This window comes from Euphorbia lathyris, chromosome 3 (assembly GCF_963576675.1).
Source record: "Euphorbia lathyris chromosome 3, ddEupLath1.1, whole genome shotgun sequence".
Taxonomy (NCBI): Eukaryota; Viridiplantae; Streptophyta; class Magnoliopsida; order Malpighiales; family Euphorbiaceae; genus Euphorbia; species Euphorbia lathyris.
In genome coordinates, this window is record NC_088912.1 from 71,085,063 (window position 1) to 71,157,151 (window position 72,089).

At 34.7% G+C, this 72,089-nt stretch overlaps 3 protein-coding genes across 14 annotated transcripts; 1 reads left to right on the top strand and 2 right to left on the bottom strand.

Annotated features, from left to right (window-relative positions):
• Nucleotides 1-12,191: 12,191 nt before the first annotated feature.
• On the bottom strand, nt 12,192-16,947 carry LOC136221865 ((6-4)DNA photolyase). Of its 2 annotated transcripts, XM_066009330.1 has the most exons (14): nt 16,515-16,947; nt 16,352-16,423; nt 16,183-16,263; nt 15,881-16,060; nt 15,735-15,806; nt 15,220-15,306; nt 14,954-15,052; nt 14,792-14,875; nt 14,149-14,235; nt 13,961-14,032; nt 13,776-13,889; nt 13,480-13,567; nt 13,307-13,402; nt 12,192-13,190 (listed from the first exon to the last, which is right to left on the bottom strand). In XM_066009330.1, exons 1-14 carry the CDS (start codon nt 16,857-16,859, stop codon nt 13,021-13,023), a joined length of 1,647 nt encoding a protein of 548 aa, XP_065865402.1. In that variant the 5' UTR covers nt 16,860-16,947; the 3' UTR covers nt 12,192-13,020. The 2 variants fall into 2 exon arrangements, with proteins under 2 accessions (XP_065865402.1, XP_065865401.1); XM_066009329.1 differs by having other exon boundaries at nt 14,792-15,052.
• A 13,846-nt stretch (nt 16,948-30,793) lies between these two features.
• On the top strand, nt 30,794-35,035 carry LOC136222353 (uncharacterized). 7 transcript variants are annotated; one of them, XR_010685606.1, is made up of 5 exons: nt 30,794-31,075; nt 31,547-31,978; nt 32,333-32,912; nt 33,736-33,925; nt 34,046-35,035. XR_010685606.1 is itself a non-coding variant. In XM_066010025.1 (4 exons), the coding sequence occupies exons 2-4, from the start codon at nt 31,583-31,585 to the stop codon at nt 33,813-33,815; spliced, it is 1,056 nt and encodes a 351-aa protein (XP_065866097.1). In that variant the 5' UTR covers nt 30,794-31,075; nt 31,547-31,582; the 3' UTR covers nt 33,816-35,035. The 7 variants fall into 7 exon arrangements, 5 of the variants coding, with proteins under 5 accessions (XP_065866097.1, XP_065866094.1, XP_065866095.1 ...); XR_010685607.1 differs by having other exon boundaries at nt 34,579-35,035; XM_066010025.1 differs by having other exon boundaries at nt 33,736-35,035.
• Nucleotides 35,036-40,125: 5,090 nt separating this feature from the next.
• On the bottom strand, nt 40,126-55,997 carry LOC136222143 (peroxisomal ATPase PEX1). Of its 5 annotated transcripts, none has more exons than XM_066009632.1 (18): nt 55,588-55,995; nt 55,335-55,508; nt 54,593-54,692; nt 53,225-53,713; nt 52,315-53,079; nt 51,726-51,817; nt 47,974-48,047; nt 47,575-47,797; nt 46,700-46,793; nt 46,461-46,615; nt 45,426-45,656; nt 45,254-45,340; nt 43,391-43,591; nt 42,723-42,848; nt 42,582-42,643; nt 41,124-41,241; nt 40,569-40,850; nt 40,126-40,478 (listed from the first exon to the last, which is right to left on the bottom strand). In XM_066009632.1, exons 1-18 carry the CDS (start codon nt 55,786-55,788, stop codon nt 40,440-40,442), a joined length of 3,513 nt encoding a protein of 1,170 aa, XP_065865704.1. In that variant the 5' UTR covers nt 55,789-55,995; the 3' UTR covers nt 40,126-40,439. The 5 variants fall into 5 exon arrangements, with proteins under 5 accessions (XP_065865704.1, XP_065865705.1, XP_065865707.1 ...); XM_066009633.1 differs by having other exon boundaries at nt 52,315-53,061; nt 55,588-55,994; XM_066009635.1 differs by lacking the exon at nt 45,254-45,340 and having other exon boundaries at nt 52,315-53,061; nt 55,588-55,994.
• Between the last annotated feature and the right edge of the window lie 16,092 nt (nt 55,998-72,089).

Here is a 72,089-nt window from a genome sequence, read left to right on the forward strand (position 1 = left end):
AATCGCTTCATGTAATCCTTCAAAGTTTCATTTTCATACTAGACCAGATAGTTAAGATTATGCATGTTTTTTCTCTCAAAGATCAATGTCACAAAGTGATCCACAAAGAGTACATTTGTTTAAAGCTGGTGATCATCGCCGTGTCGAGCTGCTCATACCAGTATGAGGCAACATCCTTCAAGATAGTGGAAAAAGGCAGCACATCACAACATCAATTTCCGTGGTAGTATCCATAGCACGCCTGAAGTTTTTGATGTGAGTAGTGGGTCTTCTGTCCTGTTGTACTCTTTCAGCCAGGGGGCCTGGGGGCCCGGGCCCCTCCGACCGCCAGAACCACCTTGATCCCGGGTAGTTTCGGCCCTCTTGTCTCAAATTTTTTTTATCGAAGTGTTGAATTAGCCCCCCAAGATGGTCCATTAAGTGTTTTGTGGCAGCTTGGAGTCATGGTATTTGCATGGCAATTTCTTTCTCCCTTTTTCTTTTCATGTTTAATTTCTTTTCATGTTTTTTACTCTTTGAACGGATTTTCTTCTTTTGATGCAGGTCCTATAGCTAAAGACATGTTTCACTACAACATGTAATTGTTCATTGGCTCAGTATATCATTACACACCTGAATTTGAAGACGTTTTGTGATTTGGCACCTTGTATTTATATTTTGGTCTATCACACACCTCAACTTATCAATATGGAACTATTACACACCCGAACTTGTCAATTTTGGACATCCAGACCCTTATTTGCTTATTTGGCACCAAAATTTATAAAAAATGTCACATGATATGTTAGATTTGAAGTTTTCCAAATCAACAAATGAGAGTGTTAGAGGTCCCAAATTGACAAGCTCATGTATGTGATTGGTCCAAGTATAAGTATAAGGTGAACTTGCAAGTTTAAGTGTGTAATTATGTATTAAATCATTCTTTCTTATGTTTTTCATTTATGCGAGATACGTTAGAACACTGTGACATTGGTTTGAAGATTATGAACCAACTTGTCTCTGATGTGAGTCAGGTGGGTCTATGAATTTTGTAAAGAACTTCTCAACATTATGGTGATTGTTTGCTGTCCTGGAAATAAAATGACATCATGCTCTACAAACAATAGAAGATACTGAAGTAGATATGAAGATATGTGATGTTGTTTTTCCTGTAAAGTAGAGATGAAAATTCTTTTCTTTACATTATGTTTGGTGATAGATATTTAAGGTCATGTTATTAACCTCTACAACTCCATACTTCTATCGATTTTGCTTTTCCCCTTTGCCTCATAATATTGATATTTACATATTTTCAGGCATGAGGGAGAATGGTGAAAAGGATTCAACTGCATAAAAGGTCTTTATTTTATTGAATAAAGAAATTGATGATGCATATGATACATTGTTTGGGATTTTCATAAGTTGATAGATCTAATATTATTAGTAAATGTTGTTCTTTGCTATCTTACTTAAAAAATATCAGGGTTAGAAATATCAATGGTTTAATTTAGCTTCACCATGATCACAAAATTTTAATTTATGCATAAATTTTTAAGTGTCAAGTATCAAAAACTAAATTAGTTATCACATAAGCAATTAGCAGTCTTTTATGAAATTAGCTTGAGAAGTTGATTTATGATCTATTGATATATGCTATGTAAATTCACTTATATGTCCATGTGTATGGTATGAAAATGGTTATTGATTGGTATATGAAGTTGTTATAATTACCCTAAATTAATATCGATTCCTAATAATGATGTATCACTAATTAGGCTTAAGGTTCATAATGAGATTTCAAGATGTTCAACAAGCAAATGGGACGAATCAGCCTTACAGGAACTCGTGGAAAATATAAGGTTATTATTTATAAAGTTATAGCAGACAACATGATATTATGTTGCTATCTATTTGCCGTTAGGCAATTTATTGAAAATTTCTTTTGTCTTGTAGGTTATCCTAGTACATGTCGGCACTGTATTTGAGTTTTCTGAATCTTGAGAATTTTCGAGTAATTGGAAGCCGCTTTCGATAACGAGGCCATAAATAGAATTGAAGAAAAGTGCAAATATACATTTCATTATTTATTTAGATGATTTTAATTTTATCAAACATCCATTTACAAGCTCAACATTAAAAAAAGTATACAAGTACATAACTTGAGATAAAGTGTAAGATAATATCTTTATTAATCTCTCAAGGAACTTGCCAAATGTAATATAAATATATATTTTAATAACCTTGAGTTTATTTTTGAAACTTAAAAAAATGTTTAAATTTATATAAAACTAACATAATAAAATTTAGGTCACATAAAAGAATATATCCAACTTATTATTGAAAAATATAATATTCATACTTTTATTAAATTTTATTATTTTATTTATTATATCTTTCATTATTATCATACAACAAACCAAGTTCATTTAAAATGTTTGTCTTAAGCGAATAAAATTATATCATAATATCTATAATATATTTTGGAATGAAAAATAAGCTAATTTTAGATATCAACGTTTCTATAATGAATACTTAATTTTTTTTACAATTAATTCGTTTGTTGTTATACCTTTTATCAATTTTGTTATTAAATCGAAATATAAAAAAAACTCTTATTTTTTTAATTAAAATTAATCTAGCCATCAAACAAATTTAATTATTACAATAAAAATAAATAATTTTTTTAACTTTAATTCTATTTTAAATCATTGTTTTTTTTTAATAAAAGTTGGGACGCGAAGGCAGGTCGGACATCCCAACTAGGTTGGCACCTCCAGCACAGCCAACAACCCGAATATTATTAATAAAGGAAAAAGTATAGTAGAAGGAGAAGGAAAGAGAAAGTTACAGAAACCTAATGTGAGCTACATTACACAAATCATCAAAAACAAAAAAAAAACTGACAAAAATGAGGCGCAGAGTGCCACCAAAGAGAAGAGTTAGCCAACTGCCCGAATTCAGCAAGCCTATCAGTTGTCTGGTTACCTTCTCTAAAAATGTGTGTGGCTCTCCAATTCATGTCAGAAAGTCTTGCTAAGCAGGAATGCCAATCTTTCTTGATTTTCTAAGGAACAACCATTGAATTATTATTAATGAGATGCACTGCATATGATGAATTCAATTCAATCCACAGGCTCCTCCAGTTTCTCTCCCATGTAGCGTTAACCGCATAGATAATTGCTTTCAACTCAGCAATGTGCGCAGGCGAGTCGTGAATCGGAAACGCAAAGCATCCCACCACAAAGCCTCTATGATTCCGGAAAATTCCACCCGCTTTGGCGCTTCCATTAGTACTCGAAGCCCCCTTAATCCAGTTAATCGGTGGCGGAATCCATCGGACTATTGCATAGTCCGGCTCAGGCGGTGGATGGATACGGGTTGCAGCGACATTATTAAAAATATTCAAATAGATAAAATGTGAAAATGTATCATGAATAATATAAAAATAGTGATACTTTATTTTATTAAATTTGTAAAAGAAACCAAATCTTTATTAATGTTTTTTATAATTATTAATTAAATATATGAAAATTTCATATAGGTCTTTCACTAGTTTTTTTTTTATAAATCAAATGAAACTTTATTATTCAATATCAGCGCTTAAACCATTACAAATGAACTGAGGGGGATTATGTTTCCATATCCAATGATCAGACACATAATTAGACGCTCTTGCAAGCATATGAGCAACCTTATTCGCTGACCTCCGAATGAAAGAAACAGATAAAATATTTAGCTTATTAATTAGAGCTTTAGAATCATAAACAAAAATGCCAAAAGGGGAAACTAGTTCTGTAGTTCCAGTAATTGCCAAAACCAAGAGCTGAGAATCTGTTTCTAGATGAACATTTGGAACTCCTACCTTCTTCAACCAACTAAGGGCTTCACGACAACTCATTCCCTATTGAGGAGCAAACCCTAGATCTATCACCGCCCATATCGTTGCCCATATCTGTACCTTAATATACCGCTGCCATCGCTTATTCCTTTTATTCTGTCGTCCATCTCCCAATATTCCGCCCATCGTTATTCCCTTACTGCCGTCGCCCATCATTTTCTCTAATATGTCATCGATCTTCGATATCCATTGCGGCCGCCATCCATATTAACCCAAATCTTTCACCGGCCTTCGAGATCCCTTAACTGTTGTCGCCTTCTCTTTTCCCTAATTTGTCATCTCCCTTCACCATTGTTGTGCGGCCGCCACCCATCATCGTCAGAATGGACAGATTATCGGATGCCATTCAAGACATCACATCGGAGGATGAAGGTGCTATCAACCTCACCCTACAAAGTGATGAAATCACGCCGCCGCATCGTCCATCCTCCTGGAGTTTGATTGGCTCCTTCACAACTCGTACCATAAAAGTTCAGTTTATGAAGAACATGCTTGCTGATTTATGGAGTCCTTCAAGAGGAATCTGTGTGATGGAACTTGGTCCGAATTTATTTCAGTTTGAATTTCTTCATCCAGTGGAAAGAGACAGAGTATTAAAAGGGGGACCTTGGACGTTTGAGCAATAACTTCTGTTATTATCCCCATTCGTACCGGAACAGGATCCAAAATTAATTGAATTAAACAGTACGAAATTATGGGTACATGTACATGATATTCCTATTGGCTTTATATCTGAAAAAGTTGCAAACAACATTGGGGATTTTCTTGGAAGCTATGTGGAATCTGATCCAAATAACTTTACGGGGGTCGGAAGATCATATATGCGAATTAGAGTGTCGATTAATGTGCTTCAGCCACTAAAAAGAAAGTTGAAATTTTGTAAAGCTGGTGGAGAGTTCTTTTGGGTGTTGTTTCGTTATGAAAGGTTACCGACCTTTTGTTTTTCTGTGGTTGTATAGGCCATGCTAATAAGTTCTGTGAACAACTGCTTGATATCCCGGATCCAGACAAAGCGGAAAGAGCTTACTCTACCTCTCTACGTGCCTTGACCTGGCGTGCAGCTCAACAAATTCAGTCGAAGTATTTGCTCTCTTATCCTCCTACAATGCAAGGTTCGGCCAGCACAAGTCTAAATACAAAGTTTGGCAAGTTTAGAGCTACTTCAATCTAGAAACCGAGCCCTGGAATTCCAGGCCTTGTTATAAGTCCAGAGAAAATTACAGTTTCAAAAACCAAAAAAAGACGATAAGAGAATCCTAAAGACTTGAATACTAATATGCAGGAGGTATCCCAAGTGCAAATGAGGCATGTAAGTGGTAATAGAGTATTTGTGCAGGTTAATAGTAATCAAGAGGCGGGTCTTGGTGTTCAGGCCCGCCTGGTGCAATGAGTACACTAAGTTGGAACTGTTGAGGGGCGGGCAATCCTCGAACAGTTCGTATGTTGAAGGACCTAGTGTCCAAAATAAAGCTTGAGTTTGTATTTCTATGTGAAGTTAAATGTAGTCGTTCGAAAGTGCAAGATATAAAGAAGAGGTTAGGTTTTGATGGTGTCTTTTTTATGGAACCTGTTAATTATGGAGGGGATCTTGCTCTCCTCTGGAAACAAAAAAAGTCGGTTCATTTGCTCCATTTCTCAAGGAATTTTATTCATGTTGTAATTGTTCTCTCTGGTCAGGCCCCGTGGCGTCTTACTAGTTATTATGGCTATCCGGAACGGACTCATAGAAAAGATTCATGGGAGTTACTACAACACTTATCAACACTCTCCAATCTCCCATGGGTTGTTATTGGGGATTTTAACGACATTCGGTCGCATGCTGAGAAATCAGGAGGTGTCAGACAAAATCCAGCTCTAATGCGAGGGTTCAACGTAGCAATTGAGGTGTGTGGTCTTTTTAACATTAAATTGTTGGGATACCCATTTACATGGGAAAGAGGTCGGGAGTCAGGTAATCTAATTGAGGAGAGAATCGATAGAGCTATGGCAAACATGGCATGACACAATTGCTTCCCTGAGGCAAAGTTATTTAATGAAGAAGTCATATGCTCAGATCACTCAGCTCTGTTTCTATCTACAAGGCAAAATAGTATATATAGAAGATATTGTTTCAGGTTTGAAAACGCCTAGTTACATGAGGTTGATTGCTGAGACAGGGTTACTGGGGGTTGGCAGAGAGAAATAGACTTACTGCTCCCAGAAAGGTTAAAGCAGTGTGGCTCCTCTCTATTATAGTGGGGTGGCCAATTAAGGAACCAGTTCAAGTAGAAAATTGAAGCGTGTAAAGTGCAGATCCGTAGAACTAAATGAAGAAATGATGTCGATTTAGTTCAGGCTTACAAATCAGCGAAGGATGAGCTAGAAACACTGCTAATTCAAAAGGAAAGTTACTGGGGTCAGTGAGCAAAACAATTGTGGCTTAGGGGGGCGACCAAAATTCAAAATTCTTTCATAAACCTGCAACTGTGCGCAGAAAGAAAAATGTTCTTAACAGATTGAAGGGGTCCGATGGGGATTGGCATGATTGGGAGGAGGGTCTGGATCAAATTCTATTAAACTATTATAATGATATCTTTGCAACTAGCCCGTGTTTGACTGATCCAATTTTAGCTAATATTTTCTATAAGATAACAGCTGCAGATAATGATGAGTTATTAAGGCCGTTTATACCGGAGGAGGTTAAAGAGGCGATATTTTCTATGCATCCTGATAAAAGCCCTGGGCCGGACGGTTTTAACCAAAAATTCTGGGGAGTTGTTGGCCCAAAGGTAACTGATTTGTGTCTTCATTGGCTTAATACTAGTATATTTCCTGATGAAATTAATGAAACAACGCTGGTTTTGATTCAAAAAAACCAATCCTGAATATGCGCCTAACTTGCGTCCTATTGCTTTATGTAATGTGATTTACAAAGTTCTCTCAAAAGTACTGGCAAATAGACTTAAAGTGGTACTTCCTAGAATCATTTCAAAATAGCAAAGTGCCTTTATCCCAAGAAGGATGATATCTGACAATGTGATGCTAGCTTTTGAGGTAAATCACTACCTTAATAGGAAAACACAGGGAAGAACTGGTTATGCTTCGTTAAAATTAGATATGGCAAAGGCTTATGATAGAGTGGAATGGAAATTTATTGAGGAAATAATGCTCAAATTGGGGTTCGCTCCACAATGGATCCAGTTGATAATGTAGTGTGTCTCCAAAGCAAAATACACTATCATCAATGGATCTCATGAAGTTGGTCCTATTATCCCATAGAGAGGGCTAAGACAAGGAGATCCAATTTGACCATATCTGTTCTTAATTTGTGCTGAAGGGTTATCAGCTCTGGAAGCAAGGGGTAACATTCATGGATGTGTGGTTGCATCTCAGGCTCCGGCAATAACTCACTTGTTTTTTGCTGATGATAGTTACTTGTTTTTCAGGGAAAACATGGATGAATTTAATGCAATGAAACAATGTCTCCAACATTATGAGCAAGCTACGGGGCAGAAAACAAATTTTGATAAATCTTCCCTCCATTTCAGCAGAAATGTATCGACAGAGACTTGCTCACTTATTGGTGCATGTCTGGGTGTGGGAGTGGTATCTAACCTGGGCAAATACCTTTGGGCTCCCGTCGCTAATTGTCATAAACAAAAGGGAAGTTTTTGAGTACCTGGAGATAATGATCAGAAAGCATATCAACAACTGGAAAGTCAGATTTTTGTCAAAAGCCGGGAAAGAAGTTCTTATCAAGTCTGTGTTACAATCACTTCCTTCCTATGTTATGAGTATGTTTCTTGTTCTAAGCACACTATGTGAGGATCTGGAAAAGTTGCTTAATTCGTTCTTGTGGGGTTCGGAAGAGGGCAATGGGAAAAAGATTCACTAGAAGTCTTGGGGGAAGCTTTATGAGCCTAAGAATCAAGGAGGCATGGGGCTTTAAACATTTTCATAGATTCAACACTGCTCTCTTAGCAAAGCAGGCCTGACGTATTTTGGTAAGACCATCCTCCCTGGTAGCTAAAGTTTTTAAGGCACGTTACATCCCACATTCTTCAATTCTCGAAGCTGAGGTGAGGGCCAATCCAAGTTATATTTCACGTAGTATTCTAGCTGGTCTTCCGTTGTTGAAATCGCAAATTCGTATTCTTATCGGCTCGGGAGAGGAGGTGAATGTATGGACTGATCCCTGGCTACCTGATGAAATCAACCCATATGTAGATAGTATCGCGCCACTGGCTGATGAATTGACTATTGTGGCTATGTTGCAGTCAGAAGGAAATGGTGAGTGGGACCAATCGATTCTACAAAATTTATTCTCGGTACGGGATAAATTACTTATTTCTAAGATCACTCTTAATTAGAGGGAGACGCGAGATCGGTGGTGGTGGAGGTTAGAACAGAATGGGGCTTACACGGTTAAAAGTGGCTACAGCTTCCTGTAGAATAATAATATTATCGGACAAGAGGCTTAAAATTTTCTTATGAGATTTGACTTCTAGGGATCTGGTAAGCAACTTGGAATCTTTCTCGCTAGGGAATCTTTCTAATGTGATTTTCCACGATGAAAAAGTTGAATTTTAATACAAAATGAAATAAAAGGGAAAATGAGGAAACAAGACTCTATTCTTTTTTTTATTGAAAAAAAAACTGAACTGAATGTTATTGAACTAAACTGAATTCCACTAAAAATGAAATAATAATATAATCTTTTAAAAATATCAATAATTAAAGTAAAAGGCTTATAAAAAATAATAATGGTTCTAATAATAATAATAATAATACAAAAAATAATTATAATTATAATAAGTAATGATAAGTTTCTGAACTAAATGCTACTGAATTGAACTCAACTGATTGATCCTGAAATTAAGTCTCAAATTACTTTTAGAGCACAGCATGTTCTGATGATTAAGTCCTGGTTAGGGCCACATAAAGCTTGCAAGAGCCACTTGTCAAAGCTCGTATTGTCCATATTCGGATAGGGTACTCCTGCAATTCGCCAAATGTCACCTGCGAAACAACAATCAACAAATAAATGGTTATCCGTCTCCTCTTGCTCCACACACACCGGGCATTCGGTTGAAATAGGAACTCTTCTTTGAGCCAGACGGGCTCTAGTGGGTATACATTTCGAACAAAGGCGCCAAATAAATTGTTTAAGTTTAGGGGAATCATCAACTTCCACAATCTCCTCCATCCTTCCTCAGTTATGTTTCCTTCTATAAAACCCATGCCAGCCAAAAAAATTTAAATTATTGTTAATTAAACTTTTCAAAAATTTTATTATTTTGAAAAATATTCAAATAGATAAAATGTGAAAATGTATCATATATTTTAAATTATTGTTAATTGAACTCTTCAAAAAATTTATTATTTTGAAAAATATTCAAATAAATAAAATGTGAAAATGTATCATGAATAATATAAAAATAGAAATATTTTATTTTATTAAATTTGTAGAAGAAACCAAATCTTTATTAATGTTTTTTTAATTAATAATTAAATAAATGAAAATTTCATATCTCTATATTGCATAGGTCTAGGGTTGTAGTCGAGCTTTGGCCTGTTCAGGCTCGTCTCGCTATAAAATTAACGAGCTCGAGTCCGAACCGAGCTTTGTCTTGCTCAAGCTTGACTCGGCTCATTAGAAAATAATCGAGATTGAATCGAGCTTCGAGTTTGTTTCGAACCTAAAATCCTCTTTGAACTTAGTTTATTAAGAAAATTATCTGACCATGAATTGTTTGTGAGTAAATCATTAATTATATTTATGAAGTTTGCTCGCAAATAGGTCTTTAATTGTGTACATAAACAAGCTCACAAACAAAGCTCATGAATAAATAAACAAGATGCTTATAAATAGTTCGTCTATTACTCATTTATTATGTTTATGAACGAACTCATCTAACAGCAAATGAAATAATATTAAATTTAGATATTTGTGAACTAACACATAACTATATAATTTTCTACAAAACTAAAATTTGTTCATAAATGTTCTAATCGAGCCTGCTCACGAGCTTTAGAGCCGAGCTTTGGCCTGCTCAAACTCGGCTCGTTTACGAACCGAGCCAATAAATCGTGCTCACAAGCGGTCTTTTACAAATCGAGTCGAGTCTAGCCGAGCTTTTATCGAGCCGATCACCGAGCTGCTCATGAGCGGCTCGGCTCATTTACAACCCTACATGAGTCTTTCACTAGTTATTAATACAAAATGAAATAAAAAGGGAAAATGAGGAACTAAGACTTTTTTATTGAAAAAAACTGAACTGAATTGAATTCCACTGAAACTGAAATAATAATATAATCCTTTAAAAATATCAATAATAAAATAAAAAGCTTATAAAAATAATAATGGTTCTAATAATAATAATAATACAAAAAATAATTATAATTATAATAAATAATGATAAGTTACTGAACTGATCTGAATGCTACTGAATTGAACTGAACTGATTGACACTGAAATTAAGTAATAAAGAACAGAGCCTAAGAATCTTTCGGAATTAGGATTTTACTACAAACCCCTTAAAATTTAACTTAAGAACCTTAAAATTTAACTTAAGGTTCTATAAAAAGAGTCTCTTTAAGATACTATTGCAGTATTAAAAGAACCATAACTTGGTTTTCCTAAAACAACAACTAAAAAAATCACTTAAATTATCATATTATTAAGCACTTAATTTAAGTGCGCTTAGTAAAGGTTTTCTTTAATATTATAGTACTGGTACGTCTCATCCCCCCTCTTCTAGTAATGCAACCTTTGGCCCTTACAAGGCATGGTGTCCCCCTCCTACTGGCGTCATAAAAATTAAATGTGATGCCGCATGGGAGGGTAATGGCTGTGTCGCAAAAGCTGGATTAATTGCTAAAAACTCGAACGGATACGTAATGGCCTCTGCGGGTATTCCTATTGGTATATGCACTTCGGTTGAGGAAGCTAAGCTTCAAGCAATATCTAAACGTGTTAAATGGGCAAGAGACTATGGTTTTATGACTATCAATATTTAATCAAATGCTAAGACGGTGGTGGAAGCTTTGTCACATGGTTCTATCCCTCAATCCTCTCTTTACTTTCAATATATTGATGTAATTAGCCTTAGTTCTCACTTTTCTTTATGCTCATTCTCCTTTGTTCATAGAGAAGGTAATAGAATAGTTCATTGGTTAGCCTCTTAGGCCAAAGCTTTTAATTCTCCTATTGTGGAGGATTGCCCTCTAGGTACCTAAGATTTAATTTGTATGGATTTACCTTCTTCATAATATAATACTTTCTTCATAACAAAAAATAATAATAAATTCAATGTCATAAACTAATATTTCAGCAGTTTTATCAAGCACCATTCAATTATGATAATATTGAGAAAGTAAAAATAAAAAATAATTGAGATCGTAAAAAAATAATAATAGAGAAAGTAAAAATAATGAGTTAACCAAATAGTATGCAACTAGTTTTTGGCCCGTGCGATGCACGGATTCATCTTAATATATAAATATTAATAAAAATACAATCTAATAATTACAATTAATGACATAAATGTGTTATATAAATTAGATATTATTATTTGATTTTCACATTTACTTTAAATAATATTTTTATAGATAAATATAATAATAAAATAAAAACTAATATATTAGATATTATATTATATTTTTTATCAGGAAAAAAGGAGGAAGTGACACCTCAGTTCCATCGTTACTGTTTTATATTATATATAGATATGTAGAGAATTAGAGAGATTTTAGGGATTAATTTAAATTCTGTAGTACTCTTAGATATATGGGATAAAATAATCTTTTTATAGATAAATATACATAATAAAATTAAAATTAATATATTAAATTTTTTATCACTAAAAAAGGAGGAAGTGACACCTCAGTTCCATCGTTACTGTTTTATATTATATATAGATAGATGTGTAGAGAATTAGAGAGATTTTAGGGATTAATTTAAATTCTGTAGAACTCTTAGATATAGTACGGATAAAATAATCTTTTTATAGATAAATATATATAATAAAATTAAAATTAATATATTAAATTTTTTATCACTAAAAAAGGAGGAAGTGACACCTCAGTTCCATCGTTACTGTTTTATATTATATATAGATTACAATTACAATTTGTGATATAAATTTTCAGTTACACGAAGAAACTGAATGGAGAGATTTTCAATCGGTAATTATGGAAATCAGATAATAAATGAAAATTGAGATAAATTATCAAGAGTAATTATGGAATGATAGGATAGATTTTCCATAATATTTATTTATTAGACATCAACTAAGAGTTGGAATAGAATTCAAATCCTATAATGAAACCGAAATATAAACTCCAATTCCAATCCAACAAGGAAACTTCTACAATGTATATATATACACAATCGGGTATACCATAAACAAACAAACCCTAAATCTTATACTCTCTTTCTTGCGCAGCAAACAAGATGGAGAAAATCCAAAAGAGCCTCAAGTATGTATCAGAGAAGCTGATGAAGTTAAAGTTGAAGAGGAAGAAAGATATAATTGAAGTAGGAGATGAAACATGTTTTCCAATTTATGTTGGGGAAAGAGAAGACAATCGTAAGCAATATAAACTTCCAGTGAGGATTGCATCATCTGAAATATTTCTAGGACTAATAGTTGAGTTCCAAAACTACTTGGATGAAGGAACAATAAATCTTCCTTGCTCTGTTAAGAGGTTCGACCGCCTTCTCCCCCTCATGGATCGGGCAACTCGACTCAGAGAAGCATGAAGTTTCTGCCCTTTATTTCAATATTATTACGTTTTCCAAGTTCTGTATGTATCGATTTAGGAAAGATGTACAGTTCACTTGCAGTATTGGATGTATAGATTTAGCACAAAGTTTCAGCTAAACATTAATAAAGGTCTCAAATTCTTGTTGACTTGGAGTTTGTAAGTTATGAAACAAAACTAATAAACTGAATTGATATGCAACATAGAACAACTAACTTCAAGGAAAAACCTTCTAGTTAGAGCTCAATCCTGTTCTATATAAAGTTATGGTTAGCAAAATCATAAAATATGTGTGGAACTGATTCTCTAAATAACTATATGCCTTTTCCATTAGCTGCATAATCCATACCTGTGAAAAGGGTTTGCAGCTGAATGACAAAAATTCTTGGCTCACCTTATCAAATTAACTTCTTCTTGTCTTGCCTTCTACTTTTCTGCTCTTGCTCCGTTTTCCTCTTCAAGTTCTTCGAATCTTCTTCTCTCAGGTTGCAATTCAATTTTTTGTTTAAGGAATAAGCCTCACCCAATTTTCTCTTGCACTCCTTACTTGCAGAATCATGCAAAACCACTGAATATATAAAGGCAACTCAAATTAAAACAAAATAATAATAAAAAAAGAGGTATTGAATTGTACTTTAAAAGTTACAGTAGAAGCTAGTAATGAAGAGACAGGTCAGAACTGGCCTGGTTTTGGATAGTCTTTTCCAATAATGCACTTTGCTTTGGTTTGAATACTTAGTGGTGCTGTCCATGGCTCATAGATGTACTCCTTTGGCATGTCTGGTTATTGACATTTTGCTCATTTATCAAATTGTTAAGGACATTTAAATGTGTATGATCTAAAAACTTAAAACTACCTTCCAATACTGGGAGAAAATGCCTTATGTAATTTCCATTCGGGTCGTACTTCTTCCCAAATGATATTGGTGAGTAGATACGATTATACTTGCCAAAACAAACACCAAAATTCTTAATCAGTCCTTCAGTCACACTAGGAAATAAGTGAACAACTTACAAAGACCTAATGTAACATTATGATTTGAAATTTAGCTTTTGTTGGAAGACTATGAAAATAGCACAGGTGCTAATTTCGATGAAGTTCACAAATTGGCAACGTTATCCCGAAAGCTTTTCACGTGTAAACGCTCGATACCTGATAGAAGAACGATGAACATGATAGCCACAGCCAATTCCCATTATTAATTGCCCAATCTGAATCAATCAAGAGTCTCCCAAAAACATCACGCCCTTTTTCCCAATGCACAAACTACCAGCAGAGAATTAATTAATGTTTTGGAGGAAATTTATGAAAGATATGTATGTTAATTAGCCATATACCAGATCTCCCCGTGTTAGAAAACACGCAACACAATGCCGTGCTAGATGGTGCATCCAACCCCATTTTTGAAGCTACACGAGGAAACATGTAAGCTTCAATCCAACATGATTTCGTATGTAGTAACTGAAAACTTAACTCTGACCATAAATTAAACAATAATTCAGTAGCTCAGTCACACAGCTCTAACCTGAACCATTATAGCATCAATCCAAGGATATCCTGTTCTAGCTTCCCTCCATGCTGCTAGCAATTCGTTGTCTTCATTCCAAGGTATCTAAATTACAATAATAACTAAGGAAACCATGCAAGGAGAAAAATAAAGGTTGAACTGCACAAAAAGAAAATGACAATGTAAATTTCTTCTTTGACTTGCCACATGCTCAAAGCAGAAATCAGAATAACTAAATAGCCTATCAAAATTACTACTAAAAACCCCAGCATATATCTAATTCACAGATCTCCACGTTAAAGTGGGATTTTCTTGTATTATGCTCCAATTGAGAAATAGTATTCTTCTTGCTTGAATTCCTCAAAAAGACTCTTTACATGTTTGGTTAGAATAGCTCATTTGAAAATGACCGGGTAGATAATGGAAAAGTTTCCAACAATTATAGCGAAAAAGCTCAAAGCCTCAAAACACAGAGAATAACACACATTAGAAAAGAAAAGAAAAATCTCCGTCAATGTAGAATATATAACATCAGACTACCAGCTAGTTTACTCTTCACATTTTCCTTTCACATTTACTGGATAAAGAACCTATACAAGGAAAAAGAATGCACGTTTCTAGAGTACCAAGGAGCTTTAGTGAAACACATATTTGTATTTACCTGCTTGCAGATTCTATTATCCTTCATCTGATCAAAGTTAGGAGTGCCAAAAGCCACAGTATAAAAGAAATCTCGCCACAACAACTGCCAGTTTGAAGCTAGACTTAGTCCAGTGAGGCATCTGCAACTTGTATAATGCATAAAACTGAAGTTACAACTGACCTGGCCAACAAGAGAAACTGGTGGCGATGTGTGTTTTTTGACATTTTTATAGACATCTAGAAGGCATTGGTAGAAGTATCTGGAAGAGAGACAGCCAAACTGCCAAACATATTGAGAAAATTGGCACGGAAAAGAAGGAATTATGAAGAATGGCTAGTGCATCCTAGGTTCAGTTAGATTCTTCTAGTGTGAATAGTATAATCATTACTTCTATATGTCATTTAGATATGTTGTAACCAATATGACTCATTGTGTTTGATGCTCACTTTCAAGTACGGTGACAGAACTGTGGTTGCTGGTTTTATAAATGCAGATGGGTCACCCTTAGGTTTCTCAAAATTTGCCACCCATTCCTGCAATGGGAAGTAAAAGAAAATGAGTAAAAATTTGTGAAAACATTAGATAAAGTGTGTAAGAAAATATCAAGTTAAGTAAACCAAAGACATGCAAGTAAAATATAAGAATGGGCTAAAACATACAGATCATAATCCAAAATGGCGAGATGATGCGTAAACAGATCCAAGTTAACACCAATGCATAACCTTTCTTGGTATTCACTAATGAAAGAATTCTGAATTAAACTTGTAGAAGTAGTGTCATTTTCAATTCCTGAATTAGTTATAATCAAATACAAGTACTGGAATAGAGAACCTTTTTGTATAAGGGAAAAAGGAGGAAAAAAATCTCCAAAGGAAAATGAGGGCCTTAAAAACTAATGTTACACTCATCAGGTACTTAGGCTTCCATAAGAAATTTAGCTACGTGATAGTAAAATATCAACCTTTTCTTCGATTGATTCATTTAACCTTTTCAATGCCTCTGATTCACCACCCCTGAAAGGAGTCCATTCATGCTGCAAATAAACTTTCATATTAGCCAGAGTTACCAAGAAGTCGGAACAATCTCAGCACATTGATAGTTTCATACTTGAAAAACATCTCTATAACCAAGTTCCTCTACCGTTGGAACCTCTGAGATTCCACAGCTTCCAACATCCCCAACAGGAGGAAGTGAGGAAATCGTAGTTGAAAGGGGCACTGATGCCCATGAGGGTTGCCCAGCAATCTTTAGAAATGATTGATAACTCAGTGGTGGCTTTCCTCCATTCTTTGTCAACAAAAAATTTGCACCATAAAAATCTAGTAAAGATTAGCATGGTAAAAACTGCAGACTCACTGTTCAACTTCCCATAAACAATATTCAAATAGTTGCAGAATTTTTCCTTTTACCTTTTTAATGATATCTGCAGGATTGAAAAGGGTGTGACTCACTGGAGAAAAAACTTCAATTCCAGCAGAAGAGGCATAATCCTGCCAAAATGAACAAGCATCATATTAACTAACACACTATCTATTGACAAGGATTAGGTCATAAAGAAACAGTTAATTCGGTGGTTACCTTCACTTTAACATCTAAAGCTTGGTAATAAGGTTCTGTATCATATTCAAAGCAAAGCTTCTTCACATCCCACTACAAAAGCAACAAGAACAGAAATGAACAAGCATAGTGACAAAATGAAAAATAAAAAACAAAAGCATAGAGAGAGAGTGTGTGTTCTCACTTGTTTCAAGCAATTAATCAGAACCTGGCTAGGGTCTCCCTTAATTATTAGCAACCTTGAGCCGAGCTTCCTGAGGCTCAAATCAAGATCCACGAGACTCTCCAGCAAAAAGCTGATACGGTTGAGACCCGCAAGTGTGGAACCGGGAGAGGGTGCTAGGGGATCAGGGTCCATGTAATGTGGGTCAATTACAAAGAGTGGGTAAACAAAATGAGACTCCTTAGCAGCATACTGAAGGGCAGGGTTGTCGTGAATCCGGAGTCCCTTACGAAACCACATTAGAGAAGATGACATTGTTAAGGAGTAGGGATAGAGGGGCCTGCAAAGAGAAGCTGAGAATCGCATACGAATTGGGCAGGCAGGGAGAGGGAAACTAAAGTTGTTTCGTTGAGAGAAGAGGGAAAGAAGACTGTTGGCCTAGCGGTTAGTAAGGCGCCACGTTGTGGGTTTCAAAAATGGAGAGATTTTAAATACTACAATAGATGGGACCGGAAAGTCAAAGCCAAAACCCAACAAAGGAAAAATTATCTTCAATATTTATATATTTGGGATAGATTTTAAATTTGCCACTAACAAAAAAAAAAAATTTACTTCCTGAGAATTTATGACAGTTACTTCCTTTTTCGTGCTACGAGTAAGGAATGTGCGGCTGTACTGGATATATTTCAGGCGTATGAAAGGGCTTCTAGTCAAAAAGTCAATTTCGATAAATCTAAAGTCATGTTTAGTGCGAGAGTGCCGCTTATGGCGGAAATGGTTCATATGTTGGGAGTCCAAATGGTAGACAGCCAAGACACCTATTTGGGTCTGCCGTCTTCGGTGGGTAGAAGCAGAACGGAAACATTCTCATACTTACTCGACAGACTGCGCAAAAAGATCAGGAGGTGGAATGGTAAGCGAATTTCACAAGGCGGGAAGGAGATTCTGATCAAAGCAGTTGCTCAATCACTTCCGTCTTATGTAATGCAGGTATTTTCACTACCTAAATCTATTTGTGAAAAAATTGAGGTGTCTCTAAATGGTTACTGGTGGGGTCGAGGGGTAAAGTGGAAAGCATGGAAACACCTTTGTGTCAGAAAGGAATGGGGGGGGTCTAAATTTCAGACGCTTCCAGGAATTCAATATTGCTTTCATCGGCAAGCTAGCTTGGAAACTGACCACCCAACCTGATTCATTTGTAACCCGAATATTTAAAGCTAGGTACTTCCCCTGCTCTGATTTCAGGGAAGCATGTCTCGTGTATAATCCTAGTGCCATCTGGTCCAGTGCGCTAAAAAGTCGTGAATTGATCTCCAGGGGCACCCGCAGCTGTATTGGGAATGGTAGAGGTACACGTATATGGAAAGACCCTTGGATAGATTCTGAATCTGGTATCCCGGGCAGTTTAGTCGCACAGGACGAGAGTTGGACGGTTGACATGTTGATCCACAATGGTCAATGGGATTCTGAACTACTTAGCAGTCTTTTCCCCCAAGATGATTGTAAATGTATTCGAAGTATGCCTATTGCAGTACGTGATGTTGAAGACAAGTTGTGTTGGCGTTGGGAAAGAAAGGGAAACTACAGTGTGAAGTCCGCTTACTATACCTTGGTATCTACGTATCCAAGGCCACCTGAGGAAATGCGTCGAGCCCCTTGGAGTAAGTTATGGCAGCTCCCTTGCCCAGCCAAAGTAAAAAATTTCTTTTGGCGAGCCACTAGAAATATTCTACCAACCAAGGATAATCTTCAATTAAGGCATGTTGACAGCAATCTTGCTTGCCCTCTGTGTTTACAGTCCGCGGAGTCAGTATCTCACCTATTTCTCAGCTGCCCGATTTCTTCAATAGTATGGAATTGCTCAGCTCTGGACATTAGACGACAAAGACTCTTAAGGCCTAGTTTTAGCGAATGGTGGCAGGATGCCATCCAAGAAGATCCGCCTGAGATTTTTGCAGCAAAAGTGTCGCTGATATGGTTTATATGGTTCGGTCGGAACCAAACGGTATGGAATCAATCGACGTTTAGACCTGCTGATACTGCTGCCCGCGCTGCTTGTTTTTTAAATAATTGGAGGCATTCTCAAACCCGTAGTAACCCAGACCTAAGAGCTGCTCATGACACGTTTTGGAGTTCGCCAATATCAGGAATAAAAATAAGCTTTGATGCTGCGGTAAGAGCAGGAGATGAAAATTTTGGTTTTGGTGCAGTAATCCGAGATACCAGCGGCAATTTTGTAGCAGCGAGGTTTGGCAATAAAATGGGTGTGATTTCTCCGGCATTGGCAGAAGCTTTGTCATATCGAGAAGCCCTCAGCTGGATCAAGCAATGAGGGGACGTCAGTGTTTGCGTAGAGGGGGATGCACAGTTGATTATTAATGCTTTACATCAGGACGAGGAGGATGATCTCTCCGGATTAGGACTCATTTTGGCAGATTGCAGAGACATTGCTAAATGTATCCCAATTTGTAGTTTTCATTTTGTTTGTAGGGACGCCAATCGAGCAGCGGACGAAGCTGCTAGACTAGGTCTCCTCACTGATTCTTTGATTGTAACTTCCTTAGTTCCCCCATCTCTTGTAAGCCTATTGGCTATCTAATTGATTTATTCAAAATTCTTTCATTAAAAAAAAAACGAGAATCTTAATGACAGTTTTTTATTACATTTAATAAGAATCTAATAAAAAACATCAAATTTTAAATAAAAAAACATTTTATTTCGTATTAAAAACCAAGTAACTCATAAAAAAACATTATCTACGAGCATTTCATTTCTAAATGCAGAATCACTAGAAATAGTGCCTACATCAATGTTCTCTACTATATTTCTCTAAACACATAAAATTGCTAAACCATTTAATTTTTATTGAGACGTTGATGATCTCAAATATTTTTTCATAATTTTAACTCCGAAAAAACTTATTTCAACAGATACAACGATTATTGGCATAATTAAGATGATTTGAAACGCATTTGAAATATTGGATAACAATCCGCTGCTTTGAAAAACTCAAAAATTTCAAATGCTGACATCAATAATTTTGACCAAAGAATTAGTGACACTTTCATTTTTGAAAAAGCATCATCTGCATCAATATGCGAAAAGTTATTATAAGAAAATGCAATAATAAATTTATGTATCGTGATTGTTTAGGCCTACAAATTATATTATAATTGCATCTTTTGAGATTTTTAATTTCTCTATTTCTTATAAAATTTTATTTTTGAGCTTCTCCTTCTATTGTGCCTAGATGTATGCTGTCTAAGATTATTTTCATAACTGTTGCATCTTCTAAGATTGAATTTCTGTATTGTTAATTTTTTTTAAAATATTATTTTTGGATCTCTCCAACCCTTGAGCTTTGGCAGACGCCCCTCCTGCCTATGCTAAGGGACGGCCCTAACTATAACCTTAATATAAGAAATGTAATTCTCAATGTTTTCGTGGTAGATAAATTTGGTGACTATGTAATGGTGGAGTCACTCATTAACTATTTGAAATCCAAAAAAATAAAACTCAATCTATATTGGATTCCTCTTAAAGTTGTACCATTATCAAGACGATATCATTTTGACTTGAGTTGGGGCAAAAGAAGAAGAAAAATGCACTGTTTTTCATATATCGAGAGTGCAATCAACATTTCACATATGAAGATGAAGGGTGGATAAGGGTAGAACCACATATTAACCAATTCTATAAGTGATGGTTTTTGACAGTTGAGGGTACGTCGGTATAATAAGTATGCTCGATTGGATCAACCTGATTCAACTATAATCGATCGTTATTCCGATCCAGTTAAGGTTATAAAATTATTATTATAAATGATTTGAGATTAATCATATAGTTTTAGGTGATATCTCTCCCGATTATTTTTAATAAATTAGTTATTAATTTAAATTTTCAAATTAAATTATTCTTAATTTTATTAAAAATTTGGGTCTAATTTTATTGAAAAGTAATTTAAAGAAAAAGCATTGTTCTACATCTGTAAAGGGGGGTAAATTACATACGTGGTGTATAACCTTCACCTGTTATCACACTTTGGTGTACAACCTTCAATTTTGCACACAAAAGTATACATGGTGACCTCACACTAAAGTGTACAGCAGGTAAAAATGACCGGTCAACACAGTCAACTTACCAAATCATCAATTTTTAATCCATTTTTAAATAAAAGCGGGACCCACTCATTTTCTTCAACCTTATATCTTAATCTTTATTTTCTCTCTCCTCCATTTTTGTCAAATATCATTTATCTCTCTAACTCTACTATCTATCTCTAATTCTCCCTTTTCTCTCTCTCCCTCTAAACCTTCTAACCCATTGCTGGAACTCCTCTTCAACCTTCTCGACTATCACTTAGAGACATACAAGTGCAGCAGGCAAGCAGTGCGCAACTCATATTTTTAACTTGGTATAATCCTCAGATCTCGGCAATTTCAGAAGAACCCATCTTGAAATAATACCACCCTCGTTGAAGTATCTCCTCAATTCAACTCTAGGCAAAGAAGAATCAAGGAAAAGATCGAGGTTGAAGAGGCTTTTGAGTCTGCAGAGACGGCTGAGGAGATGCTACAAGCTTTTAAAGGAATGGAGTCTTCTTTTGCTGAAAAAGGGTTGGGTTTGGCTTCCTTGAAAATTGGGTTAAAACTTGACCAAGAAGGTGAGGACCCTGATCAAGCTTTGTCTTTTGCTAGCAGAGCATTAAAAGCTCTTGATAGAGATGATAATAAGCCTTCTTTACCTGTTGTTATGGCTTTGCAATTAATGGGTTCTGTTAATTATAGCTTAAAAAGGTTTAATGATAGTTTAGAGTATCTGAATTAATATCAAGAAGTGTTTGGTGACATTGGAGGAAGGTAGTAAAGAATTGGGTGTGGCATATAGGGAATTGGCAGAGGTTTATGTTGTAGTTTTGAATTTCAAGGAATATAGGAGAAGAGCATTACTTGCATGGGTAAATTATCACCGGCTTTCCTAACCTCAGCTGGTCCTTCCCTGAGCTCCTTCAGGATATCAGTTCCTTACCTCCTGCAAAACTGGAAGATGAAGGTGCTGTTGGCGAATAAGCAACAGGAGCAGCCGCAGCAAGGACAGACGAGAGGCGATCAGAATCTGCTGATGAAAGGAATTGCGCTACAGAGATGACCAGTGTGGAAATACACAGAACAACTGTACCTGGTGTGACCGACGATGAACTTGGTGATCTTCGCGGCACTGCTGCTGCTGATACGCATGACGTTAAGCTGCCGAGGATCGATTCAAGGGGTTTATTCTTATGCTTGACAGTCTTTACTCTTTTAGTGAGTTGAAGAAACCATATCTAAGAGAGATAAAAAAACCCAGATTTTAGAGAGAGAAAGAGAGTGAAGTTGCAGAAAAAATGAATAAATGGCGAAGAGAGAGAGAGGAGATAAGTTTTAGAGAGATAATGTTGGACAAAATAAATTTTAGGAGAGAGAAATGAAAAAATCTTTTTATTAAGGATATAAAAGTAACTTAATAATATGTGGGGACCACTTTTAATTTTTAAGGAGTGAAACTTGATGAGGTGTCATGTTGACCAAGTGGTTCACAGGGTTGACCGGTCATAAAAACTGGCTGTACACTTTATTGGGAGGTCACCTGAAGTTTGTACACTTTAGTGTGCAAAATTGAAGGTTGTACACCAAAGTGTGATAACAGATAAACGTTGTACACCACGTATGTAATTTACCCCTGTAAAGGGCATATCCAACTTTAATTGGGCCTCTCCATCTCCAATCTACAACAACTATTTTATTTTTTACACCAAAACGATATTCTATACTTTACTTAATTTTACATAACATTCTTATAAATATTATACTTTTTTTTAAGAAAAATTGACTATTATTAAGAAATGGAAACATTGCATATACAAAGAGCATCATCAAAATAACTAGGAACAACAACATCTCTAAAGATATTAGCATTGGAACGGAAATAATGAACCATTGAGTGGGCCACATTGTTTACTAATCTAGGGACAAAAGTCACAGAACAATATGGGCAGATAAGTAATAAATCTTCAATTTCTTCTGTAACAATCACAAAATCAGTAATATCATGGACCTTTGTTGAAATGTGATCCACCACCTCTTTGACATCTGTTTCGAACTGAACATTCTGAAAGTGGATGAAACTACTTAGAGTATCGCGTCACGGAGAGCCAATGCCTCAATTAGGGAAACTTGAATACTACCTGTCACAAAAAGAGCTGCAACACACAACAAAATTGATGGTATAACTCCGAAGCACTACTCCCATACCGAAACTATTCTCTAATTGAAACACGGTCGCATCAATGTTACACTTAACATAACTAGCAGTTGGCTTCTGCCAATGGACCACCATTTGTCCCAGTTCGTACCGAACCTCCCGAACTCGACCAACCCCTCCTTTCACGCCTCTTTTTTTTTTATAGAAAATGGCATGCACTTGTAAAGCAACCATGGGAGATCAGCACTTCCCCATCCGTAGTTTGGCATTACTTTGCTGCCAGATTTCCCACAAAATAACAACATTCATGTTCACTTCCTCTCTCACCCATTGTTGATAGCATATGCAAGACCCGGTCATGTACCCAATCTCATTCGAGTCTAGAAGCTTGCAAACCAGCCACTTCCGAACATGCCTTGGCACAATCACAACCCGAGAATAAATGTCAATTATGTTTAATATCCGATGAGCATAATAAGCAATTACTCGAAATAATAAATTGTTGTTGTATTAGTCTTTGCCTAAGAGGAAATAGTGCGCATAATTTCCACATAACCAATTTGAATTTACCTATAATATGAAGGCTCCATAATCGACTCTAGCTCGCACTAGTCAGGTTCCCCATATGTGTATCTTCAAGCAAATGATAACCGAATTTAAAACGAGTACAAACCATCTCTGGAGAAAAACCAAATGAGCTTATCATCTCTAGCTGTTGCAGATACCACCATGTTAGAAATAATATCGACTTCCCGAGGCGAGAATTATTCAACCAACCTACGTTGATTCTAAATGTAAGTTTCTAATATAAAAAGATCGGAAACCATCTCATCTTTGTTTTCATTAGTGCAAATAAAAGTGATGTGATGGCCTTATTCATTTATTAACCAAAGATCATGTCATAATGAAAATGAATCTCCTCTCCCAATCCTCCAGCAAATACCTTTTTGGATAACTTTAATCGAACTCTATACGCTCCTCCAAACAAAACTAGGGTTCTTGCCCAATTTAGAGGAAATGAAAGACCCACGAGCATAGTATTTAACTTTGAACAATTTGCTAACCAACATATTAGGAGTATCAATAAGTTTCCAAGCATGTTTTCCCAGCAGTGCCAAATTAAAGTCATGTAAATTTCGAAAACTCAACCCACCATGATATTTACGCATACTAAACTTATCTAGTTACACCAATAAATTTGTCGAGCTCTATTCTCCTTCGTATCCCACCATAAAGAATTCATCATTTTCTGTAGTTTATCAAAAATTGATGTTGGAAGCGAAAAAGTACTCATACAAAAAGTGGGGAGACTTTGTGCTACTAACTTTAGTAACACTTCCTTCTTTGCAGCAGATAGAACCCGAAAAGCCCAACTATTGAAACGTTTAAGAAGTCGCATCTTTAAGAAACCAAAAATATCCTTTTTTGACCTACCAATCAAAGATCAAAGTCCCAGATACTTGCCTTTATCCAAAGGAGAGTAAACATCTATGAGATCTTTGATAGTATTACGATCTTCCTCACTAACATTCCAACTAAAGAATACTTCTAATTTCAAAAAATTGACTACTACCCTGACATAGTTTCATAAACTTTGAGAATATCTTTTACCTTCATACTTCAAACGCACTGAAGAAAAGAAAATTATCATCTGCAAAAAAAGATGGAAAATACTTGGAGAGCCAGGATACACTCTACATCTTATAAAAAGACCTTCAGTCTCCGCTTTGGTAATTAGCCTTGACAAAACCTCTACATAGATAATAAACAAATATGGTGATAGTGAGTCCCTTGCCTTAAGCCCATTTTAGGGATCATATGCCTACTAACTCTCTATTAACAGCAACCGAATAGACGACTGAACTAATACAAAGTATAATAAAAAAAATCCATTTATCATAGAAACCCATACGAATCATAACTGATCGCAAGAAACCCCAATCAACTCTATCATAACCTTTGCAAGTATCAATTTTAAGCACTACATCCCCTTTCCTTCCCCGTTGTTTTCGTTTCATAAAATTATAATGACTCAAATGTAATTTGAACACTATCAATCCACGACCTACTCGGAACAAAAGGTGATTGACTATTTGATATCGCATTAGGAAGGATTAATTTCAATCTATTTGCTAGCACTTTAGCAACAAGTTTGTATAACATAGTATGGCCGAGCCAGCCTGAAGGAGGAAGAAAGGAGGCAGACCAAAGTAAGAGAGTTTTTTTTGGCTAATAAAACACAGTGTGTCATGGACAACACTAAGAAACTATCCACTATGCAATCAAAGGCTCCATTTTTTCATTGCTAGACGCTGCAACTTGATACCACCAAAACCCCAACAACTCGGTACTAGGGTACACCTACTTCTCCCAAAACCTCAACACCAAATAAATATAAGATCCTATTATAGGAAACAAAAACTATGAGCTTTGTTAAGCCCGATGGGACTATTCAGGACTACCCAAACAATCATTTGGAAAAAACACGGAGGCCAAACTTTGGAAAGCACTCGCTCAGCAACGGGACCAAAATCATCATCCCCATCAAAGTTGGAGCCGCCAACAAGGCTAGCTCCCCAGGCCAACTAGGGAGAAATCCTTTACACATCTAATAAAGACATTTAGAAACTATCACAATAATAAGCTCGAAAACCTAAGGAATGTCAACATATGAAGACCTCCCTTAAACGTCATACACTCCCCAAATAAAGACTTTCGATTGTAATTATTATTTCAACTTTCTATCTCCAAAGATAGTCGAAAAAAAATAATATAAGTTACATCATTTATTTATCTATACTAAAGCTTTTAACATTTTTTTTGTTAAAGTTGCCTTAGATTATAGGAAAGTCAATCTTATGCATGCTATAAGGATTTCGATCAAAATCTCTTACCAAAAAGACTTTAACAAAAGCCTCTTGAATACATTACACGACTTCAAACTCTCTGATGCTTGCTTCTACTTCTATTCGATTAAACAAAATCATAGCATAAATCGAAGCATAACTCGAGAACAATCAAGTCATAAAATTATCAAGGGAAAACAAGCCAAAAACAGAATTACTTTTCATCAAAGTAGACCTGTTCAAGAGCCTATCGGCCGCCCAACCTGTCTTTTATGGGTTGGGCTTGGACATGTATAAGTAGGGGTGGCAATGGGGCGAGGGAAAATCGAAAACCGTGGGGATCCGAACCGATAGGGTCGGGAAACAACCAAAAATTTTAGGTGCGGGGCTGGGGCGGGGGAAATTTTAGCCCCGAACATTAAAATTGGGCGGGGGTGGGTATCACTATCCCCGAACCACAGGGATCCGCAAACCGCCCCCGAAAAACCGACTGCAAAATCCCCGTACAGTAAAATAAAATATTATATATATATATATATATATCTAAGATAATTAGTATTTAAATGTGATTAAAAAATAATGAGCATTGTGATAAGTTTACTAATACTATTATCTACATACAACAATTTAATTTTATTTTATTGGTTCTCTTGGTATATCAATTTTGGATTATTGCTACTCTTGGTATATCACATGTATTTAGATATATCAGTACTGAATGCTGAGTTTCTTTATTATATTAGTACTGATACTGAATGCTAAGTTTTTTTATTATATTAGTACTTTAATTTTATTTTATTATTAATCTAAAGTTATATTTTATAATTTCGTTTTATTGTTGTTCTAAACTGATATTTTATACCAGTAACACGTAGTGAATTTTAAATTTGGGAAATTTCTTAAATTTTATTTGGGGATTGGGGATTCTCCGAAACCCGTGGAGAACCGTGCGGGCGGGTGTGGGTGCCAAAAAATCCCCAAATATTGTTTTTGGGATTCCCCGAAACCGCCCCCAAAAATATTGGGGGCGGAATGGGGAATGCAAAACCGCCCCCGCCCCGCCCCGTTGCCACCCATATGTATAAGTTATGTTTAGTCCGACCCAGTCCCGTTCAAGCCCGAAAATCAAATGGGTTAGTCTTGGTATTTGCCTCAAAATCCTGAGCTCGAGCCTGGCCCAATCGACACGCCTTTATATTATATATTATTTTTTTTGTTGAAAAAATATACTAGTTTAATTTTTAGTATATTAAATTTTTTTAATTCAATGCATATATTACACATGCATATTCTTTTGAAATAGAATCAGAGTTCATGTGTACTATTAGTATTTTATAAAATATAAGGTTACAATATGGAAAAATATATTGTTAATATGTTAAAATGTATTAAATTATAATTAAAAAGTGCATGTTTTATAAATCTGATACATATTTAATTAATTTTTTTATTTACTCCGTATTTAATTAATTGATTGTATTTCTAAAACTAATCATAATTTAATATTTTATTTTTTTAATATAAAATATATTAATTAGCGGGCTGGGCTTGGGAATTAGTTCCATTAATTTGGTCCAGCTCGGTCCGAACCCGATGTGAATATACTATGGGTTGGGCTGGGTTTGGACAAACTAATTACATGTCAAGCCCGGTTAGGCTCGGTCCGAGCCCGGTCCAGGCCAACCCATGAACATGTCTACATCAAAATACGATTTTCGTTAAAGTATAGAGCTACTTTCCGACAAAGTACAAAACTAAACTCCTTTACAAAACAAAGGAACAAGCCATAGGAAGCCAACAAAGAATCATTTGCGTTCCCGTGCACGAGTATAAAGGGAATCACGAGGAGCGAACATCACTCTATATATGGTAAGCGAATGAGTACAAAAGAGGCCAGGTTGCTAACAGACTCCTCCTATTCCTTCCACATATTCTATAGTTCAAGCTCCAAAAAACAACCAAAGGCAACACCGATCACCCTAAAAACTACAACGATCATAATCATCGTGAAGGCCAAAACCTCTACCTAAGGACCCATAACGGTTTGGGAAAGAAACACTGAAGTTCCCTCTATAATCCTCAAAATATTGCTCATGAATTACCACTCTAAACCAACACATGAGGGATAAATACCCATCATATTCCCCCATGATGAAAAGCAGGGGGAGCACACTCATCATCAATTTCCCTAAGATCAATATAAAAAGCTAAAAAAATGCTCATCAGGCACCTTCCGGTCACTAGAAAGACAAATCAGAGGATAAGGCAATGCATCCTGGTCTCTTAAATATGGACACTAGCAAGTATACTAGGTCTATTGTAGTTGGGTAAAGCCAGGTGTCATTCCACAGGGATTGAGTTAAGATCAAGAACAATTACCTTAATCATTAGATAGAATAAAGTTGATTGTAGTGTAGTGAACATGCAGTAAAATAAGGAAACAGTGATAGTGTAAGCTAAATATCAATTTGGGAAACAGCTGTTGGTCTAGCGCTACACCGAACAACAATTGCTCATATAACTAATCCAACAAAATAGGCATATTTAAGGTTCCTGGCTTGAGTCTCTCCTTCTAAGATCACTACGGCCAGGTGTCCCTTTTTCCATAGGTTCTAAGAACAATGCTTAACAAGGAATCCTAACGTTAAGTAGTTGTTCCAACATTAAGAGCAAGGAGAATTCGTAAAGAAACCTCAACATGTGGTGATATTCGTGTCCTTCCAACATAACATGCATCAAATGGTTATTTCCATAAATCAGGAGCAAGGTCATATCATCCCTTTTTACTAGCATTTAAACATGATCAGTATCTAAAACATTCCATACACCATTTGAAAGCCATTCATTGATAAAGATGCTTCATTGATAGAGTTGAAATACTTACAATCACCATTTATGGCTGGATAGACCGGCAACAAGTGTACTACTCACTCATTTCCATGAGTGAACAGGATGTTCGCACCCAAAAATACTTAAAAACAGAAACTTGAAAAGAAAGTTAAAAGAGTGGCTACTGGTAATGATAATCCCCACCTACTACAAAGTTAACTATTTATAGGGTGAAGATTTTAACCCTAAACAGTAAGGGTAGAATAATAGTACTTAAACCAAAAACATAAAAAGAACATTACATCACAACCATCTATTTTATATTGGTACAAAAAGGTAGTCTCCCACGTTTCATTCTCACATTGGTCCATGCTCAACCCGCGTGTTTATCCGAAACCAGCCATTCCGACCCGTTTCGTTGCTGAATGTGTGTTTTCGCACTACTTTGCAGCTATTCAAGAGGAATCCTTGTGAACTGTTATTTCTAGCTGTTTCCATTCATTCTTGATGGAAACTTGGGTCTTGTTAGCTCTTTTCCATGACTGATCTGCCTCAGAATCTTATCTATCTTGCTCGCATCACATCCAACCTCTCTTTCCTTTTTATACTACTTTTAAGGCAAACAAATCGACACATGATATCACTACCAGACAAGTAATGATTAAAAAAAAACTAAAAACCCCCCACACGCCTCCTCAAAAATAGAAGAACAACGAGACATGGAAAGAAGATGGGAACCACTGTCAAACGAAAAAACACTCAAATTCAAAGGCAAATAAGCCATGATATGTGCATTTCTGAGCGTTGGATGAAGAGGAATCAATGATCAAGAGACCGCATAACCTCCTTATCTGTCATCTATTTTCCTAAAAACTTTCAAAACGGTACCAATATTCAAATCCCCCTAACAACTTATCACGAAATGACAAGTACAATGCTTCCTGAAACCAATACTTTTTCATCCTAAAGAATGACAAACTAGACTTGAGGGGGACATATGATATCAAACAAATATAACTTTGCCACGTGGAACCACAAAAGCTCGAACCTACAAAGACAAAATGTGTAGCTTCTCCTTATCTAAAACACAGCCAAACAACGATATACTAGAAGCTTGATTTGGGAAGTCTCGCTAGACCCAGTCAAGAATCCTACTGTTGCCATAATCACTCCCGATCTCGAGAATCACAGACCAAATAGCCTTGAGGGATATCAAGCCTCGATATCTAGACTCACTCCTTCCTTTCAACAGGAGACATGTGACTCACCCCACATAGGGGTAGATGAGGGTGTACAAGGAGTCCTATCGCATATGGCCTCAAAATTATAAGAGCCCCGAAATTTAAAACGTGTTTAGTCAAATATATATATTAGCTTAAATTAAAAAAATAATAATATAATACAATATGATTTATTTACACTATTTCACTGCATTGAGTGCATATGTGATTTAAATATTCAACCATTCAAAATTCACAACCTTACTATTCATTTTTTTCCTTTTATATTTTTCTTAATACGAAATTCTATTAAATATTAATTGCTTGATAAAAATTTAGCACAAGGGCCCCAAAAAGTTTAAGACGACCCTGCCACCCCGCTCCACAATTTGTAACCGTCTTCTACAACTCAGCATCAGTATAAATAGAGTAAGCTCATCTCGAGGTAACAAGATCATTTTCATATATTTACATTACAACTTTAATTTACTGACTGTAATCATCCTTTAGTCTTATCCAAAAACTGGTTTAAGCATTAGAGCGGGTTTGCCATACAAACTACACTTCTTTAACATTGCTTCTGTACAATTACAGACTTACATGTGAACTTTCAAGATTCAACTACATTAAACAATAAATGAAAGTAAAAAATAATCACCAATACATATTAGATTATATATTCCTCCCTTATATTTAATCATGGTCAAATGTATATGTGAGCTTTAAAAGTAACCAATAAAAAAGGACAAAAAAGTTCTCATTTGTAATAATAACGATGGTAAAACACATGAAACATGAAATTATATTCCAATTGTAATTTTCAAAGAAAACAAGTATTTTTTTTTGAAAAGAATATTCAATTGACCGAAATATTTATTGTTAAAACATATAATTGTATTTAAATTATAATTTTCAAAGAATGGTTACTAACTAATTATTCTGTAATAATTTAATGTGTTATAAATTGGAAAAGTAATGGTTAAAAAAATTAGAGTTTGTTTGGGTAGTTGTTTTTATAAAATGTTTTGAAGAAGAAAAGTTGATAAATTTCCGGGTGGGCAGATAGTGGGCCAGGCGATGGATAATTTATGGGCCTGCTATATTTCCGCAAACATACTTACGTGGAGTAATCTCATTAGTTCCAAAGATAAACCGCCTTCTTCTATAACTTGCTTGCACAACACAGCACGATAACCATCATAAACCCTGACCTAAATAAGATTAAGAAAATAAGTATATAATAAGCAATTATCAATTCTTAGCTCAATTTCTGGAGCAATCTAATTCCGATCTCAATAACGTTGAAGAAAGAAAAAGATCTGATACTTGTGTAAGGAAAATATATCATAAACAGTTCTCGGTTTATAAGCTCTAATTCCTTTCTCAAATTCTGCAAATCTCCATTCCAATCTCAAGCTCATAGGAGAAAGAGAAGATCTAGTACAAGGTTAGTGATCTCCGTATGCTATTTATTTATTTTCTCAGATATTAAACTGTTTTTTTTTCTGTATGTGTTTGATTTTGATTTATAATAGTATTTTTCATTGAGAAGTTTTTGATTTTTTTTCTTGTTGAATTTTTGTGTGTTAGTTTCAACTTTTTAGGGTTTCCGTGCTGTATATTTAGATAATTTTGTAATGTGTTAAATTAATTTTTTTTTTTTTATGAATGAAATTTGTCCCTTTTTTTAGGGTTTGGTTTGTATTCGGATTTTTTTTTCCGTATCTATTTTTTTTTTTATCTCCCTTTATTGGTTTTTATTGCTCTGATCTATATACTTAATAATATGTCTTTCCTGATGTTTATTTTGAATGTGGATATATACAGTTTCTCTCCATTGTTTTTCCTTTCTTTTGAAGCTATACATGTATATTGAATTTTGTTTGTGTATTAAGCATTGAATCATTTGCGATGGCAGGTTGGTGATTGTATTTTTGCTCTAATCATATTCAAGATGAGATTCAAGAAAGGGAGTAGCGTGGAGGTATTTAGCAAACAGGAGGTCTCTACTGGCTCATGGCTTTGTGCTGAAATAATTTCCGGTAATGGGCACACATATAGCGTCAAATACATGCACTCTCCAAACAGTGGAGAGCCAATGGTGGAGAGGGTCCCTAGAAAGGCAATTAGACCATGCCCTTCTCCTGTGGGTGAGCCAAATAATTGGGTTCCTGGTGATATTGTCGAGGCCTTTCACAATTTCTCTTGGAAAATGGCAAGGATAGTAAAGGTTATGGCTGGACAGATGTTTATGGTGAGGATACTTGGATTATCCAACGGTTGTTTCCATAAATCTTTTTTAAGGGTTCGGCAGTGCTGGCAAGATGATAACTGGTTTGTGATTGGAAAGGTAATTGTTTTTTTCATTTGTCTTGCATGCTTTCCCTGTTTCTGGAGTCTTGTTTCTGTAACAGCAATTGTAAATCAGTTTTTGAGCAAAAATTATACAGTCTAGGACTGAAATTATTTGCTGACACGCCCTTTTTGATTTCTACCTCACTCACGTTCTAAAATTATTAATTTCTATAAGCGGGCTTTGATTAAATCAGTCGATAATGATTTTTTTTTTGGTGTGAGCTTCTCCATTTGGATTATTATGTCTGCTTAATTAGAATGCATTTGTTGTGCATGTGGTTCATTATTGCTTTGTTTTTCTGTTCAAATTGCATTGTACTTAATGTTTTTATGTTGAATTTTGAAACAGGGTTCGGAGATTGTTGACATGTCTAGTGGAAAAAACAATTCAAATGAAAGAAGAGAGCAACATGTTGGAGATGACAGCTTTTGTGTGAATACCGAGCTCAAAATGCCTCGTGTCATTTCATCAGCAACATTGAAGAGAAGGTCACCACTTGGATTGTATGACCTGGAAGCTCATCCAGTAGTTGCTGGAAAGAAGAGACGGATTGAAAAAGGTAGCAGTCGCCGACAATATTATGCTGTGCTTCAATCTCTGACTTCAGAAAAGGTAGATGCAGTTGTTTATCCAGATGTAATATTGGGTGAAAATCATATGAACTCATCTTTTAATGTTGCAACAGCTAAGTTTTCTGTATTGGCTACAAGTAGCAGAAGTGATAGCTTCGTTATAGACTCCGCAGTATCTGTGGATACTGATAGTTGTGCATCCTCTAGTGGTAGTTGCAGTTCCATGGGCAATGATGCTAATAACTTGCCATTTAGGTGTTCTACCCAACATGGGAACAATATGGAGGATTATGTTAGTGATGCTGAGTCATCTTGTGGGGTGCAATTTGAGAAAGAAGAACGTTCACTTCATTCAGGTAAGCGATCGGGTATAGAATTCCGTAGGTCAGAATTAGATATTTATCGTTCTGCTATTGAGGATTTATATGCTTTAGGGCCATTGAGTTGGGAAGATGAAGCAAAATTGACAAATCTGCGTCATGTGCTTCATGTCTCAGATGATCAACATTTGATGTTGTTAAGAAACCTGATATCTCCTAATAGGATGCTTCTTGTCAGCTGACTAAGGTGATTAAGTTCTTTTTTCCTAGTTACACCATTCAACAGTATATTGTACCCAATTGGCATCAAGTTGTAAAGGATTAAAATGTATATTATAGATTTCAAATATTTCTTTTGTTTAGCTGTTACTGCTGTATATTTGTATTTTGGCCAATACTTCCTCTCTTTCATGAGCTTTCATCATATCCAGTTTGTAGTTGATCTTTCCTTCTTCTTTTTATTAATATTTTGCATTTACAATCATTGCTTGTGATTCATTGACCTTGGTACTTTGAGAAGAAAATATGTTGGATAGATGTGATAGATTTTCACTGATGGAAGATTATAACCATTAAAAAAAAGTAATACCAGGAACCTCAGCAAGCAATGCTAAAATCCCATGTTATGTTATTGATTAATTTTTACATCTAGATCTAGATGTATGTTCTCTGCTAAGATGTCCACTATAGGGACTCATGGTTTATAAATATTTGCAAGTTACTTTCCATGTGCTGCTTTGACATTCAAGAGTGGTGTATCTTGATTGTGGAGCATATCTTGATCTTTTGCATTTGGTGTATTGAGTCTATCCATTTTGCAATTGGATCTTTTCATATGGTGTGATGTATTGTGTAGCAGCATATGGAATTTATGGTGATGAGTATGCTGATGCTTCACCGATGCATATCATGGCCAAAATTGGATGGTTGCTTCCCTAGTTTGTGGAGGCCTCAGGCTGACAATTCTATAGTTAGCCTCAAATGGGTACTATTGGGCAATATCAACACTTGATATCCTACGGAAACTTGTCTTGCTGCCCTGGCCATCGGTATGTTCTTTTTTTTTTTTTTTATTGTTCTATTTATTGTATTTTAGTTCTAATACGGTAATACCTAGTGATACTTAATTCTGTTTCCATGACATAAATAATGCCATGTTAATCATGTAGATAACTGGGACACTATTATTGTGGGTTAAAGCAACAAAAATTGGTTGATTCTCAAGGGACAACATTTCACGATTCTTGTATTAATACTGCAATTTTTCCATGGGTAACATTACTTCGTTGATCAATGGATGACATTTCTTGATTCTGGACAGTGCTATTTCATGATTCTTGTGTTGATACTGTAAATTTTCCATGGGTAACATTACTTGGTTGATTGATTCTCAAGGGACGGCATTTCTTTCCAGGAAGAAGCAGTTCATCAAAAGCCTGCTCGATTCTTTTTCTCCCTCTTTCCTAACCGATGTCTAGAGTCCGTATCTATCTAGTTATTGGTTGGTATTATTTTTGTGTGCGCTCTAATATGATTTCAGTTTCTAAGTTGCTTCAGTATGCCCTTGCTATAATACTACTGAGGTTGACAAAGATGGAAGAAAAAGGGTGTGTGTTTGCTATCTGCAAATGACTGGTCGAGTACTTAGGTCCAAGGAACATTATATTTGAGTTAGTAGAAGTTAAATAATCTGTCATTGCAGATCACAAACACGTGTTGGATCCCCGGAACGTGATTGGCTTTGCATGCTGGGTTTCTTACTGTTCATTCTTAAACCCATTTTTCGACCGAAATTCACGTGTTAAACCCATTTTTTACCTGAAATTCATGATGGAACGGTTCAAGCTTGGCGTATGCTGCTTTTTACCACTTGTTCTGTTAGGTTATAGGAACACATACACATCATTGAATGGTCTGGTTTGAAGAACCAACTTTCATATGAAACATGAGATTCACAGCTTGTGATTTATTGTATTATCTATCAATCAATCTGTATTTTACATTGTCAGTGATGTTAATTTGATCTGTGGAGTTGTAATGTATTATCTATCAATCAATTGGGGTTTTCAACTGGTATTAATATTCTTGATTGTATCTCTTGAATATTTCTGTACTAAAAATTTAATTTATATAACTTGCTAATTTTCCCGTTTTCTCTATTAACTTTTTTTTCCCACTGCTCAAGTAAATAATAATATAATAGAAAGGATGGGAATAGGCTAGAATCGTCTTTTGCATTTATAAGTGGCATCTGGAGTTTGTAGGTATTTTTGAAAAAATGTATTCAAAAAGTTGAATTTAGTAGTATAGTGAAATCTCTATATAGAAATAACTTTTATTTTGTTATAAAAAAAACTCGGTCCCAACTTGGGCTAGTTATAAATAGGAATAACTTCTCAAACGTTATTTGTTATACAATTTTCAAGTTCCATGCTTAGAAATTATGCTTCCATATAGTAATAATTATATATTTATATGTATATATTAAGAATTCAAACTAAATTATAAAATATTAAAAAAAAAACTATTGAAATTATCTATGAGTTGGAAACACAAATTATAAATTTAAATTATAAATATTTAGTATTCTTATTGATGTTTACATTTTTTTCATAAAACTTTTTCAATTATTTATATATTGAAAACCTAAACTTTAAATTAAAATTCTAAATATTTAATTCATTCCATTAATGTCTATTGTTATATATTATATATAAACCATGCATGCCTATGATAATCTTAACAAATTTCAAGTGGTATTATTTAAAATTTAAAATTGTGTTGAAATTTTTTATTATATCAAACTCTATTTAGTAATAACCTTCTAATTGTTATACAAATAATCCGGTTCTAAATGTATTCTTTTATAGAGATTTTATTGTATGTTTAAATGGATTTAAAAAGGTAAATGGATATCTCCATTGGTCAGTTTTTGTAAATTTTCCTAAAGGGTAAGGTAAATTATATCCATGACTACTGAATTTTATTACTCATTAATATTATAGTTAACTAATTTTAAATGTAACATAACTTTACCTTTAACATCTAAACATTTTTTATGGGATTAAAATAATAAAAAAATAAAAATTAAAGTTGTTTAAATTATATTTATTATAAAATAATATTTTTAATTTTTTAAAATTGTTTTTTTAGAGCGTTCGCTTTTTAACATTCACCTTTTCTCTCTTTACTAAACAAATTTCTAAATGATCTAAAGGAGATATCTAAATGATATCAAACTAAAGGAATTGAATAATTAATTTTTTTTTTAAAACATCAGTTCCATCAATTTTATAATAGAGTATTAGCTGCTATTAGAGTGATTAAGATTGAATGATTTTTATATTATACTATTTCCGTTTCATATTACATGTCTTTCTAGAGATTTTTTTTTGTTTCACATTACATATCATTTTATATAATTAGTACACGTTAAGTCATTTTTTTTCTGCTATAAAACGCAGATTTACGAAAATTAATTAGAATAATGGAGTTATTATAGAATAAATAAATATTCGAGCTAATAAATAAGAAGTAACAATGTCTTTTTTCCAATATCATTAATTTCTATACAACTTTCTAAAAAGACATGTAATATGAAACGAAATGAGTAAAATATAAAACTTAATGTTTTTTTTAATGTTTCAAAGTGTAATAGTTATAATGTTAGTAAATTCAGGGAGTTTTTGAGTCAATATTGTTGCCTTCATGGCTAGAAACTGTAATTTGCAGGGAGTTTTCTCCAATTGATTAATGAAGATTGAGTTTGATTAAAAAAAAAAAGTACACATTATATGAAGTTTTTGGGAAATTTCACAAAATAGGGTAAAATAAATTGAATTGATGCAGATTCCTAAATTTGATTTTATGAAATAAAAGTATTTGAATTCTGTATTGTTACTAGATCAAAGAAAAATCAACAAAAGTGTTCTATCCATTCAAAGGTGTACAATTGTATGTGACTTTCAATCCATAGTTTTATATTATTTTGTGCTTTGGACTAAAATTGAGCAAGAACACCTTCTAACTTGATAGGCTGATAAGAGGTTTTCATCTAGTTCAGTTATCTAATTGAAATTTATAAGAGGTAATTTTTGAATCTTGTGTAAATATTAACTTAATTATAAAATAACTTAAATAATGATTTAAACTTTAGATGTTTGATTATTTGGCTACTGTGATTTTAACTCATTTTTTCTTTGCTTAAGAAGAATATTTAGATTCGATTTTTAAACATCAAGATCTTACCGTAAATTCTTTATATAGTTACTAAAACAACGATGCAAACAAGTTTGATTAAATCATTCAATTTTTTTTTAAATTTGCCAATGTCACAAAATTTATCCATATTATAATAAATTATATTTAAATATTTAATTTTAAGTTTTTTTTAATTTAAAATTACTCTATCAATTTCATTATATAAGTCATTTTAGGATGTTCCACACAAATTAAAAAATACAATTAATATAAAGTTAAATTAATGAATTTATACCGGTTAACTTAAAAAAGATTCTCTCTCATGTGATGGTTGTGGAATAAGCCTTAAAATATTTAAAAACACAAAAAAACTAAATTAAAAATTCTTAGAACAGTTTATATTTTGGAAAAAAATCCACTTTCTAAAACGACTTATATAATAATACAATGAAACGGATGAAGTAAAAAAATTTCTTGAATTTTAATAAACTTGTATTTAATTTTGATGTTTTGAAAACCACAAGAGATCGACTAAGAGAGTTGAGGAATGATGTGGTGCTGATTGTGAACAATCAACCAAAACCATTAGAGATTGAGTGAGATATTCAACTTCTAAATTGCGATGTCATACATTGATAAATTTCTTCTAATTTCAACTTCTACAACCAAAGAGTCTCTTTAAGGGTAGAGATGGTGAAACAATACTTGCTTCAAGATCTCCCTTCCGAAACCGAAACTTGTGTAAGGTGATCTAGTTTGCATGTCTTGGATCATATTCCGTATTATGTTGATCAACATATTTCCTAACTCTTTTATATAGTTGCTATAGAAAGATTTGGTTGACTAGAAAGGACGATGTCCATTGATCTATTATTGCCTCCTTTAATTTGATCGGCAATCTCAACTACAAGCTTTGTGTTGATAAGACACAAACACCATATTATGGAACACAAGCAATGTCTTGTTTCATCTTTATCTTTACATTGATACAATAAACGTGTCAATTTATGTTTTTGTCTTTTGAAAAATGTGAGCGGACTAATAATTTTATATAAAAAAAATTATGTAAGTAAATGTATCAAATCTAACTAACAACCATTGTGAAAGCTAAAAGGAACGAAGTATTGTAAAGAAAATGATTTAATTAAATGAAGGACAATGTGAAATTGAAATAAAATACATGAAGATTTGGAATTTGTTGGATCCAGGAAAATCTAGAATTGACTTGTCAACCAATTAAAGAATGGGTTAAGGTGCAAAAATACCCTCAATGTTTTGGACCAGGAGCAATTTTACCCCTAACGTTTAAAATTGTGCAGTTTTACCCTTAACGTTTGTAGCCAAGAGCAATTTTACCCCTAACGTTGATAATTTGGGTCAATTTCAAATACTATTATAAAACACATATATTTTTGTTCTTTATTTTGCACCAATTACATATCAATTCGTATTTAAAAAAAGGATTTCATGTTTTTTTTGTAATTTAATAATAAAATTGAGGATCAATATTTATAAATTCAGTGAATTTTTTGAATTTTTTTTGTCTATTTCGTACAAAAGATGGTATATTTTATTTTATTTTTTCACATCCCAACATATATTTGTGATTTATTACTTATAAAATGACGCACATGTGAAGTGTAGATGACAAGATTCATGACCGAGAAGATAGTTTGATGAATTATTTCTCAAACTGACCCAAATTATCAACGTTAGTGGTAGAATTGCTCTTGACTACAAAGGTAAGGGGTAAGATTGTACCATTTTAGACGTTAGGGATAAAATTGCTCCTAACCCAAAACGTTAGGGGTATTTTTGCACCTTAACCCTTAAAGAATTGGCTTGTTGGATCAGAAAATGATTGAATGCTTCAAATTTGGATGTGCTTGAGAGAACTTTATTTTCTCTATTCCCATTATTATTATTAATGGAGTATTTTTCGGTGTCCCATAGTTTTTCTCTTCCAAAAAGGATTTTTCACATAAATTTGTGTATCTCTTTATTACTTTATTTTTATCCTTATAATTTTATTATTACTATATTTTAATTTACACAAGATGCCAATTTTATTTACGGGACTCCTACAAAATTTGAATTGGAATTGAAATTAAAAAACTATACAAAATCCCTGAGTAACGAATTGAGATTGAAAAATTGATGAAAATATAAATTGACAGAAAAGATTGAATTTGATGTAGAATTTAGATTTGAGAATCCGTTGTTGTTTTTTTTTTTTTTTTTTTTTATGTCGAATATGATTCCAAGTTATCTATAACTTCCAGGAAGCATTGCAATGCATACGCATTAAATCAAATTTGATAAAAATGTACACACCTTAAACCAACCGAACATGATTAAAAACAAAATATTTAGAACTACTATCTAAGTTTAAAAAAACGCTATCCTTACAAATTAATTGAATTTGTATTTTTATATTTTTTAATTTTTAATAAATAAATCATTATATAAATATAATTAAAATATGAATTATACTGTCAAAATAATAATATAAAATATTTAAGATAAAAAAGCATATATATTTTAATATTCTTTTTTACATTAATATCCTCAAAAAATAAAAATGTCCCAACAAAATAATATTAATAACACACGTGCTAATAAAACAACATTAATATCCTTAAAAATAACATTTAATAGTTTTAGGTCTTTTAATTTAGTTTTTGGTTTTTTATTACTTTATTTAAAATTAAAAAAATTGACATAAAATTCAAAGACTAGCCTTTTTAAAAGGGCCCCTGGGCCAATGAGGCTAGTCTTTTTCATAAAAGAAACTATGAAAAATATTGACACATAATTTTTTGAGTTGAATTAGAATAGACGCATTTCACACTATAAACCTGATAACTAATGTGAAAACCCAATAATAGTCACCCGTACGGTCAAACTCAAAGAAGGACAACACCTTTGGCGCTGGGCCTTGGACCTAGTGCACCTTTGAAAACTATGGGTTAGACTAGATGTCATTTCCTGAAAGTTAAGTCAATAGTTAATTTCCAAATCAGCCATAAATTTTCAAGTCGTAGACAAATAGTGTAAACTGGGCATGTCTTGAGCCTTTTCAAAAAACATGTTTTCCACCTAATATCATTGTAAAGCTTCGAGCTCTCCATCAAAGAAAAATCAAAACTATATACACAGACACACCCTATCTGCCTCATAAGATTTTGTTTATCGATATAAACACTGTAAAAATGCATAATTTTTTAAATCTATTTGATGTAATGGCAAAATGATTAGCTCCAATTTCAAATTCAAATGCAGAAAGGATAGTTGTTGTTTTCCCTTTTTTGGATGTCCTAATTGGCAATCGTGGCGTGGCTAGCTATGTTGTGCTTATCTGTCTCATGCTAGAGTAGCTCTCTTGCCTTTAGCATCCCTTGACTGCCAAAACATAACAAACACACAAGTAAGCTATCAGAATACAGGAATGAGCATATGGAAAATGTAAGAAAAATAGAAAGGGGATATGACCTGGGCAGCAGCAGATTTCTTTGAATCCAAGAACTGGCTATAAATACTGTATAGCCTCTGCTTTTCAGATTCAGAAATGGATGGTCTTGCTTTTGATGCAACAGACTTCAACAAAGCATCAGATATGACTGGCATTCTCCCAATTTCACGACTCTCTGAACTCAGATGTTCATGAACTGCTGCAAGTTGTGCATCCGACAGGAGAGCTTGTAGGTCAGCTCCACTAAACCCTTCTGTCATATAAGCTATGGCATCTAGATCAACATCGTTCGCCAGTGGCAGCTGCATTATATTGTGCAAAGCAAATATGAGAAAAACAGCCAGATGGAGATATTTTTGAATCACCCATGAACAGAATAACCATTACTCAATGCAATGCCAATATCACAACAAGAATAATTAGAAAGTGTAGCCGGGTAGGTCCACTTCCAAAATTTCTTCCCTATAACCAACAAGTATATCTGAGCATGTAGAACTATATAGAATTGTAACAGAAGAAAAGAAAGAAAAAACAAAACAACAAGTAAAGACATTACATTTAAGTATATCACCGACCTTTCCAGAAAGAACAGAAAGGATGTCCAACCTCTCCTTTGGAGATGGAAAATCACAGAAAAGCATTCGATCTAACCGACCAGGTCGCAGCAATGCAGCATCAAGTAGATCTGGTCTACTGCTTCACAGAAGTGGGAAAGGAGTGAGATTGCAAAACATACACACTAGAGAGGGAAAATAGACCGAAAAATGCATGGAAAAATTCAAAAAAAACTGTAAATATGCAGAAAGCGAACATAAAAATGTCTACTGCTGGAATGATTTTCAGTTATATTGAGTGCCATTTATATCTTTCCTTATTTTTATTCTCCCTGTTGAAGAATGATTTAGATTTTTATTGTTGTTTGTAATGTTATAGTGGTCTAAGTAATGGTCCTATTTTTGTGTTAGTGGAATTAGTGGAACCTTTTAGTGGGTAATGTGGTTCTAGTTGGTTATATAGGCCTATATATTTACATTTTCTTTATGTAGAGAATGGACATACGCTTTGATTAATTTTATCTCTACCATTTTATTTCCTTTATTTCTATCTAAAAAACCAACAGTCCCACTTATACTGGCAATTCATATATTCAAGAGATGGAAGATGAATTTTCATCTAGTTCTTTGTAGTTTTCATCATACAGCCTATTCCCTGCCTGTCTCTTCTTTCTGTTTTTGGAAATTTCATAAAATATGAAAGTGGCATACACCTCTTTCTAATAAAAAAAAAAGCTTATGAATAGTATGAAAGTGCATACACCTCTTTCTAATCAAACAAAAGCTTATGAATAGTGCAACCATTTAATAGTTAATCTCCAGGTATGATAAATGTCTAGTACATGATGGAAGCCATATGAATAGTTTATACATCACAGGAGTGGCTTTTCTGCCCCAGCTGGATCAATTTCTGCGCTTTAAGGAAGACATAAAAGAAAAATTTAACCACATTGATTTAACCAACTGAAATATTACAAGTTAGCAGAGTCAAAATCCTAATCAGCAAAGACAAAATCCAGCAGCTCCGCAGAGTATATTTCCTTTTTTAATTCTGAAGTTTTAGTTGTTTGTGAGCTGATCAGTCTTCAAATTTCCAAAAAGACTTCATCTAGTAGTTAGGATTTAATTGGTGGTGACTAATTAAAGCCTTTGAGGTGGAAATAACCTCAGCAGAATTTTTATCAAGTTTCTTAATCTAAGATCAAATTGTTCTCTCTCTAACGAGCCCTAACCCTTTAATCGAGCAAAATAAAACAAGCATAGAAAAACCATTAAGCGCACCAAATCAGACTTTGTTATTCACACACCCCAACTAGGAATTGATCTAGGGCCAATAACATGAAAAACAAGCGACTGCCAATAGCAAAACTAATCACTAAATTGAAGTAACCCATAATGAGAGCTATCTGCCACATCACAATACTATCCAGTAATTAAAGAAATCCAAATAATATAACATTAATTCCAGAAAGAACTAACCTTGTTGCAGCAAATACAAAAACACCAGTTAACACTTCAACACCATCTAATTCAGTGAGAAACTGAGAAAGGAGAGAGCACAATGAGAATGAGGGCCTCAAATACTTAAGAACAAAAGAACCAAGAGAATATGTGACTAACCTGATTAACAACACGATCAGTTACTCCAGTATTGTCATGACCTCTTTTTGGAGCAATCGAATCAAATTCATCAAAAAAAAGCAAGCATGGAGCTGCTGCAGCTGCTTTTGAGAAAATATCACGAACCTGGAAAAAAAAAGGGAATCGTTAATAGGCACTGAGCATTAAATTTTTATTCCTCACAAAAACTGAGCATATTTTCAGATTTTAAAAAAACTACTAGCTAACGAATTTCTAGTTATGAGTATCATAGATACAGTAAAATAAATAGGCATAGAATTGAACTAAATATATTGATGATTTAATAGTATCAGAAAAACTGTTCAGGTTCAGGTGCTTTATATCCATTTTTTCACTAGCAACAGAAGTAGACTTAAAATCCTTTATGCTTACAAGTTACAAGTACCATAGGCCAAAGTTCTAAATCTATTTGGTTCTATAGTATCCGAACCACAGTGAGAACTCTAATCTGAATATTTTCCTTGAAGGATGTTCCGTTAAACAAATTTATAATATTAAGAATCACACAAGTCATAGCATATATTTGTTTAATAGAAACAAACTACATGGAAGCTCATGGGCAAACATATATACATGGATTAATAAATATATTATTATACTTAAGAAGAAAATGAATTTGGAAATAAAACATGTAATTGGTCTCTTACAGCTTGCTCAGAAGCACCAATATATTTGTTTAACAGCTCAGGTCCTTTTACTGATATAAATCGCAGTGAACAAGCAGCCGCAGCAGCACCAACGATGTGAGTCTTGCCACAACCAGGAGGACCATATAACAAAACATTAGAGCGTAACCTTAAAGGAGCTTTTGCAAAAATATTTGGGAACTTTGAGGGCAATTCAATCATCTGCCATGGATCAACAAGAAAACAACAAAAATTAATTTCCAAATAAAAAAGAGACGAAGTCAAGAAAATTTTGAAGCCATCAGGACTAATAAAATCTGAAAGACTTACAATTAATAAATTTGAGATAAAATGCAATTCTTGTTAGGCACGTTCCATACACTAACTACATATTCAACTTGCACTTGAGATTGCAGTAAAATTGTATTTGCAGGTCTAAAAATGCAACTATGTTTCAAAATTTCTTTTAGAAGATGTTGTTTGGTAAGCTTTGATGCAAAGTAGTATAATCAAATCCATAGAGTAATTTACACCATGGATTTTGATAGAGAACGGGCTATCTCTTTTCTATCAGATTTGTTTTCATAACCTTGCAATAGAACTTACAGAATATAAGAAAAAAAACTTGAAAATTAAAAAAACATGCATGCAACTTTTGTTTCAAATTATCTACTTACTAGCATAGGCATGATGCTCTGTATCAATTTTATAAGATGCAAGGACAAGTTTGAAAAAGGAGCAACAAGCGAGTAAGTTTGCTGCTCAATCAAGTCCAATCATTTACTAACTTCAGTGATGCAACAATTAAAAATGTTAGTTTTCCCAGCAACTGTCTTTATTTATTTATTTTTGGCCTAATACATCACTAGCTCCCTGAACTTATCCAAAATAGTAGATTGGCTCCCTAAACTTTGCAAGTGTCTCATCAGCTCCTTAAACTTGCTTATTTCGTATCCCCAGCTCCCTGAACTTTGCAAGTGTCTCACCACCTCCTCAAACTTGCTTATTCTGTAAGCACTAAATACAAAAACCATAATACTAACTCTCGATCCTCATCCACTCAATCTCTCAAACCTGTAATACTAACTCTTATAATAGGTTGAAAAGGTAGGAGAAGCGAAAAAATTACCTCTCAAATAGATGAAAGCGTATTTTAAGAATTTAGGTTTAATAAGTTTTTGTATTTAGTTGTTACAGAATAAGCAAGTTTAGGGAGTTGGTGAGACACTTGCAAAGTTCAGAGAGCTAATCTACTTTTATGGACAAGTTTAGGGAGCTGGTGATACGAAATAAGCAAGTTTAGGGAGCTGATGAGACACTTGTAAAGTTCAGGGAGCCAATCTACTATTTTGGACAACTTTAGGGAGCTGGTAGCCAATCTACTATTTTGGACAACTTTAGGGAGCTGGTGATGTATTAGGCCTTTATTTTTTGTAAGAAATTTACGATGCAAGCTTCCAGAAGTCCATAGAGAATAAGATTCTAAGACATAAATTTTAAGCTGTCCATTTTAAAAGGCTGTAGAACCCTATGGCATTACCTTAAGCACCTTTCTTTTATCCAGTGTGCAACACATATGTCTTTTTTAATGCAGATGGTGGGGATTCTCTAATATTGATGAATGTTTCATACAATATTATACATAAACAATTTTCTTCTATGTTTACTATGTAAGCTATTTTACTGAAAAGTAAAGAACAAAACTATACTGGTGCTTACTTTGCACATGAAAGTTTAACAGCTCACCAAAAACTCAAAATCACATACTTTATGATACTGAATCCGCAAAACCAGATATACTAAAAAGGGACATCATAAGTCGGACAGGGCAAAACTTCCCAAAAAGATAAATTTTAATCTCATATTATCATAGTACCACAGTACCATGAAGCCCAATCTCCTCCCATCTAAATACCCCACTTCAATCGTAAGTTCACAGCTGTACATCTTTGAAAGTTTCGTCTTTATATCCTAAGTACAATACCAAGGTTATGTAAATGTGATGTCTGAAACTATAGCAATGAACTCACTGTTCAACTAAGCAGTTAGTCTTTACCTCTTTAATAGCATTTCTTATATCCTGAAGGCCTCCAACATCATCCCACCCAGAGCGACCACCTTCAGGAGCAGATCTAGTAATGTCACGCATGGCAACAGGAAGGAACTCGTGCATCGCCCGAGAAAAATCATCCCTAACCAAAGTGGGTGAAGCATGCTCTCCAGAACTATAATTAGAAGGCAAGAAGCGGCCAATCGCAGCATGAACCGTTCTATCAACCAATATTTCCTGATACAATGGAACTGATTCACATTAAAAACTAGAAATTGACATGTCCAGTTCATAAAAAATGCAACTTAAGAAGGCTATCTTTCACTCACCAAATTCTATCTCAACTTGATAATTGTAAGACTACTCACAACAGGCTCAAGCAATTTACATTCATAAAATTTCACGATGGTAATAACAAATATAAAGGACTCTGAAAGATGATTTTAGAAAGCGTGTCAAATTCTGATGCACATAATGGCTACATCAGAAGTTTTGAATGCCCAGTTAGCATGTAAATCATTCGAGGAAGAGAAAGCACTGACGCAGAACTATCAACCTACTTTGGGGGCATCAATTGATTATCAATATATTGGTGACTCATGAACATACTTGCTCTTTAATATATCCTCTTTTGCAAAGAAAAATTTAGTACTTTCATTGCAGAAATTCAGGAAAACAAATATAAGAATGCTAATATTATAAATGAAGAAAATGCCACTTTTCAGATGCTTATCTATTATCATGCTTCAAAATCTTTACTATAACCAATCAATTTTGATTTAAAATGCTGTGAAGACTAGAAAAGGATACACCATCTATATGATGATATCTTTTCCGCACATAACAAAATGATGGTAGTAAATTATCATGCTAATAATTGTATGAACGGCTTATGCAAGACATGAAGTAGGAAATATAGTGTAAAACTGAGGGAAGTCACTGGAAAACTATCTAAATGTAAATCCAAAACAAATCCCCTGCTTCCTAGGAGGAAAATAGTCGAAGTATTAATCCATTTTCAATCCAACTGAAGGCAAATACCAGATCATATGCATCATAACCGTCGCATTTGGAAGCAACATCTAGCAAGATGTCATCAGAACATTGAAGGGATCGCCTTTTGATTTCATGTCTTAGTATAGCCTGGCGTTCTGAGGCTGCTGGAGCAGGCAGTTGCACATGAAAGTCAAACCGTCCTAGTAACAATTAACACACTATCAGCACCATAGCTTTGTAACATAACCAAAAGCACTCTTTCTCTTTGAGGAAGACATACAAACCTGAAGAGCTTAATGACTTTGGAATATTCTCAAGCGCCTGCACACAAGCTAGAAAAGCAATTGGGCCAATACCACATGAGCTCTTCCTCTTTTCCTGTGTATTACAATATTAATTAGCTAGCTTACAGAAGCAATGAAGTATGAAATGAAGATGTCCATGCTATACTAGCATCAAACACCAGAAAGCAACCATCCCCAACCAAAGAAATACATATATTTTCTTAATTTTCCATCATTCCATATGACTTCTTGCTTTTGTCTTAAAAAGAATTGAAGTACAAATACACCCTCAACATTTTTTAGGAAATCTAATTTAGCTAATAACTTTTTTTTCAATGTTGTCCTTCACATTACAAACCCTAGTAATGAAGTCCTTTGTCCTTTAGCTTGCTTTAGGAAACATGATACATTAAAAGATAATGGTGTTAATCTTAAATAGCAAAATTAAATAAGATTTGTAACGTGAAGGGCGGCATTGAAAAAAGAAATAGATTATACACTGGGAAAAAAAAGAAGAAACAAATACAAAGTTTCACAAAGAAATAGTTTCTCTACGCACATTCAGATTCATTTCAATTCATCAGAAACATGCATGCCCATGGCGGCATCATCAAGAGAAATATACTATCAAAACTAGATTATACATCCGGAAAAAAAAAAATACAAAGTTTCACAAACAAATAGTTTATCTACACACACTGAGATGCATTTCAATTCATCACAAAGCATGTATGCCCATGGTGGCATCATTAAGAGAAATAAATTATGTAAATGGCAACACAATTCTCAGGAATCTTCTGCAAGACAAGAACTGGCAATATAACCATATACCATTCAAAGAGTGAAGGAACTAACAATCATGATAATGTTATTACCCCATATTCATCCATAACGTCCGTGAGAAATTTTGTAAGGGCAACAACAGAGGTTGAAGGTTGAGATCCTTCTGAATCAGAAGAGGATGAGATGATGCTGTCAAGATCATCAAAGATGACAAGAGAAGGCGCATGATCCAAAGCTTCAGATATGCAAGAAGAAATTGTTTGACGCATGGTTGAGGCTTTTTCAAGAGCAAGTCCAGAGCATCCTACAAACACCCTGCAAGCACAGAAATACATTAGGGAAAATATGTAACGACCAAGATTTTATTCCCACGGCCAATCCCATAATTCAAATAAACTCACATGGAGCAAAGGAATTGAGTACTTGATTTACCAATTAAATGTCAAAAGAAGAAGAGCAAATTCCAAAAAACTATGGAAAGTGTTGCTTACACATGTGCTAAGAGGTCTTCAGATTCTTCAAGAGATTTTGCAACTGCTTTTGCTAAAACAGTCTTCCCAGAACCCTAATACAGAAACATCATTTCAATCGTTGGCTAACAAATTAGCAATGCAACACAAAGAAATGACAGAATCCCAAAAACAATACTGTTACATTTATAAAAAATTCTTGGTACCACAAGTTTAAGTTTCTAACTTAAATAATTATTTAACATGCAGTCAAAGCAAATTTAGTTCTAACCCTCGCTGCTCATCTTTTCTTGTTATTATTGTTCCCATAACTTCTTCCTTAAGGGTAGATTGGCTTCCTCTCAAGTAATCAACCATTCATGCCTCTATCTTCGAGGTTGTGTGCAATCCATCATTTCTACCTCCAAGTTGGAAATTACGTGTTTTTCCATCTATTGTGTAAATGGTAGTGACATATCAGGTCTATATGTTACCATTTGTGCCATTGTGAAATTCAATGGCAAAGTGAATGTTACGAGCAATTCCTTTTATCATTACCATATTTAATCAATTTTACCATCATCATTCACAAGTTGTGCACTTTCTAGTGACCCCATGCACAGCTTGAAGGAGAGCATTGAAAAGTATTACTTGCAATTTTTGAAGAAACCAAATCATATCATTATCATATAAATGAAATCAACCAAGAGCAAAAGACTTAATGTTGTTGGTTTATTCTTCTATAAAGATGCGAGATCCACTATTGTCATGGAACCAATTGAACTAAAAGCTCAAGCTGATAGTTAAAGGTTCACTTCATATTAATATCTGACAACCATAAACAAATATTTGCATTCTTTCTGAATTACAATTAATGAGAAAGACAAGGCTCCCATGACCAGACGACCTCGCTATATTTTTGTGTCTTTTCCTCTTATATTATATTGCAACATGATATCACAGTCTCTTCAGAGTTCAAATAGCAGTGACCCTCCATCATATTAATCAAAAGTTCAGCACAGGATAAACTAGGCCAGTGTTTAAGCATATGCTCAATGCGCATTCGAGAGCATATTTATTAAAGGCGCACCTTCCGCAAGGCTCAAGGTAGTGAGCCTTAATTCCCCTAGGCGAGGCGCAGTTTAAAAGGCTCTCACCTTGTGCGCCTCACCTGGGCTTCGTAGGTTCTCCTTAACATTTAGCGTTTTGATTAGGTTTTTTTGTTTAACGGCTGATTAATCTCAACTACTGATCTAATCTAAGTAAACTTAATTTTAACCCTTGATCTAATCTAAGTAAACTAATTTTAACCCTTGATCTAAGGCCCCATTTAATAACATCAAAAAGCACTTAATTTAATAGTTTAAGCACTTATTTAAATTAAGTGTGTTTGATAACTGCAATTATTCAACCACTTAAAATGTTCAATTAAGTTATAAATCACTTATGTTGACAAGTCAAAATGCTTAAAGTTTTAAGTTGAACATTATCAACTAATATTTTTATATTCAATACTTATTTTTAGTATTTATCAAACTGTTCCATCATTCAATACTTTCAGCACTTAAAATTCAGTACTTATTTTTTCAGCACTTAATTTTCATTTTTATCAAAATGCACCTAATAAATATGTAAAATAAAACAAGAATATAAAGAGGAAATTGGATATGAAAATGATAGTGGAGACTTTGGAGAGGACAATATTAATCTTGAGGAGGATCTTGATGATGCTTATTAGTTTATTAGCATTACTTAAGTACTTAGGTTAAGTATATGTCTCTATGAACTTAACTTGGTGTGTTTGACATTTATGTTTTTATGTAGTTTTGTCTTGTTTGTGTGGTTATAACTTTAGTGTGTGTTTTTTGGTTCATCATGACTTATGCTTTAACTGGTAATATAGTATTAGTGATATTAATATCAAATATTGATATGTAGATTTTGTATATATTTTTTATTTTATTTTCTATGCCTCATGTTCATCGGGCGCGTGCCTTGCGTGGTGCTTAGGCTCCAGGACCCCTTAGCGCGTTAGTTTCAGAAGCTGCTTTTTACCTTGCTTGAACTTTCTCGAAGGCAGAAAGAATCCTTTACTACTCTACTCCTAATATGGAATCTTATCTAAAGCCCTCTACTGGAGGAAAGACTGCTATAATTGATATTGGGCTATCCACTCCAACCAGCTCGAGTCTTGCGCCTTTAACAACTGTGTTTGAGAGAGTGTTAGAAATTTAAACTATCATTTCGGGTAAAATATAAGCTTTTAGGTTAAGCGGTTCTTTGAAAAATATATAAAACATGTCATGGAGCCAATTGAACAAAAAGCTTAAGCTGATAGTTACAGCCTAACAATAGTTTTTATTAGGATCTCTGACACACCCCTGCATGTGAATGCCTTGTGGGCTTGAAGCGTGTACAACGCAGGCCCATCCTACCAATTTCATCAATTAATGAGGTTGCTAGGATTCAAACCCTCGACCACTTGATTTAAGAGACTCCGATACCATGTCATGGAACCAGATGAACCAAAAGCTTAAGATGATAGTTAAGGCCCAATAATAACTTTTATTATAATGAGCATTCCAGAGAGTATGTTAGAGATTTAGACTATTATTTAGGCTACAGTATAAGCTTTTAGGTTTAAGTGGTTCTTTGAAAAACATATAAAACAGAATCATTTTAGAAAATAACCTATAAGAAAAACAATACAGCTTCTATATCAACAAATTGATGTTCGCTCAAGGACTGGATACATTACCTACCTTTTAGTCTTTAAAGAGGCGTTCTTTGTATTTCATCCTCTACCTAATGTTGCCAACTTGAAGCCCGATTATATCTTACAACTGTACTATTTTGCTATTGGGTCACATCTCCTGGACCAATATGTATGCTCAACTCACAATTTTCTCTTGCTGTTAAAAGCTTATTGTGCATTTGAGTTTATCAAGTGAATCATAAACTTAAAGTTTCAATAAAACTGTTTCCTACAAGCCTTCTTTTACCCCTTCTTCTGTAAATTAGCAACAGAGGAAAAAAAACAAGGTGCAGTTTTCCAATCTTCAAATGCATAACCATTATAAGTTTCAAAATAGTAAAGACATTTTATTTTATTTGTTCCCTTCATGATTGAAATGAAAAACTTATGTTGTCACAGTAATATGCAATATATATGTATTTCTTAGTATCCCCCCCACCCTCTTCGTATTGGGAGACTCTCAAGCACATGGTCATGTGGTAAAAGACAGTCAGGCACATGTAATTCCCAGCAAATACATAACACAGTCCATCTTCAAAGGAATGAGGATGGAAAATATATTTAACCTAACAAAGAACTAAGTAAGAGTGGGTTAGCAACGCTAGACTCTGCATTATCATAGCACAGGTATGTTAAGCTTGAAATAAATGACATCAACTGACACATGAGACCAGAAATAAAATTGAGTACTAAAAGTAATCCTAAGAACAAAAACTTAAGCGATAAGATCTACAATAATAATATTAAGCAAGATGTTGTACCATATCAGTAGAAGTTCTATAAGTCTACTGCACAGTAAATTCATTGCTCCAGCATTTCCAGTTAATGGGTTTACTGCACAGTAAATTCATTTCTCCACCACTTTCAGTTTATTCACTAGAGTACATCCACAATGTCACTTTTTTATTATTATTTTGGCATAAGAACAGATCCATTAACTTCTAAGGCATGTCCTCAAAACATTTCTAAAAGAAAACAAACATAAGTTGTATGCCACAAACTAAATCACATAACATTACTACAAAAGAGATCAACTCACATGAGGTCCACAAATCAGAACATGTCCAGGGATAGGAAAATTGTATGTACTGAATAACATCCCAGAAGCGGGAGACAACAACGCCATCATTCCTACAATAAGAAAAACCAGGATATAAGCACATTTGAGTCTTTGCCAGCGAAAAGAGGAAACATAAACTAACTGGCATGTGCATTTCATAGTGGCATTGTGTTATGAAAAAAGAAGTCAATTATTGATGAATACATGTATAAAACAGAGATAACTAACCTCTTTCCAATTATTACAATACATTAGCATATCATTTACAAACTAGATTTTGCAAGAGAATATTTTGGCTATAATGTGAATCTCAAGCAAGAAGACAGAACAATGCTTTTCTAAGGCCCCAAATCAAGCTTTAAGGGTTCCATATTGTCATATATATGAGCGTGCCACAAGTATCGAATAATAAAACAGATAAATATTGATTAGTGCATTCTGTGCTCATTTAGAAATTACTTATTTATTTATTTATTTATTATTAGTAGTATAGAAGTTACAAGTTGATGAAGATTCACCCAACAATTACAAGCAACAAAGCATACGAAATTTGGAGAGAAATACCTACTGCCAATTATATCAGTAGCAGCAGTCTCCATCCAGCTCAAAGATATTAGATTTCCAGTAAAGTTCTTGCCAGAGCTTTTCTCCTTGTAGGCATACAAGGACACAGGGTCACCAAACTTCAGTTTTCTAAACAACTCCAATTCACCTAAATTCTCCTTTACCCTTTCATCAAAGGCAAGCTTGTATGAGTTAACATCGCTGTCATGCACAGATTCTTCATTAATAGTCAATAAAAAGAAGCACTCAAGCGACGCACCAGCAGTGCCTTTTCTGTTCTGGAGCAATGCATATGAGTTGGAACTTGCTGGCTCTTCAACATTCCTATCAGTCTCAATGTCAAGTCCTTTCACCTCAAAGTGAATAATAGTTTCTTTTCCAAAAATTAATGAATTAATTTCGGATCCAGCAGCTGAAGCAATGGCATTAAATTGTGCAAGAAACCAAGCTTGAAGAAGTCCTCTTAATCCTTTTTTAATGCCAGACTGAATACTGGTATCTTGATCCTCTTCACTAGGAAAGTTGTTTGAAAAGCTGGCAGCAAATCTCTCAGGGATTGTCCAATCTACAGTGCCCATATAGGTGCCTGTGGATTCTGATCCTGGCTTTTGAACTCTATGCCTATCAATCACTTCTAGGCCATTTTTCTCAATAGCCTTATCCTGTCCAAGCATCTTAAAGTAGCAGGGGGAAAGTGATAGTGGGGCAGTATCTTCCCTTGAATTTGCAGTGAATATCTTTAAATAAACCCCTGCAGTCAAAATAGTGGCTGCAATCTAGTAACTATAAATAACAAAATTAAATTGCTAAATTATGAAATACTACGAAAATAAATGTTATAAGAACATATCCAAACAAATGTAAAGAACATTGATAGATGAAATTTCATGTAGTACTTCAAGGGATTAACATACATGAGTGCAGGCTTGCTCTCAGATACAGACGTAGAGACCGAGCTATCATCAGGTGTCCTTTAGCCACTGACTCAGAGAGCAAAATATGAACTACCGCTTGGCAAGATCGTTTCTTATCACTCGGAACATCTTTGTTAGGTTCCTTAAGATTAGAAGAGCTTCTCGATCTCAAGATATCGCTATCAGGTGTCCTTGTTGGCTCTTTTGATGATAATCGAGGCACAATAGTAACCAACTGAAGGGAGTCCAATGAAAACTGTTTGGCAGTTTCAGGGTGAATATGAGCGACAGAAGTGAGCGCAACATCCAACTCAATACCTTTGACCTCACTTTTGTGAATTAATCTTTTATCTGAATCTTGAAGGCGTAATAGTGCCTTTGCAATATTTAACCCTTTATTAGATGACTGCACCAAGGCATCTTGTTTTTTTAAATCCGTTTTGCGTCTCTTTGGTGCTACTGCAACTTCAGTTCCTGGCACAAGTTGAACTGATAACAATCTCATAGGTCAGTCATCACTGTAGCAAACTATGAGTATAAAAACTCCTGAAATAAACCACATTTTTGTAATATCCTATAGGCAAAACAGAATACTTAATATATATATATATATATATATAATAACAACTCTCATTTGTAACAAAAATATATTAAAAAGGAATTGTCAACATTCATTCCCTTGCATGTACATATATATGTTTATAACAAAAAGCAAATTCAAGAAATAGTCCACCCCTTCCTGAAAGTGTAGTCGTCGGAAACAGAAATTTAGAAGCCGATTGGAGCTTAACACCATCACTGTTTTCATTTAGATGGGCAAAAAGGTACATGAAATGCTTAATGAAAATTAACTTAAGACTGAAAAAACTGCTTTATTTTCTTTATCTTTCTTTTTGAAGTAGAAATATAGAAGCAAACGACATACAACAATAGTATAGATAGCACAAAATATAAGCACATGAAAATATCTGAAGAAAATTTAAACTACCAAGGAAGCACAATTTCTTGAGAAAAATAATAGTGGAGGTTTTCAAGATTTGAATACCAAATTTTGCTACTAGATAGAGAAAGAAACTTATGAATTTGTACATAAGCTCTTGTAATTGAGGAAAAAATATTCATATCATATACCACGTTTTCACAACAGTCTCCATTGGAAATCTTTCTTCAAGATTGATAAACTAGCAGCTATTACCTCAAAAATAAATTTCACAATGTATATTATTATGACATTGGTACAAGAAATGCACAGCCCGTTACAGTTTTTTCTACACAAGGTTACATGTGAGATACAATGGTAATCATTTGACACTGTGGTATCACATATACAAGCAGCATGAGAATAGGAAATTGCAGGCATTATCTTACCCACCGCATTCTTGGGAAAAGTTGAAACCACAAGGAACGTGATGATGGTGTGGCCATGCAGCCACAGAGGAAATCTCATAGTTTCCTGAACAATTCTAACCTGCATCAAGAAATAGAAAAATCCCAAATTTAACACTTCTTCAAAATCTTTTAACGGAGTTCAAAGTAGTATAGTTTTAATGGCATTCAGACAAAAGGCCCAGTAGACCATCAATTATATTTCCTTAATCATGGGAGATACTTCACATGAAATGTAAAAATGAAATCAGTATTAAGCAAAAACCCTACAGCTGTGTATAAGCATCCATGTGAATTTGAATTTATTTCAGTTTCTTCCCAACAAGAATTAAGCTTGTTAATAGTGCTGAGAGTAACTGACCTATGTAAATGGCATATCAAGTTTGCCTTTTCAGTTTCTTTGGTTAAACCAAAAGAAACATTACCCAAAGCAATTCCAGATTCCACCTTTCTCAACCCTTTCTTTTTTATTTTGACAAAAGTAATCATACTCATAGGGTGAGCCAAGTGTTCCAGTAAAACAAATGCTTCAGTTGAAAATCAAGTGAATACTTCAAATAATAAAATTTCAGTCCAAAAATAACTGCATATACTGTTGCAATTAAAAATTGTCTAAATCTTCGATCATTTGCAGCAACACCCTTCTAAAGACTAATTCTATAACTCAATAAATCACGTGAATAATTGGGAGCAAAATCTGCGCATACATCATAACTCCGCCTACCTGCTGTAACATGGCTGCTTCAGCTTGCTCTGCATTAAGTTCCAAAACTTCCCAATCATCCTCACTGCTGGGCTCTATAGTTACTAACGTAGCACTTGTCACATTAGGAGCAGCTTTGACTTGAACATTTGTATGATCCGGCAAAGAAATGCAATCCGCAAATTGTCCAGCAACCTTCATCGATAGAAACATTTCCGCTTACAGCTAAGTAGCAAACCATAAAAAAGAGGAAAGGGGATGAGAGAGGAAGTACCTCAATAGCCGAAGAAGAGGATGTACCGCCAGACCAAGCAACGACCCATTGATGATTGGTGGTTGGAGAGCGCAACTGGAGGGTGAGAACTTGAGGGATGAAACCACCGGGACGGGTAGATTCGAGGGTTTGGATTAGGTGCAAAGGGAGAGAAACGAAGCAATTCTCAATTCCACCCACATGCCTCACTTCAAACTCCATAAGAAGATTAGGAAAGAAAAAAGTCTGATGGAGATGGAAGAGGTAGTGGAGCAAAAGGGATTTTATAAATGAAGGGGACCGGCTGCCGGTGCTGATGACGTTATTTCCCCTTGATCTGGAACTAGATTTTGTACCAACTGACGGAAGAAGAAGATAGAGCCCAACTGTCTAATTTCCGTTTCCCAAGGCCTTTCTTCTCAAGCATCACATTTTTTTTTTTTCGATTGAGGATATGTTTCCTACAACTGAAAATTAATTATTAAAAAAATAATTCAATAATTAATATTTTTTTTATAAAAATTCATATTAAAAAAAAGTAGTACAAATAATATAAACTAACAATATTTTTTTAAAAAATAAATATAAACGAACTATAAATCATATATTTTTTATAAATTTAAATCCGGAAAAAAAACAATTGCTATTAAGTGCGTTTGGTTTAAACTTCGGAATCGGAAACGAAAACGGAATGTGGCGGAATCGGAATCGGAATGACTATTTATTCAATATGTTTGGTTCAATCGGGAATAGGAATGAGATTCTCTTTGAAGCTGTTTGGTTCGTTAATGATCGGAATCAAAATGAGTACAAAATTTATTAAAAATAATTTAGTAAATAATAATAATCATAACTTCAATTAAATTAAAAATATACAAAAATTTATATCATCTAGTAAATTAATGATTTGTTGATGATAACTTTTTTTTACTGTACAAAAAAGTTGTATTATAAACTAGAATACGAAAATACAAATGCATTTTTTTTTGCTCCTGCAGTGGGTTCTTGTATGAGGTACGACTCTTTTGCAAATTCTCAGAACTTTGACATCCTTGCAGAGCTGCTACTCTTCTCCTTGTTTTTCTTGTGTTGACAATTTTGTCTTGTTCCTTACATCACATTTAACTTTTACCTTTACACGCCTCCTATAGCTACTGAGTGTTAACCTTTTCTGCTCTCGCCTCTTATAGCTATTTCTACCCTTACTACCCTGTGTCTTAACCTTTTTCTGCTCTTATTGTCCTCATCACCATCTATCATCATTTTCTCTGAGTGTTACCCTTACTACCCTGTGTTTTAACCTTTTATGCTCTTATTGTCCTCATCACCATCTATCATCATTTTCTCTGTTGTGCCATCCATGTTGGCCGGGTGTTCTCTGTCAAATGGATATTCACAAAATTCCCAAAGAGAACAATTCCATATCTACAAACCCTCAACCACAACCCCAAATTACTCTTGATCTCCATGAAACTGAAGATAACTAGAGCATCACCACCCTTTACAAGAAAAAAGTTCTTCTAGGCAAAATTTATTCAGAGAAAAGGTTTAGTGCTAAAGTTGTGCAGTCAGTCCTATCACAAGCCTGGAAACATCTTCAACCTTCTCAAGTAGAGAAACTCAACCATGAACTTCATGCAATCACACTGTCCAACCCAAATAATTTGACCACCATATTGGAAGGTCGGCCCTGGTTAATTCACAATCAACTGTTAGCATTGGAGGAATGGCCACCAGATCTTACCTTTGAACAGGTCGACCTAACAACTTCCCCTATTTGGGTTCAAGTTCATGGTTTACCTCCAAACCAGCTCAATTTTACAAATGCCACAAAAATTGGCAGTCTCTTCCACCAAACCGAAACCATTGATTTACCACAAGAGGAAGTGATTTCTTGGAGAAAGTTTGTTCGAATCCGGGTTAGAGTTATGATCCAACAACCTTTAATTACTGGGTTCCAAAACAGAAATCATTTGGGAAGGGTCAGTTGGGTCTCCTTCAAATACGAAAAGGTTCCAAATTTCTTCTACAGTTGTGGTATTATTGGCCATCTAAACAAATCATGTCTCAATAATTTGCAAAAAGAATCATCATCATTGCAAAGCTCAGAGAGTGATAGCTATAGCCTTTGGCTATTTGCAGTTCCAGTGAAACGCAACACTCTAGCAACCACTAGTGCTTCTGGAAGCACCCAAACCATGGTTGATGATTTACTCAACTTAGGATTCCAACTGCAGATCACACATCAACCACTGGAAGGAAAATCAGCTACAGGGGCAGAGATCAGTTATGAGCATACAAAAGTCTGTCATACCTTTGGGAAAGAAGATAATAGCAACTGCACAGCCTCATCGTCAAGTACAAACCGGTCACCAGAAATCCCAGGAGAAAGCAAATATGAGAAAGGGAAATCGAAGATGAATGACATGTGCATCATTTTCGAGGAGTCTGACCAGAAATCAGGGGAAAAAGACAGATGTGGCTACAGAATAGGGAGCAACGATGGACTGGGATCTGATTCTCAAGGGAAAATTTTTTCTAAGGCTATGACCCATGGCACCCAAGCTGACTTTCAAGGTAAAACAAAATCCTCCATCAATTCATTAATGGCCTTCCCACATTTGCCTGACAGTAGCAATATCGAATGCTCATTTCCCTCAAATAAGACAAATACACCTTTCTTTATGCTTTCTACTAGGGAAAAAAACCAAAGTGCGCTAGGCCTTTTACCTTTGGGTTCTATTAATGATTTAATAAGCCTTTATCCCAAAATTGATTCCCTTCTGCAGGGAAAGAGCTATTCAATTAAAGAAATAGACCCAACGGACACTTCATTTGAATTTCAGTCCCTGGATTCCCTTAATCTAGAACAACAAATCCAACTTCATTTGGATTTGTTTGTGCCTAATCGACACAAACACAAACACTTTCCTCAACTTTCTCCAAATCTCTATCCCACCACCTCTCCCTTTGGTCAAACCGAGTTAGAACCGCTGTCTACTTTTAAAGATAGTAATCAACATACCAAGGGTGTTTCAGCTACCACAAAATGGAAAAGGCAAGCAAGGAAAGTGCATAGGGGACAACATTCAGTTACTCTTGAGGAAATAAGCGAAGTAAAAGAGGTTCAACATACCCATTCCCAAAATGGTAAAAGACAATTGGAAATGTCAAACTTTCTTGAACAAAGTAAGAAAATTTGCACTAACAAAGAAGGAGTTCTGATGTCTGAATTGGTGGAGGAAGCCAGCCACAAATGGCCCCAAGGTGATCAATGAGGCTTCTATGTTGGAATTGTCAGGGTGCGGGGAACCCCCTGACTTTTCACCATCTAAAAGAGATTGTTAAATCTTATTCCCTAAAGGTGGTTTTCCTTAGTGAAACAAAGAATAAAGAGAAGAAGATACGAAACATTGTTAGTAAGTGTGGTTTACAATGGGTGGTGGCTTATGAACTAGAAGGTAGAAGTGGTGGTCTTACTGTAGCTAAGACACCATGCACGTCGATACTTATCAAAGAAGTGCAGTCTTTCTTCATACATGTGATAATAAAAGGTTCAAATGGGGTGACTGACTGGGATTTTGTTGGAGTTTACTTGAGTTGCGACGAACATATTCGCAAAGGGCAGGTGGATTTTTTGTGCAACTATAAGCATAGTTTGAACCCCCAATTTGTAATGGGTGGGGACTTCAACATGATCCTCTCTGCTTGTGAAAAGGAAGGGGGCACTGATAAAATTGAAAGAATTGACAGAGAGATGTTAGAATTGATTAACAAGCTCCAAGTTATTGATCTAGGATTCTCAGGCTATCCATTTATATGGAACAATAGAAGAGGTCAACAGGCAAACATTAAGAGGAGGTTGGATCGTTTTATAGCTTCAACGGAATGGTGTACTCAATTTGAACGCACTCTTGTCTCACACCTAGACGAATTGGGGTCTGATCATCGCCTTATTTTACTCAATATTGGCATGTTGCCGTTAAATCCACGGTCCAGGTTTCATTTTGATAAGAGGTGGATTGGCAACAAGAGGGTGGAGAAGATTATTAACTCGGTCTGGGATACTCATGTGAGAGGCTCTGATATGTTCCAAATGCATATCAAGCTAAAATTATGTCGCCATCAGCTAACTAGCTGGAATCAGAATTCTTTCAACAATGCAAAAAAGAATATCATTCGTATTAAGGAAAAGCTAGCTGAGATTAGTAAGTCAAGGTGCCCTAGAGAGGTGAAAGAAAGGGAGGATTTAGAAAGGGAATTACATTCAGAAATCTACTGGAGTCAAAAATCAAGAATCTCCTGGCTCCAAAGTGGTGATATAAATACAGCCTTCTTCCATATGACAGTGAATCAAAGACGCAGGAGGAATGCCATCTTGGGTTTAGAAGATGAGAACGGAATTTGGTGTACTGAGAAGGACAATATGGTCAGTATTATTACAAGTTACTTCCAAGGGATATTTGCTTCTGATTACTCTCTGAATTGGGACTCGCTTACAGCAAACTGGATTCCAAGCAAAGCTCCAGGGCCTGATGGCTTCTCTGCTGGGTTCTTCCAACATTATTGGCCCACCATTCGACATGCACTTTTGAAAGCAGTGAAGAGTTTCTTCAAAACCGGTAAAATGCTTAAGGGGTTTAATCACACCATCATCACACTCATTCCAAAAAACAGAGGTAATTCGCAATATGAGCCAACTTAGGCCAATCAGTCTGTGCTCGGTATTCTATAAGATCATTTCCAAGATTCTAACAAGAAGATTACAAAAATTCATGCCCTTCCTCATCAGCGATAACCATAGTGCTTTTCTTAGAAACAGGAATATTGTTGATAACATTCTCATTGCACATGAGCTAATGCACAGTCTCAAGAACCATCGCCAGGGGAAAACGGCCATTAAACTCGATATGAGCAAGGCATATGACCGACTTGAATGGAGCTTTCTAAGGCATATCTTGAGAATTTCTGGTTTCCATATCAAATGGATTAATTGGGTTATGGAGTGTGTTTCTACAGTCACCTACTCTTTCAATATTAATGGGGAGACTCATGGCTATGTTCAACCTCAGCGCGGACTACGACAGGGTGATCCCCTGTCTCCTTACCTTTTCATCTTATGTGCAGAATGCCTTACTCATGTCCTGACCTTGGCCGAAATGGAAGGAAAAATTAAGGGTATTCAATTAGCAAGACAAAGTCCGTCGGTGTCTCACCTCCTTTTTTCTGACGATGCTTTGCTATTATGTCATGCTGATCAAGCGAACATCTAAAATATCAAATCATCCCTAATTGCCTTCTGTGCAGGAAGTGGTCAACGCATAAACCTGGAGAAATCTTCTATTTTTCAGTAAGAACACCCCTTCAGAGACTCGTTATCAGTTGGCAGAAATTATGGGAGTTCAGAATATGGGTGGGCAGGATAAGTATCTCGGGCTTCCTTTGGTCATTAATCGCTCCAAGACACAAGCTTTTAGAGATCTTAAGTTAAGAGTTGCTTCTCAACTAGCAAGTTGGAAAAGTAAATTACTCAGCCTTGCCGGGAAAGAAATTCTCACTAAAGCAGTGGCCACATCTATTCCAATCTACACAATGTCCTGCTTTCAACTTCCAGACAGAGTGTGTAAAGAAATCAACAGCTTGATAGCAAAATTTTGGTGGGGTGAGGAGGAGAATAAAAGGAAAGTACATTGGGTTTCATGGCTTGATCTCTGCAAAGCTAAAGATGAAGGAGGATTGGGATTTCGAGACCTTAGAGCATTCAATCTGGCTCTCCTGGACAAACAGGGTTGTAAAATGATTGTGAATCCTTCTTCATTAATACATAAATATTTCCCTTTCTCTACCCTCATTGATGCTACATTGGGTTCTAACCCATATTGGGGTTGGAGAAGCCTGCTTAAAGGGAGGGAAATCTTGAAGTAGGGATTAAGATGGCAAGTGGGCAGTGGGAATTCTATACGGTGCTTTGTTGATCCATGGCTTCCCCACTCTCCTTCTTTCATGGCCCGTCCAAGGCAGCCAGATCAATTACCCAATATTACTGTTCATCATCTTTGCAGTTCTGAATCGGGTAAGTGGAATGTCAATTTAATTAAGGAATTATTTGTAGATGAGGACGTTGAGTAGATTTTGGCAATTCCTATCAGTATTACAGGCTGTCCAGACTCTCTCATTTGGAATTTTTCCAAATTTGGAAAGTATCTTGTTAAATCTGGATATAGAATTGCATCCAATTTGATCTAGGATACAGTGAACCCACAGGCTCTTCAGGTTGAAGTGAAATTTTGGCAGCAAGTATGGAAGTTAAACGTGCCAAATAAAATCAAGACCTTCATGTGGCGTCTACTCTCCAACAGGCTGACTACAAATGCAAACCTGGCAAGAAGAGGAATTTCAATCAGCCCTGTTTGCCTTATGTGCCCTGAGATTGAAGATGTTGTCCATCTATTTTTTTTGTTGTGATCGGGTTCAAAATATTTGGTTTTCTCCTCCATTCTCCTTAAGGTCAGAAGGCTTCGTTAATTATAACATTGTGGAAATTTGGAAATCTCTTCTGAATTTGTATGATCAGCAGCTTTTGCCTCACGATTATCTCCCTCGAGTTTGCTTTCTCTTATGGCAATTGTGGAAAGGTAGGAATGAGATGGTTTTTAATCAGACGATGTGGAGCAATTCTGAATTTCTTAGTAGAGCTAGAGTTCAAGCACAAGAATGGTTCGAGTCAGTTTCCTTATTGAACCGTATTAAACCGAGTGTAGAACATCAGCAAAGTCTCTTTTGGTCCTCCCCTCCTATGAGTTGGGTGAAAGTTAATGTGGACGGGGGATGCAATGCCCATTCTAAGAGGGGAAGCGCAAGCATAGTCGCAAGGGATCACACAGGTATGATTCTTGTTTGTCGAGCTCGTAGATTCGAAGGCAATCTGTGCCCGCTAACGATTGAAGCTCTTTCTATGAGAGAAGCAGTCAGGCTCGGTGTTGATTATGGATTCACACAGGTTATTTTTGAAGGGGACTCGAAGCAGCTGATAGATTCACTCAATGACAGAACTGATGAAAAACCAAGCTCTATTTTAACTTTGGTCGAGGATATTAAGCGGTTATCTACTGTTATTCCTAGTTGTACCTTTGTTCTAGTTAGGAGGAATTGTAACTGGGCAACTCACTTAGTAGCTAAACAAGCCCTTGTTTTTTATTCATTTTGCTTAGATGATTCCCTCTGTCGGGTTTTTCTTTTTAATGCGTTCAGCTGTTTGGAAAAAAAAAACAAAAAAAGAACAGGAAAATACATTTGCACATAATATAGGTATATATTATATAAATTATAAGGTGGATATGTTGGGTATGTGGGTTGGTAAAATAGTGGTGGGTATATGTTGGGTAAAACGTGGATATGTTATATTATTATATTATTTTTATATAAATCATTCCTAGGGAATGAAATTTGATTGAAGTGGAAAGTGGAGGGAATGAATAATTCTCATAATTGGGGAATGGGATTCTAATTCCCAAGCTATATTCGGTTAACCAAATATTAACAAAGGAAATAATTTACTCTCATTCTTATTCCATAGTCTAAGTTTATCTAACCAAATACTCCTTAAAGGTATTTCGTTAAAGGGTAAGGGAATAGAAAGATATAATTCATGTAACGATTCGGTCCGGAGTGGGTGGCGCCGGGGTAGAAGGCCTGAGCAAGGAGCGACCCTAAGGGATGGCGATGGGGGCAGGAATGAACTGAATCCCACATCGGAAATGGAGAGGAAGTGATTGAGGCTTATTAGTAAGATGTGAATCCAATACATGTAGATGCGTTTTAAAGCCGTGAGGCCCAATGTGTTGGATTTGGGCCAGAGCAGACAATATCTACATGGTATTGGACAGGGTGTTACAATTCACCTTATTAGTATTTGTTTGAACAAATTAATGAAATCCTTTATCAACTTTTAATTGTGGGTAGGCCCAAAATCTTCTAAACTCACCACCCAAATCCTCTTGGAGTTTTGTATTCCATTTGCTTGCTTTTCCTTCTTACTATCTCCCACAAAGCTCACCTATGTAGCAATCCAGTCTCCGGCGCCTTTCTCTTGTCCATCCTTCAACATTCAGATTTGAGTCATCTCTTTTACAACCACATAAATATAATAATTTATAGTAAAAAAACAATCATTTTTTGTTTTGTTAAATCTGAAAAAGTATAAATGAGAGAGCAAATGCAGTTCAGATAAAAAAAATGTAAGTATATAAACTCCAACTAAAATGAAATTAACAACAAAGAAAAAAATACTTAAATGTAAAAAACCCAAATCAATAGAAGGAGAAAGAAAAAAGATAACTTTCTATTTCATTTTCAAAGTGGATTCGCAAAAGATGAAGTTTGAGTCTTAATACGTCTTTAGAAAAATTGGGATTACGAGGCTAAGGAGAAAAGAGAAGAAGAGCAAGGTGGATGATGGTTTTTGTGCTTCATTAAAGAGAAATAATAAATATAAATACTCAATTTATAAATATAAAAGTTTATGTAACAAGGAAATGTATTTAAAGAGTGATGAACCATTTATTATAAATATTCAATTTAAAATTTAAAATTATTCTTCTAGGTAGGTCCTTTAAAGTTTAGAATATTATATTATAATATTTAAAGTTTTCGGATTCGAATTTGATATCTAATTTAAACAATTTAAAGCCCTTAACCACTCAAACCAATCTTAATTGGTGAAAATGTGATCTTTTAATTTGTCAAATACCACTTTGACCTTATTTGATAAAGAGAAGTTTGAGGTAAAATTGGAGGTTTGGACCACAAATGTTATTTTGTTCCTTTAAAAAAACAAAACATCATAAACATATTCATGTCACTGTATTTTAGTGGTAAATGTCAATTAATAAATCTAAATTTACTATTATATTTTTGGAAATTATATTCCTATTCAAAATTATATGAATAAATAATAATAATAAACTAATAAATATTATTGAAAGCTTTAAAAAGAATATAAAAATATTAGGTTTTTGTTTTAGTAAAATATTAAATTATAAATTAATTGTTATATATTAGAAAACGAATTATATAATATATTATAATACCGATCTAAGATAATATTAGTAATCTAATTTTAAAGTTTTTATTTATTAAACATTCATGATGATTATAGATGAAAATCTCATTTTTATTAGTAAAAATTTAAGAATAATTTCAATTGTTTAAATATATTTTTATGTATTATAAATGTCTAAGTTTTTTTTTAAGAAAAAAACCTAAGTTATAATATGTGTATATGTCATTTTTTTAGAATGTAATTAAGAATATGAATTATTAAAAAACGAAAATAATACCTATAAAATATCAATGTTCTTATTTGTCATTTTGCACAAACCATTATTAGCAATCAGCTAAGTTTTACCAAACAAATTTACACAAACAGTTAGTCAAATCATCTAACAAAAAAGGTAATCAGTTAACCGTTATTTGCTAAACAGAGCCTTTAATTATATCTATTTTCAATCTCCATTTTTTTTTTCCAACTCACAACTCCATTTTCTACTAAAAAATTCTCTACTTTGGGGGTGTTTGATTGGTCATTTTCATACTCCTATTTGTATTTTCACTTCAAAAGGGAGAGTTTTAAGTGTTTAGTTATTAAATTTCTGTTTGCCTTTTACACCTGAAAAATAGTATTTTATAATTCTCTACTTTTTGGAAAAGCAGCATTTTTCAACAACAAATCGTAACAACAAACAACAACAACAAACGGTAGGTAACCCAAACAAACATTTGTTTTAATTTTGATAGTTATTATTATATTATAGGGTAAAGTTCAAATAAAACTCATGTGGTTTCACTAATTTTCAGATAAAGGACTCTGGTTTACTTTTTGTCAAAACGAGGACTGGTGTTTTCAACTTTAGCAAAATAAGGATTTTTTCGATTGATACTATTAAAATCACCCTTAACAACTTCAAAAATGACATATTTTAAGAATTACTAATATTCTAAGCAACTTTAATTCTTCAACTTTTTTATTTCGAGATTATTTAGATGATGTTTGGTAAAGAGAGAGAAACTTAATGTTTAGAGAGAGAAAGTTCCAAAAAGATGATTTTCTAAAATCGAAAATGTAGTTCCATAGAAAATATGACATTGAACAACTTTAATTCTTGAAAATTTTCATTTTAAGGTCGTTAAAGATAGTTTCAATAACATTATTAAAAGTGTGAAACCTCAGTCCTCGTTTTGACAAAAAGTAAACCACAGTCCTTTATCTGAAAATTAGTGAAACCACATGGGTTTTATTTGAACTTTCCCCTATATTATATGAATTCATACTAAAAGTCAATTCTGATAATATTTTATAATAACTAAACGCAGTTTTGATGACATGCACCTTAATGAGCATGTAGGATTTGCTCATTCACCGTTAGATCTAGGTAGAGAAACAATATGTTTTAATTTAAAATAATTCATAATAATTATTAGGGTAAATTCCAAAAAAAACCCTATGGTTTGATGTTATTCCAAAAAAACCCTTGTGGAGAAAACGCCGTTTAAGTAAGTGACGTGGCAAAGGGTATATTTGTCTGAAAATGTTAGGAGACCTATATAAGCTCCAGAACTTGTTTTAACAGAGTTTATCTTAGTGACTTTCCATATTTCACTTACAGTGAATGATTTCCTAATCGGGATACAAAGCGTCAGCTAAGGAAGAACTCATCCCTAAGCACTTCGATCATCGTTTCTACTACTGTACTGAAGGGGTTTGATTTCGTAAGCGAGGAAATTAGATAGACGTTAGAATCGATTGTTCGAAATGGGTAGAGCAACCACATTTCAAGGCTCTCCAAGGGGTTACGTGTCAGCCAAGGTAAGCTAACAATATCCATGGAAGAATCGATTTTTTCATATGTTACATCTGTTCTTGGTTTCGGGTTTTGTTTGAAATAGTTAGGGTTTTCTGTTTTGTACGATTAATAATTGGATTTGTGATTTTTTTGTTGGGTATATTAATCATCAACAGTTATATTGCATGTATATTATCGTTTGTCGAGTTTTGTTTGAAATAGTTAGGGTTCTAGTTGAATCGAGTCGTTTGATACATCTCTCTGTTTCTATTTACGCGATTAGTGTTGGCTGTTGTTTGTTGTTGGTTTGATATTATGGTTTTGTTGTTGGCTATTTATTATTGGTTTGTTTGTTTTGTTGCTGGTATGTTGAATGAAGGGGTGCAGATGGCTGGATATGTGACCCTGGTTTTTCACCATGGAGGCAAGTGGTCCTCATTTGATGACTCCATGAAGTATTTAGGGGGAGATGAAGCTGAGATTACATTAGACAAAGATTATTTAGGGTATTATAGATTGTTGGATTATTATAGGCAGTTAAAGTATACAGGTGGTTGTAGGATGTGGATGCATGTTATAGGACTTAGAGGTGAATGGAGTTATTGGGAGATCGTAGATGATAAATCATGTTTTAGCGTGGCAGATGCTAATAGGGGTTGGGATACTTGGGATGTATATTTTGAAGCTTTACCTAAACCCGTGTCAATGATTAGGGATGATGTTTTTGTGAATCTGGTTGATGGTGATGAACATGCACCAGCTGAGTCCAACGCATCCAACTCAGATAATAGCTTAGGTTCTAAAGTTGGTGGTCTTGAGTTGGTGATGGTAGGGGAGATAGAGGATTTAACTCTAGTTGATGATATGGTTGGAGTTCAAGTAGCTGAGGAAATAGGTGTGGATGGAGACGAACCAGTTGATGATGTGAATGTAGGTGTGCATGGAGATCACCAAGTTGAGGACGTGGATGTAGGTGTGCCTGGAGGTGATGATAGTAAGGATAGTGAAGATAGTGAGGACAGTGACTTTGAATTTGTTTCAGGGTTTGATATCACAGAAAGTGATGATGTGTCATTAGATAGTGAGGGTGGTCCAGATGTATGTGATGAAGCCATAGTGCATGAAGGAGAAAGAGTTGATGAAGGAATTATGAATATAGGTGGGGAAGATGAAGAGCTAGTTGGGGAAGTAGGTGGGGGAGATGAAGAGCTAGTTGGGGAAGTAGGTGGGGAAGATGTAGAGCTAGTTGGGGAAGTAGAAGGGGAAGATGTAGAGCTAGTTGGGGAAGTAGAAGGGCAACATGTAGAGCTAGTTGGGGAAGTAGAAGGGGAAGATGTAGAGTGTGGGCTTTGTCAACGGTTTGGCCATAATGCTAGGGGTTGCAAAGCTGGAGTTACAGGTGAAACCCCGTGGCAAAGAAGGCAGAGCAAGTTAAACAACAAAAGGAGTGGTAACCAAGTTCAAGTAAGTCTATACAAATTTTGGATAATCAACATTATATGGCCATGTAACATTTCTTATGTTTGAGGCAAATGCGTATTTCTTTTCTTATATTTGCAGGGAAGTCCACCTAGGAAGGTAGCAGGCCTAAAAAAGTCCCTAATGCAACCACTTCTAGCCCTGTACATTATAGTGTAAGTTGGTTGGATTTGTTGGATTTGCTGTTCTCCTGATGATTGTTGGAATAATAATGCAATTTAGTTATATCTTGATGTAATATGATGCAGCAAGGACATGTAATTGGAAGTTCTTCACAACCACCCCCAACACAACCACGAGCAAATGTTGGTGGTGTTAGTAGAGGAAGTGCTTCACAGCCACCCCCAACACAACCTTCCGCAATAGGTCAAACTGAACCAGTGGTGAGAGCCAGAGCCAGAGGTAGGGGCAGGGGCACAAATTTCATGGCACCAACCATTTCTACCTCCAGGAAACGAGCCAACCCAAATGAAGCCGAGCCAAGTGTCCCAAGAAGACCAAGAAGGGCTGCAAACCTTGCTGATTTAGCCAAGAGGCATGGCCATTTCAATGGAAATGTTGAAGACTACTAACATGGTTGATATGCATATTGGAATACTACTTTTTGCTGCCCATTTTGTATATTTTGTGAATTGTGACCTTTATGGTACACCACTTTATGTATAGGGTAATCACAACTTATGCCCTTCATATATACATACACTACTTTTTGTTTGGCATTATAGGTACCTTCCAATGCCTTATATGTAATACCTTTTGTTTGACAATTAACGTTCAATGCAATGACTTATATGTAATACCTTTGCAATTTACATATTATGTGATATGAACTTGTTAACATTTTTGTGTAAGAACAAGTAACAACCCAACATTTAGGAGCAAATAAGTTGCACAAAATCAAAATCACAAGACAATAAGTTGCACAAAATTACAAATTTGCATTACAATCCAACTTCATTTTTCACACAAGCATTTACTCAAACAGGTAAATGGCATTACAAATTTTGATTACAATCCAACTACACAGTGTAGTATGCCTACCACTAAGGCAACCCAAATCTACCATCTACCCTACTATCATGTTCTAAGCTGGCAATCATCCTCACAATCAATCCAATTATCAATACAATCCCAATAACAATTAATTTCTTCTTTAAACACCCATTTTCTGATTTCAATCTCCTGTTTTCTTCGTTCTTCTGCAAAAGTTCCTTTCTCAGTCTTCCATTTTCTTCCTTCTCCTGCAAGAGTTCCATCTCTACCTTTTTCTTACCCTCAAAAATAGACTGTAACTCCATCTCGAGTTCATCCAAGCGAGCACGATAAACTTCTAACTCATCAGGATCAATCCACTCAAAATAACGACAAGCAGCTCGATCAGGATATTTCGCACAACCAACGAACCTCCTTCCATTGTTTACCTTTGTTGATGCTCGGCGGATTGGAGCTCTAAACCCACAGAAGCAGTATGATTCATGCCACTGGCCCAATGAAATTTGAGAAGACCCTGAATTCGATGAACTCATCTCTTCAAGCTTTTAGGGTTCACTCAATTCTACACGAATTAGGCGAAATTGGAACTCGAAATCTTGGGGTTTACCTTCGAAACATCAAGAGAAACACGAACATGTTAATTACTCAACATGATTTGAAGGAATTTTGATTTTAGGTTTTCGAACGAACGAAGAAAGTGAGAAGAAGCAGAAATTGGGGAAAGAATAACAAGTTCTGGAGCTTATATAGGTCTCCCAACATTTTTTTTCAGACAAATATACCCTTTGCCACGTCACTTACTTAAACGGCGTTTTCTCCATTTCTGCATTCTTTGTAACGACGCAAACCACGGTCCTTTTTTTTGTAATACCAAACCACAAGGGTTTTTTTGGAACAACATCAAACCACATGGTTTTTTTTTGGAATTTACCCTAATTATTAATATATATATATATATATATATAATTTCGTCATATATTTAAAAAAATAAAATAAAATAAACTATTTTTTTATCACTTTATACACAAAAGTCGTTCGAGAGGTTATTAAGAATGTGCTTTCTTCAACTTTTAATTCAATTGATCGAAACTATACAAACGATTTCCATGTTGGAATCCATGACATAATTAGAGTTTAGATTTATGCCGTTTGTTTTACATGATGTTTGTTGTTACGATTTGTTGTTTTCTGTTTGAAAATATTGCTTTTCCAAAAAGGAAAGATCTCGTACTTTTATAAAAAAAAGCTACTTTTTAGATATAAAAGGCAAACAGAAGGTGTTTAACCAAACACCTAAAACTCTCATTTTCAAAATAAAAAGGCAAACGGGAGGTTAAAAAACAGCAACCAAACACCCCTTCAAAATATTACAATTGAAGGCTTTATGATAATGAAACTATGACCATATTTGGCAAATAGCTATTAGGTGATAGTTCGTAGCTGATTACCTTTTTTTTTAGCTGATCTAATTAGTTGATTGTGTAAACTTATTTGGTAAAACTTAACTGATTGTTAATATATATAAGGACATAATAAAGCTTTTATTTGGAGTTAAAAGGTAGTAATTAGGGATAAAAATGTTTTTCAAAAGAGATGGAACAATAAGCTAATTGAAAAAACTCCTAAAACTAGCTTTTTCAAAATTAGCTTTTTGGATCCAATAAGCTATTTCAAACATCTTTTCACCAAACATCATCATTAGAGGTTTGATTAGTCAAAACCTCTAAGGTGTCCCAAACCTTTAATTTTACCTTAAAAAGCTGTTTACCAAACATGACCTATGTAATAAGGTGATACAAACAAAACTTATTGAAGACAAAATATAAGGTCATTGAGATGTCTATTTTTTTAGGCATTGGACTTGCGCTAGGATAGTCCCCTGAATGGACTCTATACCAAAGTTAGTCAGAGAAAATGGATATATTTAGAGATAAAGGAACAATATAATGTACAAATGAGTAAAAATATCATTTTACCTCTAACACACCGTACCTTATATATGTTTGGAGTAAATCATGACTTACTATAATGTCCTTTAGAGAGGCAGTTTATCTTCATAATGACTTTTATATCCTTGGAAGATACCTATAACTCGGTCAACTGTGAAAGTCCAAAAGTTTTTGGCTTCAACGAGGCCATATTGGGCTTTACGATATTCTTAAGCTACGTAATATTCATCAAGAGTGTTACATTGGAACTAACTACACTCAAATTGGAGGTATAACGACAAAGATATGCTCTATAGAAGTTTTGGTCAGACAAACCAAGTTAAAAATTTGATTTTTGACTAGTCAAATGAAGTCCCAAGAATCTGCGAGATAATAATTACTCATTAACAGTGCTCCATCGCAATTGGCTAGGCTTGATTTGGAGCCATCAAATAGAAGACTAACATCAACTACAATTCGTTCGTCCTCTGAAATGGAGCTTCAATTTGTTCGTCCTCTGAAATCGAGTTTCAATTCGTTCATCTTTTTTCGCGATTTTGAACCCCTATAAATCTCTAATCTTGCATGTGTTTTCTTTTTTTGATTGAGTGCGTGCAAATCATCAAAATATTTTTGGTTTAGATAATGGACATTGAGTGATTGCATGTAGTTTTAAGAATTAGTTGCTGCAATGGAAAGAAAGAAAAAACAAGGCTTAATGCCTTTAAACTTGGCAAGTTTTGCCTGTTTGCACCCTGAACTTTTTAAATAACCTATCACACACTTATAGTTGGCTTTAAAAACCTAGCACACACCTATAGTTGACATCAAAAAACCTATCACACACCTAAAGTTGGCTCATTCAAGCCTCATGCACACAAAATTGTTGATCTGTCATCTTTGACATATGAGGTGACATACAAAACGAACTAATACGCTTTTATTTTTTCTATAGCACCTACAACAACCTCGTTTGTCAAAGATGACAGATCAACGATTTTGTGTGCAAGAGGTCCGATTGAGCCAACTTTAGTTGTGTGATAGGTTTTCAAAACCAACTATAGGTGTGATAGGTTTTTAATGCCGACTATAAGTGTGTGATAGGTTATTTAAAAAGTTCAGGGTGCCAATAGACAAAACTTGTCAAATTTAAGGGTGTAAATATGCATTAAACCAAAAAACAAAAAGGGAAACAATTTGGAGGAAAATGAGGGTAATATGGACTTTACAAACCATTTGAATGACATGGCTCGAAAATTCAACATGTGGAGTAGTTGGAGCC

Coding starts and splice junctions, on each gene's coding strand:
- LOC136222353 (XM_066010022.1), top strand. CDS start 31,583: ATGAGATTCAAGAAAGGGAGTAGCGTGGAGGTATTTAGCAAACAGGAG. Junction 31,979..32,332: donor ACTGGTTTGTGATTGGAAAG/GTAATTGTTTTT, acceptor ATTTTGAAACAG/GGTTCGGAGATTGTTGACAT.
- LOC136222143 (XM_066009632.1), bottom strand. CDS start 55,788: ATGGAGTTTGAAGTGAGGCATGTGGGTGGAATTGAGAATTGCTTCGTT. Junction 54,693..55,334: donor AAGCAGCCATGTTACAGCAG/GTAGGCGGAGTT, acceptor TTCTTGATGCAG/GTTAGAATTGTTCAGGAAAC. Junction 47,798..47,973: donor GAAGACCTCTTAGCACATGT/GTAAGCAACACT, acceptor CTGTGCTTGCAG/GGTGTTTGTAGGATGCTCTG.
- LOC136221865 (XM_066009329.1), bottom strand. CDS start 16,859: ATGCGATTCTCAGCTTCTCTTTGCAGGCCCCTCTATCCCTACTCCTTA. Junction 16,424..16,514: donor TGATTAATTGCTTGAAACAA/GTGAGAACACAC, acceptor TTGCTTTTGTAG/TGGGATGTGAAGAAGCTTTG. Junction 13,568..13,775: donor GTTCATCGTTCTTCTATCAG/GTATCGAGCGTT, acceptor TGTTTTGGCAAG/TATAATCGTATCTACTCACC.